The following is a 72089-nucleotide window of genomic DNA, read 5'->3' on the forward strand; positions in this document are numbered from 1 at the left end:
TCTTCATTTTGATCTTTTAAAATCTGAATGAAGTCATCGGAGGAAAACTTCTCGCTCATGCCCTTCACTTTAAGCCTCGGCACCGATGAGGGAACAACTGCATTGTAGTTTTCACCCAAATCGCTTTGAATGTCATCTTTCACAATAATAACATTGTATCCTGTTGCACACTCAGCAATAATAGAGCCATCTCCACGTGTCTAAAGTTACTAATTTTGTGTTTTTTTGGATCTAGTTTACTGTTCAAAACTTTGCGAGTATCCTCACAACTCTGATTGGACTCTTTTGGTTTAATCACAATAACAGGACGAGCCTTACGAACCACTTCTTCTTTGGCAGTGCTCTTCTTTCTGTAACTTTCATTATTACTTTTAGTCCCATTTTTACTTTTTACTACATCCGCGAAGCTAATATTATCAACAAAAACATCATCTGACGTGACGTCAACGTCTTCATTAACCTTACGTTTTTTGCCTCTGGGATTCAGGCCCGGCTCCGAAGCCGTTCTCGATGTACCTTGCTGAACATTCATTACAGCTACTTTTTTTAACGGATTCAATTCAAAAAATGAAGTTTTCATATTATCCAACTCTTTGCTCACAGACTTACTAAGTTCTAAAACCGCCTTTTCCATAGCGCTATTCATACTTCTCCCCAATTCTTCCATCCCGGCCTTTAACGCGTCATTTATCTGAGCAGCAATTTGCTCTCGAACGCCACTGATCGAGTCAGAAATAAAAGAAATCTTCTTCAACTCTTCTTCGAACTTTTGGACGGTCGAGGGCGCCAAATTCTGCTCGCCACAACACTGGCTCGATAAACAATTACTACATTTGAATTGCAGACTTTCGTTCTCACTGACCAGCTTTGCTACAGCTTTCGTCAGAGGAGTGCACTTGTAATGGTACACTCTTGAACACATCGAGCAAGCAGTTGGTATGTCCGACGGTAGTATAGAACTACCGCATACACACTCAGCCATCTCGCTAGCTTACCACATACACGATATTACAGACAAAAACATGCACGCAACGCTAACACAGAAGAGACAATAAACCAAATCAAAAATTTACCAGCCACCAGCCGGTGCTGGGGCAAAAATAAATCCACAAATAAACGAGAACAAGCAGCAGAGACAAACCGCCTCCTACTTATCCCGCTTTAAAACACTATTATGCTCGCAGTAGAAACTTTGTTCTAGCGGCAAATTCACTATTTCACACAAAATTATTAATTATTTATCACTGCACTGCAGGAACAAACTACACTGTTCACCATCACCACAAAGAATGAAAATCAAAAGTCCACTGATGTATCCGGACGAAAAAGTGAAAAAAAAAAACATGTCCACAAAACATCACTACGTAATGCTTTATATTTAAAAAAAAATCCTTTCATCGACAATAGCATTACAAAATGGATTTTTATTACAATCAACAACATACCTTCAAACAACGACAGTAGCGTTGAACAATAGTAGCAGCCCGGTAGATAAAATGTCGATGAAAATGGTTTCCAACCATTGCGTACCGTTGAGCTCCTGTTGTCTTTTCTGATACTTTTCTGCCAAACAAAATATCTCACAATGACAGCCACGCAATGTCCAAAAAAGCACCCGAACTGCTAACGTGCAACAAAAACTCAAAAAAAAAAATGCTCCAGTCCATGTGCAAAATAAAAACGTGCCATCACGATGTTTCACTAAACAAAATCGAACGAAAGCCACTTAAGCGATTACACTGCGTTTACCACTGTAGAGCACACATGCTCACAGTTAAAACAGCTCGATTCATGGTGTTGGTCGTCAATTCGTGGAGCAAATGGAGGAAACAAAATACAATGCACACATCACTAAACAAAAACAAAATACAAAAGATTCATTTAGCGCCATTGTTTCATGTGTACAAAAATCTATTTATCTTCTTAGATACAACCTGTGCGCATAAACAATCGGTAAAAAAGTATAAGCCTACGTTCGATCGACAATACATTTCACAAGATTTCACATAGTTTCACATTACACCAGGCCGAAACAAAAAAAAACATTTCTTTTTAGTTTCACAATACACATTCATGCACTTAAACCGAAATTAACATCACGCCCCAAAATGCCGTCGTGACACAGGGTCGTGAGAACAGATGCACGCGCATAAAAATACCGTTCATCCTAGTCGCCAGCTGTAATAACCAACAAAAGTTGGTTAATAATCTTTTAAGCATGACTTAAAAGGCTGTTCCACAAGGAACTTTCTCAACGGATATAAATACGTCTTACGCACGAGATCGCAGTGAGATAACTGATTTATTTTCTATATTTGCAGTCTAGAGCAGTATGGCAGAACTACTCTCGAAGTATTCACTTTTACTCTTTGCTGAGAGCATTTATCGTTTACACATGGGTATTGGTCATTAGGTCACTACATTACGAACTTCATGCTACATAAAATTCTGAAGCTATTACGGGAAATACTTTATGCACTGGTCGTTGGGAAAAGAGCGATCCTCATTTTCCGATACATAACCATTTATTTGCAATGTATAATAATGAACACAACACATACTCAACAATAGAACGCCACAATACGCGGTTTGTGACCGCCGTTTTCTATCCCTCACGCCCAATGTACGCCAGGTCACACTCCACTTACTTACCATACTGGTCAGACTAAGGGCTCGGTGTCCTCGCTGGCTGCTCACCATGTTATCTTGTACCGCTCGGATTGCCCTCGAGAACCCTATTTACCAGATTGTTATCCGACATCCTGATGACGTGTCTTGCGCACCGTAACCTCCCAATTTCGGGGATGTGGATGATGGTTGGTTCTCTTAACCCATTAACACCCAAATTATGCCACAATCACAGTACATGTCTGTTTTTCTGGAGTACCTCAACCCCATAAAAGAAAGTTATTGTAGTCATTTAAACGAAAATCTACGGTGAAATTTTCATTTTAATACACAGTGGGGCGCACATGAAACGTTGAAAAAATATTTTTCTATTTTTTTTTGTGCAGCCACCTTATTTCCATGAGCTATGTAAATCTATTTTAGATGACTGATCATGATGCAAGGAATAATTGATATTCTCTTAATAGAAAAAAAATACAGTTTGAAATGTTCCAGAAAGGGTTTACATTAGTAATGGCTAAACAAATCTATTAGTAGTTGATTAAGGGAGAGTTTTCAACAGTTTTCAGGCATTCCAATATGCATCATTCTAAAAGTTCCTATATATAATGGGTTGATATTCGGCATACTAGTAGTATATCCTGCCCACCCTATCCTTCTGGCTTTGGCAACCGCAGAGCGTAACGAGCACGTGGCTCTAGACATGGGTAACTCATTCGCGAGTCGACTCAAAAAATCGATTCGCGAAACCGAGTGAGTCAACTTATCTTGAACTGCTGTAGGAATTTTAAAAATATTTTTTTCTTCAATTTTGATTTTCAGGAGGAATTGCTGGTGGATTTCCTGGAGTATTTCCCTACGAATTCATGGAGTAATTCAAGCGAGCAATTCCTTAAATCTTTTCCGCAATAACTGAAATTTCGTTTAGGTTTGCTTTGAATTACGTTTAATGTGTATATAGTTTCTATTTAAGAGTATAAGAGGGGGCGTTGATTTCGGCCAATGACCATTTTGTATGGACGAATAAAAATTTTTTTATGGTCTAATGACCACGCGCGGGGGGGGGGGGGTGGTTTGAGAAGTCCCAAAAAAATGACCACGTGGTTTATGGACAGCCCTTTAATAGGGGGATTGTTAGAGTTAGGTTTCGTAATAGAAAGACGACTTAAGCTCGATCATTTCGCTCGCATATCGGCTGGAGAATAGTGGTTATCGCGATTACAGTAAATTTCCAGTTAAGTTGAGTTGTGCTCTAGTTAACCTTTATTAAAGATAATTTGAAGAAAAGTGAATTCAGTAAAGTGTTCAAAACGGTGATATTTTGTAATTTTGTATTTTTATAGCTTGAGGCGTAGTCTCCGTTGTTCCACGCGAACACTATTCTAGTGTTTTACTTTGAAATCGTACAAAAAAGGTAAATAGGGTCCTAAAATTAAAGACGAAATCTCGCTTATATTAAATAATACGATCAAGCATGGTATTCTAATCGGAATTGTACTTTACTCGAACTTGAAAAACAAAGGAATAATGAGAAAATTCAAAATAAGTAAAATGGTAAATAGTTCTACTTTGACATTTGAGGTCAACCTTGTGTGACTGAGCTCGACATTTTTCGCACTGGGATTTCAAAAATGTTCCTATCTGACATACACGGTGAAAAAAAAAATCACTCAAAGTATGTGTTATAAGCTAGGGACGAGACAAAAGGCTAAATAAATAAAAATTATATATTTTTAACTACGGTTAATAAAAACGTCAAAAAATGAGTTAATATGTACTCTTGAACCATATATTGTGGTTTAAAACAAGAATACCGATAGGACTTTAGGAGCCTATTCTTAAAATTGTGTTAACTAAATATCAGTGTAATTAAATTGTCATTCGCGTTGGACTTTTCAGCGCCTGGGCGCTTTTTTGGTACGGGCTGAAGTTCGAACCTTCGACAAGCGGAGTCGTTTGGGGTTTTTGTGGTGCAAGACACCGTGATTAGTTTGAAAGGAGCTCGTGCATCCGCTAAGGCCCGCCTAGCATAGGTAGTCAAACGGGGGAAGTGAAGATCGCCAGTAAGACGAGCGATATTCTCCAACGGTCGCCAATCAACCGTTGTATAAGATCCACCCACCGTTACAACCCCTGTGGATCGGGAGTCAAGGAGAGCTCGGATTGGGTTCACGTCGCCAAAAGCGTGTAGTAAGCTCCTGAAGAAATCCCTGGATTAGTTGTTGGAGGAAATCTTGGATGAATTCCTGAAGGAGCTCTGGAGGAATTCCTGGAGGAATAACTGAATGAATTCCTGATGAGTCTATGGAGGAATCCATTGAGGAATTCACGAAAGTATCCCGGGGGTATTTCTGAAGGAATCCGTGAAGGAGTCCCTGGAAGAATTTCTAGAGAAACCGCTGGAGGAATCCCTGCAGAAATTCCTAAGAAAATCCCTGGAGGAGTTCCAGGAGAAATTTCGGGAGAAACTCTTCGGAAAGCTTCCTCGAGGAGATTTCAGGGAACTCCTGGAGAAATCCTTGGGGGACTCCTCAAGAACTTCCGGAGAAAGTCCCAATGAACTCCCGCAGGACCTTTCAAAAGGTACTTAAAGTAATTCCTGAGGAACTTCTGAAGGAATACCAGCATAGCTCCTGAAGAAATTTTTAAGAAAGTGCTGGGAAACTCGCGCCTGGATGATTGTTTGGGTAATTTCCTACACTTCAAAATACCATAAAGATCATTTATATGTCAGTGGATGTACAAGTAATACAAAGAAATACTTAAAATATGATGAGATACAACAGAGGTAATCGTGAAAGAATTACGTCGACAAAATAAAGAGATACAAGAGTAGAGCTTGTACAACTTGAATGTCTTAATTTCAGAATAGTTTAGATGACCTAGACCACTAAATGAATGTTGCTAAATTATCAGAATTGCAATCTGAGACTCTAAGAGTAGCGTAGATTATAATTCCACGAGCATTCGCTACAATAAAAATATCCCAAGATTTACAGATATTGCGACCCATACTTTAAAATGCATTGGATCCATTTGAAAGCCAGTGGACACCCAAATAGCAACAAATAGAGATACCTACCTTGATACCTTGTTGGCTACAAAGTAACTTTACTCCAATGCCGAGCGTATAGTAGAGCACCATCTTCGTCGGTCTTGGGCGATGTTCCTCCATTTTCCCCGAACGTGTAGGGATCGTAGATCTTCTTCAACCGCGTGCAGCCAGCGAGTTCACGGCCGCCCACGAAGTCGCCTACCTCTACCGGGTTCTCTGCTGAATATTGTTTTCGCTATTCTTTCTTCCGACATTCGCACTACGTGTCCAGCCCACTGAAGTCTGCCGTATTTTATACGTTTCACAATATTCGCATCTTCGTACACTTGGTACAACTCGTGATTCATGCGTCTGCGCCACACTCCATTTTCTTGTTTCCCACCGAGAATTGTCCGCAGCACTTTGCGCTCAAAAACTCCAAAAGCTTTTCGGTCTATCTCCTTTAACGTCCACGCTTCGTGACCGTAGAGGGCAACCGGAAGAATCAGCGTCTTATACAGAGCGAATTTTGTTTGCGTTTGCAAGTTACGGGACCTAAGCTGGCTACGCAATCCGTAAAAGGCCCTATTCGCAGCTGCAATACGCCTTTTCACGTCACGGGAAACGTCATTGTCACATGTCACAAGTGTTCCAAGATAAACAAATTCTTCAACAACTTCAAACACTTCCCCATCAATCACTACCTCAGCACTAACACCACTAGGCCTGCTTCTGTCTCTACCCGCTATCATGTACTTCGTCTTGGTAGAATTAATCGTCAAGCCTATCCTCGCTGTCTCTCTCTTCAGAGGAGCATAAGCTTCCTCCACTGCCCTACGATCGATGCCGATGAGATCAATATCGTCCGCAAAACCGAGGAGCATGTGCGACCGTGTGATGATAGAGCCATTCCTCTGCACGCCTGACCTCCTAATCGCTCCTTCGAGTGCAATGTTGAACAATAAATTTGAAAGAGCATCCCCCTGCTTCAATCCATCCAAGGTCACAAACGACGTAGACACTTCGTCCGCGATCCGAATACTTGATTTTGATCCATCCAGCGTTGCGCGTATCAGCCTAATTAGTTTCGCCGGAAAACCATGTTCTGACATTATCTGCCAAAGCTCATTTCTTTTCACTGAATCGTACGCTGCTTTAAAATCAATGAACAGATGGTGAGTCTGCAAGTTATATTCCCGAAATTTATCTAAGTAGGATCATCCGCAGGGTAAACATTTGATCCGTCGTTGATCGGCCCTCACGAAAACCAGCCTGGTATTCGCCGACGAAGGACTCCTCAAGAGGTCGCAGTCTGTTGAACAGGACACGCGACAGTATCTTATACGCCGAATTTAAAAGGGTAATCCCTCTGTAATTGGCACACTCCAGTCTGTGCCCTTTCTTGTAGATTGGGCATATGAGGCCATCCAACCAACTGGTGGGCAATTCTTCATCCTCCCAAATCTTTATAATAATCTGATGGATTGATTGATGTAGCTGCTCGCTTCCGTGCTTAAGAAGTTCGACCGGGATCTCGTCCTTCCCAGCAGCCTTGCTGTTTTTCAGCTCCTTGAGGGCCTTTTTAACCTCATCCAGTGTTGGTGGTACCACTGCTTGACTGTCATCCATTATGTTAATCCTGTTCCTGGGTGCTCCTTCGCTGCAACCATTCAACAAATCTTCGAAGTGCTCCTTCCACCTGGCTGCCACCATTGTTTTGTCTGTCAGCAAATTTCCTTCCCGGTCATTGCACATGGCGGGCACTGGCGCAGTCTTGTGCCGCGCGCCATTGACAGTTGCATAAAATCTCCGCATATCGTTCCTGTCCATACTTACTTGCGCTTCAGCAATAACACTCTCTTCGTGTTGCCGTTTTTTCCTGCGGTGAATTCGTTTCTCTTCTGCTCTTGCAACCCTGTACCGGTCTCTGTTCTGCCGGGTACCGGCCACTAGCATTCGACTTCTGGCGGCATTCTTTTCGTTCGTCGCTCGTTGGCAGTCCTCGTCAAACCAACCATTACGTTGGCGTCGCTGAGCGGTACCAATCACCTCTTGCGCTGTTGTTGTCACTGCTTCGTGGATAATTCCCCATAAGCTGTTGACATCTCCAGATCCGTTGGTCTCTCCTATTCTCTCGTCTAGCTTCTGATGGTACTGTGCAGCAACCCCTTCGGCTGACAAGCGCTGGATATTGAAACGCATCGTCCTGTTGTTTCTTGAACTCGTGACGCTGGATAATCGCGCCCGAATTTTAGCGGCTAGAAGATAATGATCCGAGTCGATGTTCGGGCTTCTGTAGGACCTCACATCTATGACGTCCGAGAAATGTCGCCCGTCGACCAGCACGTGGTCTATCTGGGAGCAAGTGTCACCACTCGGGTATCGCCAGGTGTGTTTTCGGATATTCTTACGTGCGAAGTAGGTACTGCTGATTGCCATCCCTCTAGCAGTAGCGAATGTCACAAGGCGGAGACCATTATCGTTGGTAACAGAATGAAGGCTTTCCGTTCCAATGACAGGCCGAAAGAAACTTTCTCTGCCGATCTGCGCATTTGCATCTCCGATGACTATTTTGACATATTGTTTTGGGCACTCTCCGTAGGCCTTATCAAGGCTCTCATAGAACTCATCCTTCATGTCATCGGGTTTGTCGTTCGTTGGTGCATAGATGCTGATCAGGCTGTAGTTGAAGAACTTGCCCTTCATCCTCAACACACAGATTCGGTCGCTTATCGGCTTCCACCGAATAACTCGCTTCATCTGCTTCCCGATCACTATAAAGCCAACTCCGCGTTCTGCCTTATCGCCGCCGCTGTAGTAGATGTGGTACTTGAATGAAGTGTTGGCGATGGGATCCACCGCTCGGAATTCGCGTTCTCCAGTTTTGTGCCAGCGTATCTCCTGGATAGCGGCCACATTAACGCCGACATTCTGCAGTTCACGAGCCAGGAGCCCAAGACGTGCGGGTTCATTCAAAGTTCTCACGTTCCAAGATCCGACTTTCCAATCGTTGTCCTTTATTCGTTGCCGGGTCTGTTGCCGTTGAATCAATCCGTTTACTCTACTATTGCTTTTCTGGGTGTTTGAAGGTTTTCAGCAGGCTACCTTACCGGGGCCGCGCTGCCTACATTGCGTTGAAGGGGCTGCCTTCTTAGGTATAGCTGACGCAATACAGCATTTCATACTCAGCCGCTGGATGCCAGAACAGACGCTATTTGAGCCGCACCTTGGTGAACAGACGCTCGGGACGTACCTCCTCAATCTAGCTGAAGTCAGAAGGACAACAGTGCCCAGGCTGCACTACCAGCTAAGCACACAACTCTTAGCTGGCAGTCTTTGTCATCGTTTGACCCGTGGAAGCATGAGGTAAGAACTTGTGAGGACCAGAGCTACAGTATCGGACAATAAAAATGCACCAAAGCCGTTTTCCCATACAAACTAGTCAACTTTGGATTGCCATATCTCATTTATGTCTCAACCGATTGTTTTCATTTTTCTGTGACGAACTTCAAAACATTTCAATTTTCAAAAACTATTGAAAAAGATCAGTGATAACTATTGATACAAAAGTTACAGATAGGTTGAATTTTGACAATAAAAATGCATCAAGACAAATAATTGTGTAGCCTTAAATGCTGAAGTCAAATAGCTATAGTGTCTTCAGCAAATTTATTGGTCATCACACAAGAAACATATTTGCCGAAGACACCATAGTGATTTGACTTAAGCATTTTTGGCTACATATTTTTTTGTCTTGGTGCATTTTTTATTGTCAAAATTCAACCTATCTGTAACTTTTGTATCAATAGTTATCACTGAACTTTTTCAATAGTTTTTGAAAATTGAAATGTTTTGTAGTTCGTCACAGAAAAATGAAAACAATCTGTTGAGACATAACTAAGATATAGCAATCCAAAGTTGACTAGTTTGTATGGGAAAACGGCTTTGGTGCATTTTTATTGTCCGATACTGTATGTTGGACGCTCTCCTTATCGACTCACCGTTTTGCAGCCCAAATAGAGATACTCGTAATATAATGAGCTGCAACAGACACAATCGTGAAAGAATTATGCCAATAGAGTGAAGAAAAACAAGAGTAGAGCTTGTAGACCTTGAAGGTCCTAATTCCAGAATAGTCTGGAAAGCCTGGATTATCCCATGAATGTACCCAAAGCATTATAGCTGTGCACTGAGATTACATCAGCAGTATAGACTACATTCCACGAATTATTTTTACAACTAAAGCATGATACAGTATGTAGATATCGTAACCCAAACTTCAAAGTATATTGGAGGCCATTTGTATTTCACAGAATGTCCAACTACCACAATATGAAGTTGCTCATAGTATTGCGAGGTCTAATGGACATCAACGTGCCAAAATTTTTTGAACAGAGTGAACACAAACGATGGTATATGAATTCCAAAGTGGTTTGGATGACCAAGATCACCCAATACATGTACCATGAATTTTCTAGGGGTACTTTGAGGCTTTTTGACTACCGTTGTCTATGTTCTGTGATATTTCATCGTGTATAAAATTTGGTTAAGAATGTTGGATTTTTGTCACAAACTTCGGAGTACTTTGGAGGCCTTAGAATAGCTCTGGGATTAAAACTTCAACAGACTATGATGGGTAGTAATACATTGCATGTCGAGGATCAGTGAAAACTATTGAAGATTAGCAAAATGATGAAATTTGAGCAAAAACGTGTAGAATTTATTAAAAATATAAAAAAGTCACATATTGTCGGCTCTTAGCAAAAGGGGGGAGGGTGCAAAGAGGGGAGGTACCATGCATTTCTTAGCACAACTATTCCTCTTGACTATAAAAAATGCGGGGTAAAATGTTTTAAAACAAAGAAGATATTGTATTTCTACCAAAAGTAGATCGTCCCGGGGGTTTACGGGCTAAGGGGCTGCTAATAAACCAAGTAGCCTTTTTGAGGAGAAGGGACGTCAGGCCAAAGTCAACACTCCATACACATTTTCCATTTTTGTAAGGAGAAAAGTCTACAAGGGGGAAGGGTTGGGTCTGAGATGACAAAATTTTTGTGTACGTGGTTTATGAACAGCGCCTAAGGTTACTCACAGTCCAGTCGGAACACTGGGGATATATGAACAGCGGTTCCTGAGAAGCGGCTTATGGGGTCTTAATTACGCATTATCAGCCTTTACCGTACCAGTTCACAACCAAGAACTTTTCAAATCACCATCAAAATTGTGGTCAATGGAAACAATGGAATTGTGGTCAATGCATCTGTTTCTCTGTGTCTACAAACAAGCAATCTCTAGCAAAAGATCGAACATGCACCAGTCTGACTCGCAACGCGCCAAATATTGCCTTGACAGAGATGACACACTTGCGAACAAAATGTGGACAATCGATTTGTTATGCTGCGCACGCATTTGCAAGTTGCTAGAAACACTCACGTGCATCATCAGTAGTGCTGTAGCGCAGCAACGACTGACAGTTGCGCCAACTCACTAGGACTGGATGCACATGATTCATGCGTTCAGCCAAACAGCAGTATTAATGGCGAGGCTTCTGCATTTGGACCCGACGAAGGAGTGAAAAATGACATTGATTATAAATTCTAGCAGCATCCGCAATATCTTCATCGCAATGCAATAAATTGTACAAGTCTTGTTTTATGGCATATTAATAAATGATTCGACTTGTGAGCAACCGTTGTACAAGTTTTCTTTGTGGGTATTTGGATTCTACGTAAACTTTTGTAAGTGCTTTGTTAAGAATAGCAATTTTAATCACCAACAAAACCGACATTGCCCACTTCCAGGAAACTATGCACAAAAACGATTAACTTTCCCTTTTCCGAAACTCAATCACGATAGCAGACAATTGCTACTTCCACTCCGCCAGAAATCGCACAACAAAAACGAGAAAAAAAACACACCTCTCGAACCATCTCGTGAAATGACAAGATCACCCAACCGATTACCAAGGGGTCATCACGTCGTCGCCAAAATCGTTGCCGTTTCTCATCTAGCTGTAGGTAGGTATACCTTCCACAGCAGCATCCGTGCAAAAAAACTCCGTGCCGACCATCTTCGCCCTCGCGCCATACCACGATCATCTATTTTGACCGAGCCGTGTTGGACGCCGCATTATTTTCCCCCAACCAACCGATCAGTTGACGGGTTCGTTGGCGTTGGTTTTTTTTTTTCGGTTAATTCCGAATCCATGTTCCAGCCTGCCGATTTTGATCGCGCGCATTATTCTTTGGGGTACAGGCTTTAATGCGATAGGACTTACCGTCTTCCCATTTGCGACGACGACGTGCTTTGGTGAGCTTCATCGGCAGCATTCGATCATTTTGGGGTCCCTGTGCGGTTGTGTTGAGACCAAATTGAACTCGAGTTTGTCATTCCATAGAAAGTATTTCAATGGACCTTCCTCACTGGAACGAGGGATTTCCTGGTGCAGAGGCGTTTTCAGGTAGTTTGGGTCTGTTCAATAAACACTGTCTTTGAACGGTGAAGTGGCTACACGTTCACTTCATAAGTTCATGTGTTCGATCCCAGCCCCGGCACTTGCAACTTTTCGTCAGTTGCTCTTCCCCCGAGAGCGGCTGACACCTGACCCTCATCAGAGCATATGCTCTAACGGACCCGGAAACTTGGACATCGGTTAACGGCAACTCATAATGGACCCACAATCGGACTGGAGAAGGAACAAAAGCCACACTTTAACATCCTCGTGCTCATCATTCTACCAGGGACGGACAGAGTAGAAAAGTGATAACAGCGCAAAGGTAACCAGTTCGATATAGTAGAATTAGAATAGAATACATTTAGGCGCTGTACAAAGTGTAAGTGCAGCTGCTAATTGGAATCGCTCACGCAGTGCCTTAGTGGACAAAAGAGCTGTTAAAATTAGGGAAGTTTGTAAACATTGCACCAACAAGCGGAGACGCTCCAATCGTTTTGAAACTTAACCCCTTGATTCAAACCCCAAACACACCTATATCTAGCAGCCCCTTTCTACAAAAAAGCAGCGAAAACCCATGCAATGCACCTTTGTTTGCACAACAAGACAACACGAACGCGCGGTAAAAATGTAATTAACTTTCATTCACCCTCTTCTTTCACGTTGGCCAGAGCGCGCGCGGGCGCCTACCCAGAACCTTCCGCAAAGCACGGTGTACCTACGAGTTGCGCCCACCGTCAACGATCAATTGCTGTGGTTTCGCTTTTTCTTAATCACACACCGATCTATTGAATCGAAAGTGAACTACACCGAGAACCCGGCCGGAGAACCAAAGGCAATGGCAACCACCACCCGGACTGATCGTGCGATACAATTGAAAAGTGCATGCCCTGTTTGGGATATTTTTCATCGGAGCGCGATGTCTGAAGGAATTGGTCGTGTCGCGATCCTCCGCAAAGCGCTCTATGGTTTGTGCAGCGCAGTCCAAGATCGAAAACTGCGATTTTCATTGTTGGTACACTTTGAACCTTCGCCCGGTTCGACTGACACAGATTAGTTGCGACCGGGCAGGAAGGTGGTCGATCGAACGATTTGTGCCATGAGAAAACCAATAAATTACGGTTCGAGACCAGCATCTTTCAGAAACGATCAGTCAGCTATAGGTGAATTCGTCCAACGCTGCCGTTGCTTTTGTTTTCACGCACCGGCCGCCTCGGTAGACCGTTTTGGCTGTTGGACTTGTTTTTACTTTTCTCCCATTCTCCACGACCAAATCTAATTACCACTGGCTGAGATTTCCGATAGCATTGTTTCAAACGTCTTACTTATTTCGAGCGACCCGGCCGAAAGTTTCCTTTTCTTTCGGCCCGATGGTCACCGGAGCGCGAGGTCCGTTTTCTCTTGTTTTCATTTCCCTGATATCATTCATACGCTGGCCCTTGGGTTTCTCGACGGAGAAAATTCTGCAAGCTGCAACACTATGCCATATCGAATAATTGGGATCGTAGGTCTAGACTGATTGTATGCAAAAGGTAATGGTAAAACTCTCACAGGACGGTGATGCAGGCTGCAGCTGCAAGGAAGGGGAGAAAATGATAGTTTGTAAGCCCGCGGAATGACTTGTCTGTTTCATTGCAATATAGCGTTTGGTCAATGTAACAAACTGTTTCAGTTTGATGAATACATTTCGTTGGGTAACACATATGAATATAAACAAGACAAGTAGGAGTAACGTGATGAGCTTTTATTTATACGGATGGACAAAGATCACTAGCCCACCATTTTTTTAATGGGAAACTGTTTGCCGTAAACATACACTAAAGTCTTTTTTACACGGTTTCGCGAACTTACACGGGTTTTCAACTTTCTCATGCTGTGTTAAGAAGGGAACTCTTACTAAAAGGATAAAAGGGGATTTATGGGGAAGGGCTGCAAGGTGGTTGTGGAGTGGTGGGAGGTGAGATCGGATGATGATGTAAGAGGTCTTTTTTTTCCTTCTGAACCATAGGGGGATAATCTGCTCAACAGACATCCTAACAGGAAGGTTAGGGTAGTGTGGGGCTGAGGCCGTCTTCTACAACAAAAGTAAAAGCCAGGACTACTCTCTCCTCGTACCCACTAAACACATTCCTATGGTCGCCAAACCCTACGTCTCTCCGGATACACCAAGAAGGTATTGCTTCAGAGAGGGGCTAGTGCACATCGCACCCTCAAGGTTAGCTGCGTAGCCTAGCAGTAACGAACATCGATGACTCGCTCTGGAGAGTCCATCACGGTAACATGCTGGCGCTTAGCCAGTTTCCCGAGTGGTCCTCGTTACTCCCTTTGTCCTCGGAAGGCGGGCAGGGTCAATCCCGCCCGCGCCCTACTGCGTACATCAAGAACTGATGCCCACATGCAACCCGATCTGACCTGCCGCGAAGGAAGGGTATCACTACCCTTCAGGCCCTATCAGATGCACCAGAAGGTTGCTGACAGCAGGGTCTCCACCTGCCCCGACCCTTGCCGGGGACCCCTTTCCAACCGCGGGCTCGGATCCAACCCAGTAGACCGACACCACGACAGCACCGCTACCGGGACTTCCTCTCCGCGGCCACTCGACCACAGGGCACCGGTATAACCTACGAAGCCGACTCCGAACCCCTGGACCATCTCTTGTTCTGCATCTGTACTAGCCACTCTCCGAGTCCACGCGCCACCTCCTCTGTAGCTCCCAGACGATGCGATATGGGTGATAGCCGTTGAAACGGCGTTCCAGCCAAACTCATCCCTACACATCCTCTGGACCAAGTTGTCCGGGTTTGTGTCCTCCCCGCATGTGGCAAGCATGCGGTCACGCATTGTGCGAAAACGCGGGCACACGAACAAAACGTGTTCCGCCGTTTCCTCTAAACCATTGCACACTGGGCATTCGGGAGAATTCGCATGCCCGAAACGGTGTAGATACTGTCGGAAGCAACCATGACCTGTAAGGACCTGTGTCAGGTGTAATGTAACTTCCCCATGGCGCATATTGCGCCTATTAATCCAACTATCTACCCTCGGTATCAACCTATGGGTCCACCTTCCTTTGGTGGACGTGGAACTGTCCCACGCGCGCTGCTATTTGACCATACAGGCCATCCTGGCAGTCCTGCGTATGCCTCTTGGACCGCGCATTTCGAAGCACTCCATGTCCTCATTGATAAGAATGCTGATAGGCACCATACCAGTAATGGCGCAGAGAGCGTCGTTTGACACGGTACGGTACGCGCTCGCAACCCTCAGGCACATAAGCCTGTAAGTACTTTCCAGCTTCCGTTGGTAGCATTTGGTACTATGCGCGGTGCCTCACGCCGGGCTGCCATACCTAAGTATGGACGTAGCAACACTAGCCAGAAGCTTGCGCTTACTGGTGTACACCGCAGAGCTATTAGACATCATCCGGGACAGTGCCGCAATAGCTGTGGAGGCTCTTTTACAGGCATAATCGACGTGGCTACCGAAGGTAAGCATATCGTCGATCATCACGCCCAAGTGTTTGACGGAGCGCTTTGACAGGACACTAATCTGTCAATTCTCAAGGATGTTCTAGGAGATCTAAATAAGCACTTCCGCGAGTAAAGGCCTTAAGATCTATAAGCGTAATCAATGGGTTTTTGCTACACTAATGAAGCCGTGTAGTGTAACATCCTATAGGTCCATGAAGCATGGTTCTAGGGAGGACTACTTTCCAAAAAAAATCTAGATCAAGCAAGAACTTCCGCAAGTAAAGGTCAACAAGCATAATAATGGAATGTATAATGTTGGAATAGTTCTGCAGATTAGTCATTTTCAAAGATAATCTAGTGTATCAAAGAACTTTGTTCTGTAGAGAACTACTATCCGAAAACATTCTAGATCATCCAAGAACTTCCGCAAGTAAAACCTTAAGGCCTACTACTATAATAATGAAATGTTGTTACATTACTGATGCGGTGTAACATCCTACAAATCCTTGGCATTCTGTAAACGTGTTCTAGGTTATCCATGAACTTCCTCAAGTAAAGGTCTGAATGTACTAGCGTAATCAATCAATTGTTGTCACATTACTTATACGGCGTAACATCATACAAATTTATCGAGCACGGTTCTTTAGAGATGTTATTTTCAATGATGTTCTGGGTAATCCAAGATCATCCGCGAGTAACGGCCTTAAGATCAATCAGCATGATCAATGGACTTTTGTTACATTACTGATGCGGTGCAACATCCTACAGGTCCATGGAAGACAGTTCTGTAGAATCTTATTTCCAAGGATGTTCTAGGTCATCAAAGAACACTCGCAAAAAGGAAGAAGTACAAATGAAGATTTCCAAAGAAGCTCTAGGTCTATGGGTTTTCAGACCTTTTATCTCGCGGTGCACTTTTTGAAAATATATTCTTACGCGGTGCTCTTGTCAAAAAAAAACAAACATGAAATTTAAAGTTCGTGTTTATGTGGCTTCCGCCGCGAATTTAGATATTTTATCACACGCCGGAATAATTTTGTTCCTGGCTTGTTATTCTTAGAAAGTTTTGGATTGGATTGTTATCCAAACCAGGATCTGGTTTTAATGAAATTCGTGTCTGGTTTTATTAATAGCAAAATTTCACTACAATTCTAGCGAGACCCTCAACGAAGCTCCATGATCACTCGTGGAGTAAGTATTCATTGCACGCTGTACCAATATAGCATAGCATAGCATAGCATAGCATGAATACTTGCACAAATCTTGGATGGAGTTGCAAAGTTGAATATATCCATTGACATTGGTGATTTCGCTACTATCTACAATGCCCTAGATTGACTCAGCTCCACACACCTGGCCAAGTCCTTGCAAGCATTTATAAATCCCTTCATCAACTTAGAAAGAGCCCAGAACTGAAGCAGCTTCCAATAGATGAAAGGATGTTGAAAATAGCGAATTTTCAACTTATATGTAGTTATATAACAATATAGGGTATTAAAAATAGAACAAGTAAAAGAAGAAGCATGAAACATTCTCACCAAATTTGAAAGGTCCATCGTTAGATCCGTTTGATGAGCGATTTCACTGCTTCAGTGACGTCCAGTGGCTGAATCTTGAAAACTGGTTTTATTGGTTTTAAACTTGAAGACCGATGCTTGATCCTTAATCCAGAAATTCATCCGAAAAGCATTTCGCGTATTTCGTGTTCACCTATTCTCCGGCGTTGCATTCAAAAATACGCGGAGCAAGAAAACACTTGACCTTATCTTGTTCATTAGGCACTACTAATCATAAATTTTCCAAAATTTCACTAAATGGGTGGCATAATCATTTGAAAGTTTCTTATTCAGTTATTTCTTAACAGAAAAATTCTGACACCTGGTCATTGCACGCTGTACCAATATGTGCAAATAACTGCCTATTTGACGTATCAGACTTTGCCGTATGGCTATTACGTTTCATTAGTCAGTACACATGTGATAAAATATGGCACAAATTTCCCAAATGGATGAGAACGCGTCTCTTGAGCCGACCTACTAACACGTGTGAAAAAAAGGGGCAAACTAATATTTGCACATGTTTGCCACTCGAGAACTGATCGGAGTTGCAAACATGACCAAATATTCGTCACATTAGCTTAAATGGAAAGTGATCAATTTGTAATTCATTAAAATTATCGCCGTAACAAAGTTATATTCTTGTTTATCGACCGTATTCTATTAATAACTTGATGATTTCGTGGCTATATCGGTCTCTTTCTACTTATAGTATAAGGGAGTAGAGATCAAAGTGGATAATGAAATGATAGATATGATAGAATTCGTTATGTAGCGAACAAGTGTGAAATTTTTTCAGAAGGTGAAATTGGGCAAGTATAGGCCATGTATTGAACGAATACATCGAATGCGTGAAACTTCTGCCGTCCGACCTGTGCTTTTAAACAGATCGGCTTGGTTGGTAGTTCATACCACCTTACCAAGACTGGCAAAAGTTTCAGGCACCCGACTGTCTATGTATTGTTCTGTTTTCATCACAAATTCTATCGATCGGTAGCTTTTTCGGAATTCGCACTCCGTTCATAGGGGTATGCCTATATCGCGGCGTGTTCTTCCTATCAGCTTTTTCGATCTTATAGGATAGAACACTTTTCTTTTTAAGCCAAACTTTTTATATCATATTCTTGTTTATCGACCGTATTCTATTAAAAAGAAAAGTGTTTTATCCTATAAGATCGAAAAAGCTGATAGGAAGAACACGCCGCGATATAGGCATACCCCTATGAACGGAGTGCGAATTCCGATAAAGCTACCGATCGATAGAATTTGTGATGAAAACAGAACAATACATAGGCAGTCGGGTGCCTGAAACTTTTGCCAGTCTTGGTAAGGTGGTATGAACTACCAACCAAGCCGATCTGTTTAAAAGCACAGGTCGCACGGTAGAAGTTTCACGCGTTCGATGTATTCGTTCAATACATGGCCTACTTGCCTAATTTCACCTTCTAAAAAATGTTCACACTTGTTCGCTACCTAGCGAATTCTATCATATCTATCATTTCATTATCCACTTTGATCTCTACTTCCTTATACTATGAGTAGAAAGAGACCGATATAGCCACGAAATCATCAAGTTAGTAACAAAGTTAGGCAAATATTTGCACAACCATGTTTTTGCAAATTTATTTGGTCAGTACACACATTCAAAATAAATTAGTCAAATTTTGCCAAATAGTTGCACCATTGCCAAAGTGTGTACCGAATTCTTTACGGGTATTTATTTTGGTAAACATTGTTTTAGGGTTTCCAAAGTTCTTATCAAAATATTAAAGATTGCTGGCTGTTTTAGAATTAGCTAATTCTTGAAATGATCATTAGCGCCTTGAAATTTTCGCATTTTTTCCTGTATATTAAAACTTGTCTTGAAATATTTTCCTCTTCAAGTGCAATTTAAAAACAAATAGAATCATTAAACTATTTAATAAACACAGATCACACCACTTGAACACTTCTATAGCCCAGCGCAATACCTGTAGCTCGTAAACTTAACCGTACGATCGACCCCAGAGGTGCATATTTTAAGACCGGCTCGGCGAGACGTTCGGTTTTCATTTAAATTACACTCTTCCTGCCCTGCGTGTCTGCTCGGGTGGTTGATTGGTGGTCTGTTATCTCAATTTGATCATTTGTCCTCATTTCTCCGCGCGCCAAGCCGACACGGCCGACCTATCGAGAGGTGATAGTTATGACTTGGCAGCAAGCAGCGAAGTCCGCGCGATCAACATGGAGTGGGTGGAGACAATAAGATTCCTATTTATATATATTTTACTCGAAAGCCGAGCGGAGATCGTGGCGGCGCGAACGGAGCAAGACCGAGGAAGAGTACTATTATTTTATATCGTCTTCTCCTTATTTATGGTGCCCATTCTCCACAAGGCGTCGGTCCGATCCGTGGAGGTGAGGCTCCTCTATGATTTATTTTACTGTAAGCGTTTATTTATTCTTCCAATATGTAGGTCTGAGAACACGATCTCCGGTATTCTCCGTTTTGTTCGGAACCGTGCGATCGCTGCCCCAGTGGATTAATTCTTATTTGGGCTTAATTTGATGATTTCATTGAATTATAGCCGCGGTTATGATTTAGGATCGAGCATAAGGAGAACGAGAGCACCGCCAGTCACGAAGAGCCCACAATGGGGGTGAACGGTTCGATGAGGTGGTATCAGGCATTGATTTCAAAGGGTTCACATCATGTGAACTCTAGCTGGCAGTTTCAAGAACAAATAGAACGTCGGTACAACGTTGAATGGCTCTTGGCGATCGATTATGATGCTGCTGCTGCTGCCGTCAAACGGTGAGTGGAGGGAGTAAAGTGGATCTGGATCGTGCAACATGTAATTATACGGATTTCTTAAGATCGGCTGCTTCATAATTGGAAGGAATGTACGCAAACGATTACCTCTCAATCTGAACTGGTGGCAGCAACTGAAATCGCCTGACAGTGATCGATTTAAAATAAGGGCCAAATAAGTTCAATGGCTGCACGTGGATGTTGAAAATATTTGCAGAAGTGAATGAAGTCAATTAATATTCTTTTATTACATGTTTAGCACCAGTTACTTGCACCAAAAAACTGAAGCGAGTCACTGAGAAATTAACTCTCAATTATGATTCCGTAATCATCTCACATTTACGATCTATAATATCAATATCATCAGCAAAACCGAGCAGCTGAATTGACTTCGTGAAAATCGTTCCACTCGTGTTTATCCCCGGTCTCTTTATTACACACTCTAAAGCAATTAGAATTAAACAGTAATCACGAATCCCTCTGCGAGATTCGAAGGGACTCAACATAAACGCACATCACTCGATCCATCGCCGCCTTGATCAACCGTATCAGTTTATCCGGGAATCCAAATTCGTGCATAATCTGCAGTGTGAAGAATTAGCTTAAGTTAAAATTCACAAATAAAAAGAAGTTTTAAAAAAATGCATAATCTGCCATAGCTGGTCGCCGATTTAAAATCGATTAACAAGTAATGTGTGGGCACGTTGTATTCGCGGCATTTTTGCAACACCTGGCGAATAGCGAACATCTGGTCCATTGTAACGGTTCACACATGAATCCAGCCTGATGTTGCCCCAGGAACTCTTGCAATCGGTGCAAATTTGAGAGAGTATCACGCAGGTAGCGCTCAGTAGTGTGATCGCGCGATAGTTTCCGCAATCCAACTAGTCGCCCTTTTCGTAGATGGGACACACAATACCTTCCATCCATTCCTCCAGTACTACTTCCTCCTCCCAAATCTTGGTAATGGCGCCCAGTGTAGTGCTTCTCCACCGATTTTAGAAGCTTGATTGGTAGTTGATCTGCTCCAGCGGCTTTGTTGTTTTTCAACCGGCCAACCTCCTCCCCAATCTCTCGGAGGTTAGGGGCTGGACGTCTCTCGTCCTGCACACATACTCCTAGATCTGTTACCACGCCACCTTCGGTGCTTCCAACGTCGTTATTGAGGTGGTCATCGTAATGCTGCCGCCACCTCACGCTCGCTCGTGAGAAGATTCCTGTAATTGTCTCGGCACATGTCGGCTTGTGGCACAAATCCTCTGCACGAGCGGTTCAGCTTCTCATAAAACTTTCGTGTGTCCTTGGCGTGGTACAGCTCTTGCAATATTCTCGCCCATGCAACATCTTTTCGTTTTTAAACTGTTCACATTCGCCGTCGCACCAGTCGTTTCTGTTATTCAGAGTCCCTAAGCCTAGTGCTGCAGCCGAGGTACTATCTATGGCGGAATGAAGTTCCTCCAGCCATCTTCAAGTGTACAATCTAAACTCCTACTACACGGCTTCCATCTACACGGTCATCTTTTACACGGATTCCTATTACACGGCAGTCCGTGTTGTAGAGGAATCCCAGAGCTTATGAGATTTCGCCTAATTTGGGGGGTGAGCGAATATCTCTGGCGTATTACAAGATAGCACCATACTTTCTTTGGCAAAGTTTAAGTATTAGAATAAATCTATCACACAATGTCAACTAACATCCAGCTAGTTGGCTATTTGACCGCTAGAGGCGCTATGTAGAAGCGGTTGCTATGTACACTCGCCAGTAGAAGCACTCATAAGTTATCACATGCGATATCTCAAGATCTACTTTATTTGGAACAATTCTGTCTTCGGCAAAGTTATTCAGTAGGTCAAGCACAAACTGGTGATTAACGAATAAGTTTGTGATTTCGTCGCTAGGTGGCGCTAGTCGTCATGTAAAGTTTCAAACTTCTCTATTTCGGGATCCAGAGCGGATTGAAAAGTGGCGTCTTCGGCAAATTTCTTCAGGAAGTCAAGAGCTGTCTGGTGATTCAACATTTGGTTGATGATTTAGCCGCTAGGTGGCGCTAGTCGTCATGTAAAGTTTCAAACTTCTCTATCTCGGGATCCAGAGCGGATAGAAAAGTGGCGTCTTCGACAAAGTTCTTCAGCAAGTCAAAAGCTATCTGGTGATTCAACATTCGTCGCTAGGTGGTGCTTGTCGTTAGGTAAATTTTCATACTTCTCTATATCGGGATCCAGAACTATCAAGAACTATCTGGTGACTTACCATTTAGTACAGGATTTCGCCAAGAGATGGCGCTAGTCATCAAGTATAGTTTTATACTTCTCTGTCTCGGGATCCAGAGCAGTTATAAATGTGGCGACTTCGGCCATGTTCTCCAGGAAGTCGAGAGCTATCTGGTGATTTAACATTTAGTTGATGATTTCGCCAAGACATGGTGCTAGCCGTCAAGTATAGTTTCAAACTTCTCTGTCTCGGAATCCAGAGCAGATAAAAAAAGTGGCATTAAAACTCCTACTACACGGTTGGTTCGGGGGTGCAGTAGGAATCCGTGTTGTAGATATCCCAGAGCTTATGGGATTTCGCCTAATAGGGGGTGTGAGCGAATATCTCTGGCGTATTACAAGATAGCACCATACATTCTTTGGCAAAGTTGTAGTACTAGAATAGATCTACCACACAATGCCAACTAACATCCAATAAGTTGGCAATTTGGCCACTAGAGGCGCTATGTAGAAATGGTTGCTATGAACACTCGCCAGTAGTTATCACATGCGATATTTAAAGATCTACTTTATTTAGAACAATGCTGTCTTCGGCAAAGTTGTTTAGTAAACCAAGGACTATCTCATGATTCACTAATTAGTTTGTGAATTTGTCGCTAGGTGGCGCTAGTTGTCAAGCTGCGCCAAGCTGCTCTTCCGTTGGTAGAGTCACTGCAAACGGAGACGCGTAGTCTTGAGCCACTTCTAAGTAACGTTATGCAACCGCTCGATGTTGAGATGCAACGTTCCACTTTGACGCGTGGTAATAACCGATTAAAGTTTTGAGCGCATGCACAGTGACTAGGTAGTGATCCGAATCAATATTCGCGCTGCGGTATGTGCAGACATTGGTTGTAGCCGAGATGAATTTACCGTCGATTAGATTGTGGTCGATTTGGTTTTCTGTTTGATAGTCGGGTGATCTTTAGGTGGCTTTATGAATACTTTTGCGGGGAAAGAAAGTGCTGCGGACTACCATACCACGAAAAGATGCAAAGTTTACGCATCCCATCCTACCTGCGCGATCATGTCGCCGATGGCGAGAAACCATCATGTGTTTGTTTTAATGTTCGAAAAACTCTTATTTCTTTTCATCAGGTCACCCATCGTGTGGGCAGTGCACGTTGATGATGCTGTAGTTGAAGAAACGGCCCTTAACTCTCAACATGTACGTACATCCTTGCGTTGATCGACTGCTATCCGATCACACGTCTTCGCATCTTTCCCAACACTATAAATTTTGTTCCCAGTTCATTGGTGGTGTCACAGCTTTGGTAGAAGGTAGCCGATCGATGCCCGCTTTTCCACACTTTCTGTTCAGTCCAAAAAAGTAACTGGAACGCCATGACGCTGTAGTTGTAGAAGTGTAATTCATCGTAGATTATCCTGTCACATCCTGCAAAACCAAGTGACATGCAATTCCATGTTCCAAGTTTTCAATCGCAGTCCTTTTTTCGTCGCGTGCATCTTAGCTGATTGTATCGAGTCGTACTTTCTCCTATGTTGTTCGTAATGGGATTTTTACGGGTGGCTTGCTGGAGCCACGCCAACACTCCTGTCTCGTTGGAGGGCCATCGTGCCAGTCCTGTTAACGTCCCACCTCCTTGGTGAACAGACGCTCGGGTCGTACCTCCTCAATCTAGCTGAAATCAGAAGGACAACAGTGCCCAAGTTGCACTACCAGTTAAACTTACAACTGCTAGCTGGCGATCTTTGTCATCGCTTTACTCATGGAAGCATAGGTAGGAAATATGAAAATTTCAGCTCAATCGGACTTTGCTAAGTGTTTAACCAAAACGATCAAAGTTTGGCTGTTTCGAAACACGAAAAATATCCCATGATACATGAAAATCGTTTTTTTTATGCCAAATGCCTTTAAAGTGCATGAAACGACGAGATCTGGTGTTATCTCAAAATTTTTTTTTGGAAACAAAAATACTTTTTGGACTTATTAGCCGAAGCAGAAATTCGCAATGGTTGTTACGCCCTTTTCATATGTTGGTCTAGGAATATCTTAACAAAGTGTTACATGCCAATAAAGGATCATGATTTCAAACTATACAAAAATATGACTGGTAATTTTTCTGGAAATATTTTTTTTTTTTGTTTTTAATTTCCATCCCAAAGACCCACTCTATTTAAAAATAAATGAGTTACGGTTATATAAGAGATTTTTTTATTACCGTAATCCGGGGTATCATTGATCAGCGGGGTAACATTGATCGGCTTGACCCACCTCATGAAATGTTCAAACAAGCATTTTACATTGAATCAGTTTCTGCTATGGAATGGCATATCGTAATCTGCTATCATTTAGCTATTAAATGACATGCAATTTATGAAAATTGAATTTCATAAACATTAAATTAAATCGATTTTTCCATAACTGTGATTCGTAACGCAATGAGATACATTGTCAAACATTCATGCTTGGCGTAAATACTAGACACAATATAAGGCTCGAAATCACTGTATTACTTCAATATGATATCCTAGAGTTGGATTTAATAAACGAAACTTTTATAAAAATGCTATTTTTTAGTAAAATATACGATTTATTAAAAGTCGGCTATCAATTCCTTAAGCCATTGCCTACCTTTAGGTGTTTTTCGTGGTTTAGAGGATTTTAATCCTAAAATAACTTAAAAAGTACATAATTTGTAAGAATTTGGACAACATATTCGAGATCAGCGACCCCGAATTTAGTAAGTAAGGGTATTTTCAACACAAATGAACATTGATCACTGACATGATCAATGTTACCCCAAATCAACACAATCAAAAATTAGATTAGAAAACCTTTTTAAACATGTTTTAAAGTTTTGCAATACTTTTTCGAGTAGCTTAACACATACTCAGAGGTCCAGTACTTGTTTTAAAAATATAAAACATGTAACGTTTGATTTAACAAGAGAATTATTCAAGAAAGAAAGAAAATTCTGATCAATGTTACCCCGGATTACGGTACTTATTTTTGTCTGTATTCACGAGATTTTTAACCCTAGGATGCCCATAATTGCATAGTTGACGTAAGCGCCACTGTAGTTTTTAACACACTTTTGTAATTTTAACAATGAATAATGGAAAGTTTAAGGTTTTTTCACGTTGACATCTAGCTAGTGATTGGATCTTGTGCTCTATTGAATAAAACTGGTCACAATGATGCACATGTGATAGATATTCGCTTGCTATATTGACGACGACTGTTTTGAAGACTTTCGAATAGTTTTGGCGTTTCAGTCTTTTCGGGGTCAAAAACAACTAAATGTTTTCTTCTTCCAACGTTTTGATCCTTATTGGCCCCGAAAAGACTGAAACGCCAAAACTATTCGAAAGATATTCGCTTGTGAATGCTGACATTGTCAATGGTGATTACGTCAACTATGCGATCATGGGCAAGTTAGGCAACATGCCTAAGGCTAGTTCATCTCGGGACCCACGTTTTACTTCCCTTCCGAAGGAAGAACCCACAATTTGTGAGTATGTCAGGAGTGGGATTCGATTCCAGGTCATCGGCGTGATAGTCAAGTGTTCTAATCACCACACCAGGTCCGCTCCACATGTTTTAATAATATTATCTTATTTTTTCATTTATTTTTTCTACAAAAAGGACTAGTCCAACGCAAAATAAGTGAACCACCCTAACTAAATATGACATATAGTATGCCAGCAGTCGCCAACGATGATAAGACATGTTCCAGTACTAATACCATGAATATTTCAGCAATTAAATTGGCATCCTCCATTTCAAATTTATTTCATTCCCCCAACTCAAAAGTCGAAAAAGTATTTTTTTTTTCAAAAAAAAAATGAGATAACACCAGATCTCAACGTTTAATGCATTTTTAAGACATTCGGCATCATTTTTTTTTTTCGATTTCGAAAATTTCATGTACCCTACCTTGGGATATTTTTCGTGTTTCAAAACAGCCAATTTTTTACCGCTTTGGTCAAACACTTAGCGAAGTCCGATTGAGCTGAAATTTTGTATGGAGCCTTGTTTTGAGGAGACGAAACTTTTGAGCAATACCCTTTTTTGAAATTCGATGGTCAAATTTTTCCCATACATTTCATTGGCAACCTACTCTCCACTCACAATTTTGCATTCCCCAAATTGGATCCAGTATCGCTGTTTACAATAACTGGTTTATCTGTATCATACAGATTATCGATGATTTGTACGGGTTGCGCAAAGAAGTCGCACGAATCATTGACTACCTTACTGCCAACTTAGTTTTTGTATCCAAGATCTTTAGCAAGTGTACACTGTACATCCTAGCATTCTATCACGTGCCATGCAATTAATATTCGTGAAAAATGACATAACCAAGCAAGATCGATGCAACTTCACTACAATATTTATCGAGTTGCTTCAACGTAATGATGGCTCAACTGCAACATAGTAATGCAAAGCATAGCACCAGCGAATAGAGCGGTACACCTGAAGCACGTACCTAACTTAGGTTTTTTTTGCTAATCGAACGTGCCGATCAAAACCTAATGGGTATGCGAATAAGTGTCTAAAAGGTACACCAAACAAATTAAGTGATAGCAGCCCACAGCTTGGATCGGCCGATGGCACCAGCAAGCCGCCGCCGCCGCCGCGCCGGTTGCTTAGCTGCACGAAGATGCTGCGGCTAGCCATTAGATTGGATCCAAGTTTCTTTCTGCGGTCGAAGCATTAGACCTACACCATCAATGAAACCCATCTCAGGTGGTTATGATGTTTGAGGCCCTTGGTGGTCTGTTATTATGGTAGTGACGCTAATTGAGGCTCTTGGTGGTCAATATTCGATTGGAATTTAGGCTTTCAGATGTGTGTTTATATCATCTGAGAGTGGTCACATTAGCAACGCTACCGCTACGTTCAATTTGGCTTTTCAGGCGAATTGTCTTGTATGAGGGGTCACAGCAAAATTTATAATTTGTCCGACATGGGAACTTTACGTTCTGTGTAGCATTGCATTTGGCTTATTAATCCATTTCCTCCCATTAGTGATGATTCCCATCTGTTTCTTCCTGACAAACATTTTTAATGTTATTTCGCACTTAACGCACCGATGAAATCAGGTTATATGAATCCGCCTTCAAGCCGGTCGGCCAGTTCATGAATGGCACGCATTATCCGACAGTCAACGATGGCGATAAGTTGGCTCAAGTGTTTTTGCCGAGGCTCTCGCTTTCCACCAAAAGTAAGCTGCCATCCGGCTTTATATGAACTGGCTTGGTTAACCGCGTTCCGTTAAGCGTGACGCGTCTTCCACCCTCGCAGAATTCGTTTGGCAAATGTTGTTGAAACTGTGGAACAGTTTGATAAAACTATGGGCTATAATTGATAACAAATTGTTATTGAATATAATTTCCGATACCAATGATATTACTTTTTGAAAAATTGGCCACTATTATTTTAAAAAGTTATTTGGAGGATACATTTTTGCAAATAATCATCCCAATAACAAAAACTGGCCATTGATTTCAACAAACACGCCAACCGTGCGGAGGGTATCTCATTTCGCGGAAATAGCGTGCGGATGACGGCGACCACTGTCACTATTTTGAAAGTGAACCCTGCAAAGCTTCTCACAGTTCAGTTATGAATAAGATGTTTATCTCGGGCGACCAGCACGAGTAAGTGATAGTTGCTCGGCTTTCATGTTGACGGCGACGACGCTGCTAGCTAGTCAGAGACAGACATCGAATGAAAAAGATTTATTTTGTGAAACTATTGCCATGATTCAGTGTAGTGGGGTTGGTTTGCATTACAGTCAGGTCTTTTTTTTACGCGGTTTTCATTTACGCGGCCGCGTAAATGAAAACTCCATACAAAAAAAAAATCGTCTTATTTTTGCATGATTCGTCGAGAAATAGTGAGACTTTTTTTACGCGGTTTTTTAAATTTTGAACTGAGTTTTTTTTTACGCGGTACGTATCCCCCGCGTAAAAAAAAACCTGACTGTTCTGAGTGTGGAGCGCAGTCAGATTGATTACAGCGAGATTCCTTCAGGCAAATAGTGAAACACTTTAGCTATTGATACCAACAGGGAATGTCACCGTTGTATTCGACATGAACAGTTGCATCGATTTGAGGCCCGCGACTATAAACCTAAAGTACAAACTTCGCCATTTTAGCCATACTAACAATAGTGACATTAGATTTCATTCAGATAGTACGTAAAATTTAAAAAATTTAGACCGCATCCTGGGGACGGATAATATCGTATCAAATACGCGCACCCGCCGGCAACAGTAATTGGGTTGCGAATGGGTCCAACTTGGCGCAAATATGGAAACTAGGTGAATACCTAGTCCAGAAGTTGGTGTCAAAATCTAACGAAAGCTTCGTGGTCTTCAAAGTCAAAGGGGTCTCTTCTGTAGCTGCCTCCTCAGTGTCAATAGAGCAGTGCACGCAAATGCTGGCAGGATTATCAGGGCAAAGGCCGGTGCTGATAACGGGTGACTTCAATGGAGATCAGATCCTGCTACAGATATTGGCCATACTGGATGTCAATTTGGCTAATGTTGGTACATAAATGCACCATTATCCGGAAGGAGTGTTGCCGACGTTACCTTTTGTAGTCCTGGCCTAACAAATAGTTCAATCTGGAAGGCAGATCTATATGCCTACACTCACAGCAATCACCTGACGACAGTTCGCTACCAGCATCAACTATACGAATGGCCAGTGGGCGCAGGAAGCGGCGACCAGGCCATGTCTTTGCAGGAGAAACACCACACCTCATCAACGACTGAACGTGAACAGTTATTCAAGGAGGCGCTCTGCTGTGGCCGAAACTAATCCTGTCTCAGCGTTGATCAGCTGCCAGCGGTGATCTTGGGCGTATGTGATGTCGTCATGTCAAGAGAATTTTATTCTAAGAATGAACACACATACTGGTGGACTCAAGCTATTGCGAATCTACGCCACGTCTGTCTCTGGGCCAGGCGACGGCGACGGATGCAGCGAGCATGTACTTATGAAGGGTGAAATGAACGTCCGGTGGCGTTTGCGGTTGCCAAAGTCGCGCTCTTGACTGAAGAAAGGGCAGGCAAAAAGGTATGCTATGTGGGCCTATGTCAGAGTTAGAGGTGGGCCAAACGGCTCACCTGAGTGATCGGATCCGAGCCAGATCAATCATTCTAATGAACCGAATCTTCTTAACGGATCTGCGGGTCAGTCATGAATGACCTAACCGCACCGGGCTGCCTGAACTTTACGACACGTGCTTTTTCCTCACGCCAAGAAAACACAGCTAAACAGAGATGTCTCCGAACACTCGCCACCACAATCTAACCATCCGCCGCCTTTCTGTCCCCTGGTGGAGACTTCACGCATGCGGTCCACAAACAACGCACACGATGCTCAATCGGGAGAGCGTAGATCCGACTGTCCTGTGCGACCTGACTCTAACGACCCAAACATTGTTACCGACAATAACGGCAACAATGGGAAGCCAAGTATAATCTTAAATGTTTGTTTTGTTTTTGTATTTATATTTGTTAGTTGTTTTGCTTAAAGTAAGAATAATAATAATAAAACTCGCTATAAAGATAAATGTTAGTAAAAAAAAATAAAATAATGAAAAGTTGTTAGTATTGTTAGTAAAAAAAATGCTATTTGGGAACCCCTGCTCCCATAGAAATCTACTATTCAAATTAGTTAAGAAATTCTAATGCAGGGGTTTTCAGACCATGCACCGCGGTGCACTTGGTGCACCGTGAAGTAATAACAAGTGCACCGCGGCACTACAGAAAATTCTTACATATTTTTTATATAATTCATTGAAAGTTTATTAAAAAAAATCATTAGAATTAATTAGAACAATAGGACAGTGGCAATATACTTCAATTTTCTCCAATTCGCTCCAAGTTTCCATGATTCACGCCGGTGAGTTAGTCTTGAATCCAGCAAAAACTATCTCAGATATTCGCGAAGAGTCATGGAACAACTCTCGATTTTATTTTTGTCATATCATCGTGAATATCATTCACAAGTATCCTACAAGAAATCTGCAATGAATCCTCAATCGAGTTGCTGAAAAATCTCAGAGAAAATCTAACTATTTCAAAGGCTTTGCTTAATACCAGTGTAGGAACTCTAAATCAGTTGACCAAAAATACTACTTACATCATTTTTATGATTTTCGAAAGAATCTTCTTCCGAATTGGTTCTTGTCAATTGGAAGAAAGTTATCATAAATCTAGTCAATAAAATTTGACAAATTTATGAACATGAAGCTTCCAAGGGTTTTGTTAGGAATTTGCCATAGATTTCTTCAAAATTCCAGCAAAAGCCTTGGGAAAACGTCTATCAAAAGCCATACTAGAGTTCAAAAAGGGGTCATCCAAGCACTTAACCGAGGTTATCGTTACGAATCTTCATAATCAATATACTACTAATTTGGCAGGAGTTTTACTATGAATCTGCTTTAAAAATTTCCAGAAATATTCCTAATAGGGAAATATTCAGTCGAACAGCTACGTGTCACTTCACTATACTCCGATAAGTAAAACGCAAAAATGCAGGACAGTGTTATAGCCAATAAGAGCTTTCTTTCAACAAAAACTTTTTTGACAAATTTGAATTTACATTTTTCTTAAAAATAATGAGCATGTGCACCGCGCAGCGATTTATTTCCAAAAAGTGCACCGCAAGCCAAAAGATCTGAAAACCCCTGTTCTAATGTATGCCCCTCGATGGAGTACTAGGTTGGGTTAGAAAGGGGAACAAAATGTATATGTATAAACACGAAATCCGGGATAGAAAGACTTGCCAAAGGAAGATCATCGGAGGGGGAGGGGGGAGTGATAGAAGAGAAGGAAGAGATCTTTGGAGGAGCAACATGGGAAGGAGGAATCTCGGGCAGTCGTTTTCGGGATAGCAAGCGAACGAGAAGTTCGAGAGAAGTGCTTGAGGAGGTATTGCGATGGTAATCTCCAAGGCGGGCCACGTGACGAAATTTGTGCGATTTTCGAGGTGACAAGTGCTCCAGCGTTCGGACTGTTTTCGGACTGGCAAGTGCTCCAGAGGTCGGAGACCTCCTAAACCAGATTCGCGGGTCAGCCATTACACACCAGAAACGTATTCTTTGGAATTAGCACCCGATCCATTGCTATCCAACGTGAAGTTAACCGGACAAATCTTCCGGAAGGGATCACCACCAAGTCTTGGGCCACCCTACTCCGGTACGCGAGCCTCACCTTGTGAGTTTGTGACATGCTGCCGACCATCGGTCCCGAACCCATCCCTTCACCCGAAGCGCCACCGTCTCGGCGCTCGCTCTGGCTATCATCGTGTTGACGCCGACCACGTGCTCCGGCAGGTATGTCAGCGTCTCCTCTCCCTCTACCTCCCCGCAATGTGCCCCAACGAAGAAGATAAAAATGATGTTTGTAAATACTAACCCAGTCACCCAGATATCAATATAGTAGAATAGAAAATCAACTCGGTCCCTTTGGTTTCCAAAAGCGAGAGATTAATTTCCCTACCAGTCTGCTTGGTCTTTCCCTTGTTCCGCTAAATTCAGTTGGCAGGTAAGTGTAGGATTGTTCAAGTTTCCCCCTGGTCAATGCCGACCCTGAGAGACTTTTAAGGTGAGCTGGCCTGGGCGTATGGACGCCGATGCCACAGGACGCGTGGACCGTCCCATCGATAGTTACAACATGCAGCTAATACTCACACATTTTGTGGGGTGCGGGTTTGCCTTAACACACCAATAGAGTGAGTGTCGTATACTGCACCTGAGAGATTCAGCTGCTAGCAATCCAGAGCGACGCAAAGAGGGGCGAACGGTTCTTTTCTCGGATCTTTCATACAGAGGCATGTAGATAGGAGATTCAGCTCTCTTTTGAAAAGAGTCACGGTTCACTCACTCACTGCACTGATCCGGATCTTTTTAACGGCTCCTGATCTGATTACCCTTCTCTAGTCAGAGTGCCAATATGAACCATTGGGTGATACCTACAGGCAGTGCTGAAAATTTCATTTCGTCATATCTAAATTCAACCACCTACAGCTCATTTTAGAAGCTGAACCTGAGAATATGGTATATGAAACACTTGTGAGGCTAGACCAGCTCTGCAAGAAAGTCACGGAAAAACCGCTATTTTTCGAATATTTGATGTAAATGTCACGGACTACCTTTGAAAAATGCCAAATGATATTCACCGTGAATATCATTGGGATTTTTTCGAAGGTAGTCCGTGACATTTACCTTAAATATTGAAAAAGGAGTGGTTTTTCCGTGACTTTCTTGCAGAACTGGTCTAGCTGCATATGTTTTTCATACACCATATTCTCAGGTTCAGCTTCTAAAATGAGCTGTAGGTGATTGAATTTAGATATGACGAAATGAATTTTTCAGCACTGCCTACAGGGCTAAATGGGCTAATGGCTAAAACACGAAGAGTAAACGCTCTCACCGTGCAGTCTCCAGAGATTCTGTAGAGGATCATCGAGGTTCTTCCCCCGTCATAATCCGAGTCCTTCGTCTCATAATCATTTGTTAGAACTCCAGATCTGCTATGCAGAAGTTTCTGGACAAGGGTGTCTTCCCAGAGGTTTGAAAGCGGCAAAGCCTGGTCCTATTGTCAAAGGCAGGGAAACCGCACGGTATCCCGTCAGAACTGGTTCATATATGCTTGATCGACACGGTAGGGATGGTTCTTTAGAGGATCACCCTCAACCGACTGGTGAGCTATACTGGTGGAGTAGATGGTCTTCTGAGCAACTAGTCTGGCTTCCGGAAGGGAAGGTAGACCGTAGGTGCTATTCTGTCGGCTGCTAAAATGTCCGAGATGGATGTCTAGCGTATGAGAAGAGAATTCGCCACTATTAATAGTAGAATCTCTTGACGTAGCACCAGTTGGGCAACTATTGCCAAAACGCTCCAAAGTCTGAGTACACCTAAGTATCTGTACAAGATTTTCGAAAACCAGTTCAACTGTTTCACGACATAGGAGTGTGTCGGAAGTGCTTTCGTATTACCCCAGGAGTACCGCAAGGTTCCATCCTGGGTCCAGTGTTTCGAAATGTCATGTTCAACGAGATGTTGAGGTTTCCCATACAAACTTCAAGCGTTTTGAGCGTCCCCTTAGGCTTAATCGATTTTGCTCAAATTTTGAACGTAGATTCTGGGAGTCTAAAACAACTAATTCGGGAAGTAAGACTTGGTATTTTTCAAAATTTTTGTTTTTTATATAAGTGTGGGCCACCTTTGCCAGCATGCTACCGTGATGGACTCTCCAAAGCGAGTCATCGATGTCCGTTGCTGTAGGCTACGCAGCTAAGCTAGATGTACACTAGCCCCTGTGCGATGTACACTAGCCCCTCTCTAAAGCAATGCCTACGGGGCAGCAGGGACGAAAGTCATGGGGCCTGACGCCCCCCCCCCCTTGCGAGTCAGCCGCGTAGTCCTCGGCTAAGAATAGAACTACTAACCCCAATTCAAGGTGTCAAGCGACCCGTGCTGAGGAATGAGTGATCGAGGGGGCGAAAAAGATGCTCGATCTTTAACGGAGCCTGTGGGGTACCTGGGCACCCCCCACAGTAAGCTGTCCCTTACCGCGTTAATGCAGGGCTATGGCGTGGTGGACATTCTTTCCCGTGCGACTCGTGGGATTAATCATGAAATCAAACAAATCAAGCAATCAGAATTCAGGTGGAAGTAGTGGTGGGATCAACCCCTTCGCAAGAAGCGGGTTGATGAGATCTCCGACAAGGAGAAGTGAGGAGATAGGCGCTGGGAGTTGCGTACGCAGCTAGAGCGTGGGTGCTCCAGTCCACTTCCCGGCAAGCCAGCCGGTGGAGGTTATGGACGGAGCGTGGTTGTTGAGGGCCGTCAACCGAGAATCCAAAGGACGGTCCGCAATAGAGGTGGCTGAGCAGCAGCTTGGCGAAATCATCGACTTTGCGTCCACTAAGTCGAACATAAGCAAGGACCTGAAAACGGCCTTGCTTCGACTTAGGGCGTCGATCGACGATGCCAAGCAGGAGCACGCGGCACTCGCGTTGCTGACTGTTGCAGCAGCGGAGCCTGCAAATGAGAAAGTGCCGAAGTTTACCCAAACGGAGGCCTTCTCCTTCGCAGGTAGTCCGAAGAGAGTGGAAGCGAATGCTCGTGACAAACGTGACAAGCATTCGCAGAAGCGGGCGAGGCAGCCGTCAGGTGAGGAGCTGTCTGGCGGCGCCCGCAAGGCCAGGCGTATAATAACCCCGAAAGTCGGTAATAATGCCGGAAAGTCGGATCCAGTTCGAGAGTTCGAGAGCTCTCAACTTTATTAAGGTCAATAACGGCGCCGGCCACGTCCTTACGGTCATCGAGGAAGGGAGGGAATGTTAGTAAGACAAACGTTGTTAAAAAGACCGCGAATCGCTGCATCTCCACGTTTGTCTCAGGAAGGATTTTTTGTTAGTAGGGTAAGGTACATTGTCAGTCCGGGAGTCACCTATGGTTGGTGATATAATTTGACAATGGATCAATATACACAAACCGCCGTTAACAACCGACCACTTTTCGACGCAAAAATTAGCCAAAAAGAAAATTCTATCGCGCGTCTCCACTCCACTAGGGAGCAGAAACCTTTAGTCTATTCCACACAGAAATACACTGAACGCGACTCACTTGTCGGCGCCCGGATTTTTTCTCGACTGGCGAGCCCGAACTAACACTTTTCACTCTTTTGTGTGAATGCAAAAAATGAAAGAAAATATTTATTATCAACTTAGTGTATTGAGAACTAGCGCGACGGGAAGCGAAAAATTCGAAACCGACTCGACTCGCGACGCATCCACCGCACACTGAATTCGACCGCATCGATGTTATTCTTTCTCGTTCACACTGCAGCGCGACGGGAAGCAAAAAAATCGGAACCGACTCAACCCGCGACGCATCCACCGCACACTGAATTCGACTGCATCGATTTTATTCTTTCTCGTTCACACTGCAGCGCGACGGGAAGCAAAAAATTCGGAACCGACTCAACCCGCGACGCATCCACCGCACACTGAATTCGACTGCATCGATTTTATTTTTTCTCGTTCACATTGCAGCGCGACGGGAAGCAAAAAATTCGGAACCGACTCAACCCGCGACGCATCCACCGCACACTGAATTCGACCGCATCGATTTTATTCTTTCTCGTTCACACTGTAGCGCGATGAGAAGCGAAAATTCGGAACCGACTCAACCCGCGACGCATCCACCGCACACTCTCGTCATCAAGACTGAACAGTCGAAATACTCGGACGTCTTGAAGGTGAAGATATGACGAAGCCACACCTCGAATTTTCAAGAGCACAAATCTGAAGAACCGAATGTCGGTTTGCGCTGAAAAGTTGATCGATTGGTCACCACCAGTGGGTAACCAATCGATCAACTTTTCAGCTTAATTCGACATTCGGTTCTTCAGATTTGTGCTCTTGAAAATTCGAGGTGTGGCTTCGTCATATATTCACCTGAAGGCAATGAGTTGCGACGCCAAGCTTGAGGGTCTTGGAGCCGACGTACGCAGTATCAGACGTACTCGTACGGGCGAAATGATCTTGGAGCTTAAGCGCGAGAAGGATCACAAGGGCGCCGCCTACAAGAGGCTGGCAGAAGAGGTCCTTGGTGATGGTGTGGAGGTGAGGGCTCTTACGCATGAGGCGACTCTGAATGTCAAAGACCTAGACGAGATCACCGAAGCGGCAGAGCTCGTCACGGCACTGCGGCAACAGTGCGATGTTCAGGTGGCCGCCACAACCGTCAGGCTGCGGAAGGGGCCAGCAGGGACACAGATAGCTCTGGTTCAGCTACCTGTGGCGGACGTTAAAAAGTCCGTTAAAGTAGGGCGGATAAAGGTGGGCTGGTGCGTATATCCTCTGACATTCCACGAGCCACCAGAGGTTTGCTTTAGGTGTCTGGAACCAGGACACAAGTCGTGGGACTGCAAAGGCCCCGACAGGCGCAAACTGTGCAGGCGATGCGGCGCTGAAGGTCATAAGGCCCAAAGCTGCACGAGTCCGCCCATCTGCATGATCTGTACCGGGAAATCCTCGAACAACAGACATCCGATGGGTGGTCCAAGGTGCCCGGCCTTCAAGAAAGCCGTAGTGAACAACAAATCACAGTGCAGGTAACGCAGCTGAACCTGAACCACTGTGATGCGGCTCAGCAACTGCTTTGTCAGGCAGTTTCTGAGTGGGAGACGGATATCGCTATCGTATCGGACCCATACCGAGTACCCGCCGGCAACGGCAACTGGGTCGCGGATGGGACCAGAAAAATGGCGGCGATATGGACGACGGGTAAATACCCCATTCAGGAGTTGGTGTCTACTACCTATGAGGGCTTCGTGGTCGCCAAAGTAACGGGGTCTTCTTCTGCAGCTGTTATGCGCCTCCGCGGTGGCCGATCGAGTAGTTCACGCAAATGCTGGACCGATTAACGACCGTGCTAACAGGGCGAAGGCCGGTGGTAATAGCGGGCGACTTTAATGCCTGGGCCGTGGAATGGGGAAGCCGTTTCACGAACCAGAGGGGTCAGATCCTGCTAGAAACACTGGCCATCTTAGATGTCGACTTGGCTAATGTCGGTACCTAGAGTACCTATAGTCGAAACGGAGCGGAGTCAATTAGTGACGTGACCTTTTGTAGTCCTGGCCTAACAAGTAGTTCGAACTGGATAGTAGATGATGGCTACACTCACAGCGACCACCTGGCGGTTCGCTACAGTATCGACTACAACAACAGCAGGCAGCGGATAGAAGAAGAGGAGGCTAGGCCAAGGCCAAGCCCTCGTAGGTGGAAGACATCATACTTCGACGAAGAGGTATTTAGGGAAGCGCTCCGCCGTGAGCGAAACTGTGTGGTACTAATACCCCTCGGAAGGAGATGTTAATCGTGTATCCGAACGTTTGCCATAAAACCCGAACACGATTCGGCTTACCGTCCACCAACTCGACCGCCAAGTTGACGGCAGCCCCGACAACCAACCACGAGGCATCAGCACGAGCAACTCTCGTCCTCTTTCGTTATCGGACCATCAAGGCGTGTGGACGCATTGGGTAAGTTGCTGCGCGTTTCCCTAAACCCGCCAAACGGTCGTCAGCCAAATCGGCACATTGGCGAACCTGCCAGGTTATTTCCTGGAAATGCTATCGATTTTGTGATTAACTTGAACATGGTTATGTTGTGCATCTGGAAATTCGCGTTGAGGAAAATCTAAAATTCAGTAAAATGAGCGGACTGGAAACCACGTGTAGCGAAAATGCGATTTTGTTTAGTACTGGTTTGCGGAAAAATGCCGCAAGGTGTTCTAGAAGAACACCGGAGAAGCAGACGAAAACGTTTTCGTTAGGTGGCTTCGGAGCGCATCCCAAAAAAAGTAATCATGGAATCCGCAAGGTGTTCTGGAAGAACACCGGAGAAGCAATTGACAAAAGTTTTGGCAATTTGGTAGCTTCAATGTGTCGTGGTTTGTGACGGAGAAAGGTCACAAGGTGTTCTTGAAGAATACCGGAGAAGCATGAAACAATTCGTTTTGGTAGCTTCGGAATGAGTCTAGAATGCTAAGTATGCGACCACAGGCATGTGACTGATAATGCACAAGAGGTGTTCTAGAAGAATACCAGAGAAGCGATTGCCTCAATCTTGGTAGCTTCAGTGAGAAAAAAGTTTGCATGGACGATCACTATTATTTTATGCTGTGATAAGGCAGCAACAATGTGTCCTAAAATAGCAAAGTTTTCCTTGCTTGGCTTACTCCATGTGTATCGCAGTGACTTGCTTGTATTGCTCCATTGCACGAAGTTTTGGAGAGCACGACAAATGAATGATCTAGAGCAAACGTGACGTACATACTTGACTTATACTACTTGCCAATGCGATGGGGTTAAAAAAAACAGAGATGACTATCATCAGTGGACGTTTTGAGAATTCTATATGTTAATCATTACACTCTGTGTCTCTATTTCGAACAGATCACAAATATGTTCAGTGGTGGAAAATACGTATTAGCCCCGGCCGCCGATGATGGCACGGACGGTTGTGAAACCCAGAGTGATATACGTTCTTTTGACTGTGACGATCTGGACGTGGCTGCCCATGAAACCGTCGAAACGGATGGAGTAACCTGGGTAGAGACCGAAGATGTGAATGAGAAGTCGCTGCGTGTAGAACCAATGACCGACAACGTAACGAAAAATCGTTCACTTGAAACTGATCCGATACCGAATACGACTACGACAGAGGAGAAGGAAGATCTCGGCTACGCGCCGCAGCCCGGTATTGCCGAAAGAGGATGCAACATACGGTGGGATCTCATTCCCAAGTTCCCAAAAGACATTCCGTCCAATAAGCTTTGGGAAAATTGGCAGAGATTTATCGGAAACTTCGAAACAGCGGCGTCTCTTTCAACCTTTACCGGATCCGCAGACCGCGCAAAGTTGCTGTACTTGTCGCTAGGACAGTCATTGCAAGATATTATCAGTGCGGCAGACCTAGAACCGAACTATCGCGACCCGAGATGCTACTCGACCTTCGTCGCAAGCGTGAACAACTACTTTAAGTCGATGACCGACACGGCCGCGGAGCACGAGGCGTTTCAAGCGATGCGGCAGGCGAAAGGTGAAACAATTGTTTGTTTCCACGCCAGACATACCCGTAAAGTTCGACTCTGCGGCTACAGTCCCTCCGACCAAGTTCGTTTTGTCCTTGCACAACTTCTCAAGGGAATGCAGAATCGCCAAATAGCAGTTGCTGCTAGGACATACGGGCACGATGCAAGCTATATCGTGCAAGCAGCTACAAGGGTCGAGTCCCTAGCCGAACCATACGAAGCCGACCAACAACGTGTGGAGAACAGTCCGCCTGAAGTTCATGCCATCAACCGAAAACGAGAACACAGCCGTGAAAGAGAATCCTTCCGTAAAGTCCGGAAGGTAGAAGCGAACAAGGGATTCCGATACACAAATTCGAGAGAGCCATCACAGAATCATCGTAAAGGTCAACGCAATCGGTGCTGGAAATGTGGGTACCTGTACCACAAAAGGAATGTCTGCCCGGCTATGGATAAACCGTGTAACTCATGTGGTCGAGTTGGACACTTCGCTTCAACCTGCCGGGGAAACTCAAGAAGTGCGGGGGCTAACTCCGTACAAGAAACTCGAAACGTCCCACTAAAGCCTCTCCCACCAGGATGGACCCAGGACTCGAACGACGAGCAGGTATGATTTCATTTTTACTAACGTAAAGAAAATGTGAACTCCTTCAGAGAAATCAATAAACATCGACTGGCAATATAGAACTTTTTTTTCATTAAACATACTCATACTACTCAAGAAAACCAACGCAATAATCGGAAGATTAAGTTCCCTTCATTCAGCTGCCGCCCTTTTCTTATTCTGTTTTGTTCTAGCAAGTAAATTCGGTTATTTTCCTGAGTGACGCAATTGTTCGCTGTCGTCTGGGCTCGTCGAGTCCTTACAACTTCCTTGTAGATTCAGGGGCTGACGTTAATATCATAGGTGGGAACGACTGGATGTACCTGGAAGCTGAATTTCGTAACGGGATGGCCAAACTGGACCCGATACATGAATTTGAAGCTAGGGAACTTCGTGCATATGCAGTAGAGGCACCAATGGCAGTACGTTGTGCTTTCAGAGCAGTGGTTGAAGTGGTAGGCGCCATCAAACCAACCGTGACAGCTGAGTTCCTCGTTGTGGATGAAGGACGTCGGTCCTTACTTGGCCGTCAGACAGCTAGCGAATTGAAGCTGTTAAAAGTTGGGCTTACTGTGAACAGCTGTGATCAAGCGCCCGCGACCGGAATGTTCCCAAAGGTACCTGGCGTAAAGGTAAAATTCAGTGTCAACAAGGCAATCCCTCCTACGAAGAATGCCTACTACAACGTGCCAGCAGCGTTTCGTGAGGCTGCAAGAGAACGGTTAGAAGACATGGAAGCACGTGGCATCATCGAACGAGTGACGAAAGCACCTGAGTGGATCAGCGGGATGTCGGCGGTACCCAAAGGTAAGAATGACTTCCGTCTTGTAGTCAACATGCGCGCTCCAAACAAGGCCATACAGAGGGAATACTTCCGCATGCCTCTAATTGATGAGATGAAGATAAAACTTCACGGGGCAAAGTTTTTCACTAAGCTGGACCTCAACAACGCCTACCACCATCTCGAACTGTGCAAGGAATCGCGCGACCTTACCACATTCTTGACTGAAACTGGTATGTACAGATTTACACGCCTAATGTTTGGAGTGAACTGTGCACCTGAGATCTTTCAGAGGGAGATGTGCCGCTTGTTGGAGGGCGTGGAAAACAAAATAGTTTACATCGATGATGTACTAATATTTGCCGATACGTTGGACAAACTAAGAAGAACAACTGCTCAAGTTCTGGAAATACTTCGAGCAAACAATCTCACCTTAAACCAAAAAAAATGCGAGTTCGATAAAACCTTCGTAACATTCTTGGGACATGGGCTAGATGAAAAGGGGTTCCACGTAGATGAAGCAAAAGTAAAGGCGATCCGGCAGTTCAGAGCTCCAGCTAGCGTTTCTGAACTGAAAAGTTTCCTGGGACTTGCCGCATTTGTCAGCCCTTATATCAAGGACTTCGCGAAGATCTCAAGCACCCTGTGGGCCGCCACTACCAGCAAAGATTGGTCTTGGGGTCCTGAAGAACTTGCAGCTTTCAACGCACTCAAAGAAGGAATCACAGAATGTACAACGACCCTCGGTTACTTCTCGGATAACGAGAACACGATTTTGTATACTGACGCATCACCCAAGGCTCTCGGTGCGGTTTTAGTACAAGAAGGTTCAAACAAGCCCCCACGCATAATCAGTTTTGCTTCAAAAGCCCTAACCGACACGGAAAAACGGTATGCGCAAAACCAGCGTGAAGCACTGGCCACCGTATGGGCGGTGGAACACTTTTCGTTTTTCCTGCTTGGGCGGCACTTCACGCTGAAAACAGATGCACAGGGTGTCGCGTTTATTTTGAATCGTTCGCGGGAGAGTTCAAAACGGGCCTTAACTAGAGCCGATGGATGGGCCCTTCGGCTCAGCCCATACGACTATGAGGTGGAGTATATCCGTGGTCGCGAAAATATTGCTGACCCGCCCTCACGACTGTACACGGGAAACGATGCCCCGTTTGACGATCAGCAAAGTCCATGGGAAATTGCATCCTTAGAAGCGAAATCTGTCGGATTTTTAACGGTTAAGGAGCTCCAAGAAGAAACAGCGCTGGATACAACTCTCCAGAGTGTGATAGATGCACTGGAAACACGAAGTTGGACCGACGAGCTTAGAACATTTGAAAATGTGGCAGCGGATCTCTCGCTTAAGGATGGAATCTTAGTTAAAAACGGGTGTGCCGTGGTTCCTACCAAGCTGCGATCGAAGACATTGAACCTGGCCCATAACGGTCACCCAATGACTGCCAAGCTTAAGAGCATTTTAAGAGAGCGAGTTTGGTGGCCCAGGATGTCATCTGATGCAGAAGAGTGGGTAAAATCATGCCAAACTTGCGCGATTAATGGGCGACCGGAGAAACCCACACCAATGAAGAGAATTCCAGCACCACAAGCGGTTTGGGAGACCATAGCATTGGACTTCAACGGCCCTTATGCGAGGTTCGGAGGGATTTCCATTCTGCTGATCGTCGATTATAGGTCAAGGTAACGTAATAGATTTTATTTTAGCTTGTACATTTAAGTATTATTTTGTTTCAATGCTGATAGGTTCCTAATTGCCCGTCCGGTGAGGTCCACAAACTTTGAGCAGACAAAGGGGGTGTTGGAGGACGTTTTCGCACGCGAAGGCTTCCCAAAAACTATTCGCTCCGATAACGGACCACCGTTTAATGGTGATGAGTATCGAGCTTACTGTGCCGACCGGGGTATCGAAGCTGTTTTCTCGACTCCTCTGTTTCCGCAGCAGAACGGCCTCGTCGAGAATTACATGAAGCTGGTGAACAAGGCGATGGCCACCGCCGTCAGCAATGGATCCTGCTTTAAAATAGAATTACAAGCCGCCATCAACGCGCACAATGCGGCCGCTCACTCCGTTACTGGACATCCACCGGAAGAGATAATGATGGGACGAAAGATAAAACGACATCTTCCTTTGCTGCATCACGAAAAAGTAAATCATGACGACGAAGCTATTAACCGCAGAGACAAACTAGCAAAGCTTAGATCGAAGGAGCGCGAAGACATCAAAAGAGGAGCACGCACAAGTCGCGTAAGCCCAGGGGATACGATTATCATCGAGCGACAAGCCCGCGCCAAAGGTGAAAGTAGATTCGATCCACAGAAATACACCGTGATTCAAGAGGACAATGGGAGCCTTGTTTTACAAAATGTTCACGGCCAAATTGTAAAGCGGCATGTAACTCAGACGAGGAAGGTGGGACACTGGCGCACTCCTACCAATAACACTGGCGAAACTACCCTGGTCAACACAAACGATGACATCCGAGATGCTGGTCCGTCTGAGCGGCCCCGTAGAATGAGAACCGCTCCTTCTTATATGAAGGACTACGTCCAAGCACTTGAAAATTGATTGATAATGTTGATTCTGGGACATAATATCGTTGTATTTGTTTCTTTCATCAGTAAAATATGACATTTTAACTACGTTGCATTCACTAAAAAGAAAAGAAAATAAAAAAAAAACAGAAACAAACTCAATCGAATACTCACCTTTGACCCGAAATCACCACAAAATTCATGCTAGGCGGTCTAGTCCTTGGTCTAGTCATAACACTAAAGCAAAACAAGAACGAAAGAACGCTGACATACGACAATGTAACTGCAAAGATGCAATTTTACTTTGAACGCTCTGATTAGCGGTAAATAAACAAAAACTGCAGTTGACGGGCGTATGACTCGTATGACAACAACAACAGTGAAACAGATGTCGACATCGAACGGTACTGCGGTAAAATAGAAAAAATCCAACGGGGTTGCGGTGGTTTCGACCGCCGCAGTCGTTCCGCAAACGTCAAAAGTGCTCGGTTCACGCTAAAAAGCTCTCACTCACTTGGTTGCCACAAAATTCAAAAATAATGAAAATTGTTTCATTTATGGTTTATGTAATCGCAATTGCTGCCACAACATGTAACTTATTTCTAAACTATATTAGGTGTAGTTTTAGCACTTTAGTATGCAGCTGTACGCCATTAAACATAATCTAGATTCTCAACTATTTATTTTTGTTTCAAGGTTGTGTGCAAACTTTTTGAAGTGTGCAGCAGTTTGACGTTTGCGGAACAGGTCTTCTTTGTCTTCTTCACTCCGCCAGGTTGGAAGATTTCTCTGGATAAGCAATAATCAATGTCGACCGAAACTGACCGAAACTCGAGAACCGAAACATATCGCGTGAAATATTTCAATTTCAAGCGTAACTTTTGGTTGGCGCTGATTACTATTACAACTGTCTGTATCGAAACGACGACTTTTTTAAAAGGGTGATGGAAAGCAATGAATCTGAATCGTCATCGTGAATGGCTAATACACAGCTGCGCAATATTGAACGTTATTTTTCATCTTTTCTCAATAAAAATCAGAATGAAGAACTAACGCTCAGGTTTAGCAATGGAAGAAACGGTAGTTCTTCCAATTATTGTGGGAGGGGGATGTGTGGTACTAATACCCCTCGGAAGGAGATGTTAATCGTGTATCCGAACGTTTGCCATAAAACCCGAACACGATTCGGCTTACCGTCCACCAACTCGACCGCCAAGTTGACGGCAGCCCCGACAACCAACCACGAGGCATCAGCACGAGCAACTCTCGTCCTCTTTCGTTATCGGACCATCAAGGCGTGTGGACGCATTGGGTAAGTTGCTGCGCGTTTCCCTAAACCCGCCAAACGGTCGTCAGCCAAATCGGCACAGAAACTTACTCGGTTTAGACGGCGACGAGCTGGTAGCGGTGCTCTCACGTGCGTGTGATGCGACCATGCCTAGGAGAGTCCACCCTAGAAATGGGAGGCCACCGGCTTACTGGTGGACCGACGCGATTGCGGACCTGCGCCGCGCCTGCCTACGAGCTAGGCGGCGGATGCAGCGAGCACGATCAGAAGAAGAGCGAAACGAACGGCGGGTGGTGTTCGCCGCTGCAAAAGCCGCGCTCAAGACCGAGATAAGAGCAAGCAAAAAGGCCTGCTTCGAGGGTCTCTGTCAGAGTGCCAATACGAACCCGTGGGGTGACGCTTACAGGATCGTTATGGCAAAGACGAGAGGGGTGATGGCTCCTACAGAGCAATCTCCAGAGATGTTGGAGGGGATCATTGGAGGACTTTTTCTGCGTCATGATCCTAGTCCTTGGCCTCCTTTCGTAGGACAGCCGGGGACTGGGGCTGGCGATGAGGAGAGGGTCACCGATGTGGAACTTGCGGGGATAGCTAAGTCCCTTAGCGTAGGTAAGGCCCAGGTCCGGACGGAGTTCCGAACCTGGCCTTAAAAGTAGCTATTGCAGAGGCTCCCGAGATGTTCAGGTCTGCTATGCAGAAATGTCTGGACGAGGGAGTTTTCCCAGAAGCTTGGAAGAGGCAGAGCCTGGTACTATTGCCAAAGGCGGGGAAACCACCCGGAGACCCGTCGGCATATAGACCAATATGCTTGATTGTCACGGCGGGGAAGGTGCTCGAAAAGATCGTCCTCAATAGAATGTTGCGGTTCACCGAGGGCGAAAATGGTCTTTCGAGTAACCAGTACGGCTTCCGGAAGGGGAGGTCCACCGTAGACGCTATCTTGTCGGTTACAAAAACCGCCGAGAAAGCACTCGAGCCTAAGAGGAGGGGAATTCGCTTTTGCGCGGTAGTGACTCTGGATGTAAGGAATGCGTTTAATAGCGCCAGCTGGTCTGCTATTGCCGATGCGCTCTTGCGTCTGGGGATACCGGAGTACCTGTACAAGATTCTCGGAAGTTACTTTCAGAATCGTGTACTAGTCTACGACACGGAGGTGGGTCGGAAGTGCTTTCACATAACCTCAGGAGTCCCGCAAGGTTCCATCCTGGGTACGGTGTTATGGAATGTCATGTACGACGAGGTGTTGAGGTTAGAGTATCCAGTGGGAGTGGTGATTGTCGGATTTGCCGACGACATTACGCTCGAAGTCTACGGTGAAACGATCGAGGAGGTAAAGTTGACTACCAACCACTCGATCAAGGTTGTGGAGGCGTGGATGCGGTACAGGAAACTGGAGCTGGCTCACCACAAGACAGAGGTGACGGTTGTTAACAACCTGAAGTCGGAGCAGCAGACGGAGATCAGTGTAGGAGAGTGTACTATCCTGTCAAAGCGCTCCGTCTGTGTCTCCGTCCGAGGATGTGTAGGGATGAGTTTGGCTGGAACGCCGTTTCAACGGCTATTATCCACATCGTCTGGGAGCTACAGAGGAGGTGGCGCGTGGACTCGGAGAATGGCTAGTTTAGATGCAGTACAAGAGGTGGTCCAGGGGTTCGGAGTCGGCTTCGTAGGTCATACCGGTGCCCTGCGGTCGAGATCGACCCTTACAGCGATTAAGTGGCCGCGGAAAGGAAGTCCCGGTAGCGGTGCTGTCGTGGCGTCGGTCTACTGGGTTGGATCTGAGCCCGCAGTTGGAAAGGGGTCCCCGGCAAGGGTCGGGGCAGGTGGAGACCCTGCCGTCAGCAACCTACGGATGCATCTGATAGGGCCTGAAGGGTAGTGATACCCTTACTTTGCGGGCAGGTCAGATCGGGTTGCATGTGGGCATCAGTTCTTGATGTCCGCTCAGCAGTAGGGCGCGGGCGGGGTTGACTCTGCCCGCCTTCCGAGGACAAAGGGAGTGGCGAGGACCACTCGGGAAACTGGCTAAGCGCCAGCATGCTACCCAAGTAACACAGATTGTTATATAATAGTTGAAAATTCACGTTTAATACTAATTCAGTTGTTCATTTCTTGTTATATTGACTTAATATCGAACACTTATAAAATCAAAACAGCGCAAAAAATGGCGGCTTATAAAACATCTTACAAGTTATTTCAGATGTATTCTAATACAGTTAAAATACAATTAAAATACATCAGCGGTACGTTCAATCCATCGTTTAAATGACAATTAGTTATAATTAAGTGGTTCGCCAACAATAAAAACTTGCAAAAATCCTATATGATACAAACACAATGACTGGTTGTAATTAAGCTGCTTTTAAGTAATATAACTTGAAGACGTCATTTATACTTCATATAATAGATATATGTTTAGATTAAGTTATTTTATGGCGATATAACTTGAAAATGCCATTGTCATAACAAACATATGAAAAAAATCAATGGGAAGGGAATCGCTTTACCTAAACTGACAGGTAACAAAACAAAAATATTTATAAATATACTTCGCTTTTCAATCCCAAAAATGAATCCTATGAGATGAATTCAACTGCATTTTATAAACTACTCTGATAGACTCTGATGATTAATTTTGTAATGGGATTAACTCGGTGGAGATAGTGATGTTTTTCCTGCGCTTCGAGATTTATGGTAAAACATCTCTTTTTACTTCTCCATAAATTAAGCGCCACTGACTTGAATCAAAAATGTAACATAGATCAGCTAAATAATAGCCCTTCATAAAGATTTATTTTAAAATCATGCCAACAAGCAATATGGCAGACTATCCAAATAGCTTACAGTGCCGTTCAAAATATGTTACAAATTTAATATTTTTTTTAATTAATTCTACCCGATTCATTGCGATATACTGCTAATGCATCAAATGGCATTTGAATATTTAAACACTATAAATACTTGCAACTACAAAAATAGTTTGGTTTTATAACAAATTCGAGAGATTAGAATATCCTAGTTTTATTTACATAATGCAAATGTGTTCATATGTTTGAAAGGCACTGTAATCTGAAGAGTCACTCTGAGGAAAATGCGTATTTCTACTATCTTTGATTTGTAATTAAGTTGGAGCTACGTTTTAATTACATCATAACAACAATTACAAAATAGAGTGTGAAAGATTTTTCATAATCATATCATGTATTGACGACATTTCTACAACTTACGTACAATTACCTTGGCCTTTCTGCTTTTGTGGACTACATTACAACATTGAAATAACTAAATTATAACTTATTCCCTAATGAGGCCAGATCTGTCAAATGCCAGAAAAATGTCAACAATTGAACCGCTTGTATTATTTATGGCCCTTTCGTTTCGTTTTACTCCACGGGATTTCGAGTGGACATTGAATTATTTACCCGGTCAACACGTCCATAACGCGTCCGCGGTTAGACGGATTCCACGAGTGGTTCCCTGTGCTTCACATCCGGTAGTAGCAGATTTGGTACAATCCGCAGTTATTAGAAGTGCCGCTGTTTTGAAGTGAAAAAAGCTACTTCAGAAAGAAGACAAATCCTCCGAGGATGATGATTAGCATTACAACTCCAGTGCTGCTGAGCGGTATTTCGTTCTATTTAAAGAGGTAACAATTGAATCCGTGTAGTTCGTAGATTACGGGCGGTTAATACGGGTGGACCACCGATTAGGTTCAATCTGCCCTTTTGGGCAGGCGGTTAGCGCATAATGGTTAGTGCACCCGATGTAGTGAATGTTAATCCTATTAGGTGAAGGTGTTTATTTTGAGAAGTGAAACTGCAAAGAAAGTGGCATGTGGGACGGGAACATTTGTCAAGTGGTTGATTGATGAACCATCGCTTTTACAATAATCTAATACTGCCCATAAAAAGCGAGATACGAGAAAGTAAATACTGGCTGCTTTCACGATTGCCGTGAGGTTTGATGCATGCTCTAATAATGTTATTTAATTGTATTATCAATATATTCCAAACAGAATAAAAACTATGAGCGAAAAAAATGTATTTTTGTAACATGTAATCCTTCAACATAATTAGAGCTTGATTTTGACCAAAGATGTTTAGCGCAACGCATATATGGCACTTATAAATCAAATTTCAAAATATAGATTTGCAAAGATGTTTTCTGTGTTACTTGGGTACCGTGATGGACTCTCCAAAGCGAGTCATCGATGTTCGTTACTGCAGGCTACGCAGCTAACCTTGTGGGTGCGATGTGCACTAGCCCCTCTCTGAAGCAATACCTTCTTGGTGGTTCCGGAGAGACGTAGGGTTTGGCGACCATAGGAATGGTTTAGTGGGTACGAGGAGAGAGTAGTCCTGGATTTTACTTTTGTTGTAGAAGACGGCCTGTCAGACCTACACTACCCTAACCTTCTGTTAGAGTGTCTGTTGAGCAGATCATCCCCCTATAGTTTAGAAGGAAAAAAAAAACAATGCCTTCTTGGTGGTTCCGGAGAGACGTAGGGTTCGGCAATCACAGGAATATTGTTTAGTGCGCAAGGAGAGAGCAGTCCTAGCTTTTACAATTGTTGTAGAAAACGGCCTTACCCCCACACTACCCGGACCTTCCTGTTCGGGTATCTGTGGAGCAGTTTTCCCCCTTATATGTTTTAGAAGAAAATTAAAAGTGCCAGCATGCTTCTTGGTGGTAGAGGCGAAGGGTTTGGCGGCCTTGGGCATGTTGTTTAGTGGGTCGTAGAAAGAGCAGTCCTGTCTTCTTCTTTTGTTGTAGAAGACGTCATTAACTTCACCCTACCTGGACCTCCCTGTTGTCTGGGGAAGTGTCTGCTGGGCAGATTATTCCCCCATAATTTAGAAGAGAAAAAATAAACTATGTAGTGATTTTTTTCATCTTGAACACCATTTCATCGATTATTGCCCATATCGTGTGAGAACAGAGGAGATGGCGCATTAATTCGTATCTTGGTCAACCACTACCAAAAAGGGGTCCCAGGGTTCGGAAGTCACACATGCCACTCTGGTGCCCTGCGTCAAACTCGGCCCTTCTATCGAACAAATGTCCGTGTCGAAGATTCCGTGGTATATCGTAGTCGTTGCGGCAGTCTACTAGGTTCCCATGGTATGGTATGTGGTCCTCAGGACGCCGAGATAGCACGACAGGCAACTTTAAGTATCGAATGTTATTGTTGCCGTTTCGTAAAATAAATACAATACAATACAATACAATTAAAATTGATAGTAGTTTATTTTATTGTGTAAAAAATGCGTAATTTCAAAAACAACTCAGTTCTAGGTTAGGGAATTCGGCTTATCAGTCGTTTTTTCTCTAGAATGAAAACGGTTTTCGATTCGTCCCTACGTTTCGGTAACGGTTGTTACCATCCTCAGGGGAAAATCAGTGGAATCGTTCTTTGTTTGGAGGCTTTGCTGTGCATTTGTGCATTTGGGTTTTTGGTACTTGTACATGCGTACTTAAGGGCCCATATAGCCGAGGCGGTAAACGCACGGGTATTCAGCATGACCATGCTGAGGGTGACGGGTTCGATTCCCGGTCGGTCCAGGATCTTTTCGTAGAGGAAATTTCCTTGACTTTTTTGGGCATAGAGTATCTTCGTGCCTGCCACACGATATACGCATGCAAAATGGTCATTGGCAGAGGAAGCTCTCAGTTAATAACTGTGGAAGTGCTCATAGAACACTAAGCTGAGAAGCAGGCTTTGTCCCAATGAGGACGTTACGCCAAGAAGAGAGAGAGACATGCGTACTTAGTGCTATGTTTTTTTTGCTAAAATTCGGTATTTTTTAGCACTTTTAATATTGGACAGTTTCTGCACTATTTTGGTTTGGACTGTATTTTTATGGTTGTTGGACTGATACGCCGAATTCCCTAACCTAGAACATAGATCCAACAGTCGAACTCTCGTACATCCAAAAACAACTCAGTTAATAAAAGTAGCATTGCCAAATAATGAAGTATGTTATTTTTGTTTTATACAGATAAAATTTCCGTATCTTGATATAAAATTTAATCTAACCTTGTAGAGTACAAGGCTTGCTGTATAGGTTCAAATCTGTGAATAATGTATAAATTTCAATGAGTTTTTCAAAGCACTATCAAAGTTACTCTAAAATAAAAATATGACATCCACTGCCATCCACAGTACTGCCTTAGAAATATAAAACTAAGAAAAATGTTGTAACATGGCAAAATAAGAAATAAATCAGCTGAACAAATATAAAAGCTCCCCCTTTTCTCATTGAGTGAAATTGATGTAGTGACATCACAACAGGAAATGTTTTACTAGACTAGCATATTATAACTCGAAATATGTTTTTTTAGAACGGTTAAGATCAAACATTCTCAGATCGCATTTATCACGTGCAAAATTTTAATAGAATTGTCCCCTACCAGCTTGACAGAATCATCATCGCACCGCATCAACATGAAGACAAGTGCTCTTGTTTCAACCACTCTGGTCCCGTGTAGGTACATACAATTAAAAATTAAATTTCCATAGGCTCTGGTGGATCGGTAACAGTAGTGTAAACACCCGTCGGGCTTGGTCACATCTGATAGGACGCAGCGGACAGCAGTGCCTAGTAGGGGGCTCTTCATAAACCACGTAGACCAAAATTTGGCCATCTCAGACCCCCCCCCCCTCCCCCCTCGTAGACTTTTGTCCATACAAAAATTTTGAAATTTGTATGGAGCGTAGACTTTGGACAGACCCCCCCCCCAAGTCCAAAAAGTCTACGTGGTTTATGAACGGCCCCTAGGTAGTCCAATCCATCATCGATGCGAACGAGCAGTCGCCACGACAAGAACGGATGATTGTGTTCTGCTGTGAGTAGTGTGCGGGTCTCCTACAGCGCCACTGCTGATGCTGCTGCTATGTGCTGATGCAACCCAGTGATGGTTTCGCCTGAATCATTGATTACAATTGCAGTGCAATTTGGTCATCCGTGTGGCAACTGGAAACCCAACTAGAACACTGATTGTATCCAGTAGTGGGTACTGGCTCGTGGACCTGAGTCTGGGTCGGTTCGGTTCGCCCGGCAATAGATGGTGGCATACTTCTTTTATTTACCAGCGCCTGAAGCCCAACACGCAGCAATCGCCAGGGCTATCGATTCTAACCCCAATGGAGTCGACTGCCACACCAAGTGATTCCGACTCTACAATGTTGCATAGCTGATGAAGCCTGCCATCGACCACGGTCGGTTCCTCCAGGGACCCGACAACCAGCATGAGATTGCAGCTGCATTTCTTCCATTATTTGCGTAAACGTAGGAATGCGTCTGACCACGTGAAACGAGGCATTTTGACGAATGAATGGCCCTATCATGATGATGCTGATGCTGATGCTGATGCAAATGCGTTCCTGTGGATGGAATGGACTGCTGGTAGGTGTACTTCTGTTCATTTGATTAGGTTTTGTTTTGTGACTTTTTCAGTGATGATTGCAGAAATCCGGGTATGAAAGCCAAGAATGTCTTTCTGGACAAATCAATTTTGTATAAGGTTACTAATACATCGGCCTATCTCTTAGAAGTTTTGGCATTTTCTCAGATTCAATACTATAACTTGGAAGGCATAATAAATATAGACACTATAGATTCCATAGACTCGCGGAGACATGGTTGAGGAATACGATTTTAGTGTGTTTTGCCATGAATTTAGAGTGTACCGGGTGAATATGACGTCACGCAATTCATTGTCGCTATTGAAATCGTGACGTCATGCTCGTTTGGCTACACGAACTGACAGTTCGTTTGGCTACAGTTGTCTTCGCCTCCGCGAGTCTATGGAATCTATAGTGTCTATAATAATAAATAGGGCACGAGTGCCATAATTAATCTCACGCTCCCATGTTCATCCTATTCGAAAACAAGCGATTACAGCACCAATTGCATCCGTTCTTTTTGGTTCCATGCGTGCTCACTAGTAACAAAAAATACAAAAATAAAAAACAAAACAAACAGCGCTTCAATCCTTTGTTTTCCGTAGGATGAAAATGGGAGCCACATGCTTAATAAGGGAACCAATACCCTATTCAATTATACACGAAATGATAAGGCTGAAAAGGTTAAACTATAATGCGCTACAGTGTATAACCAAATGACTGTTGTGCAAAATTATATTTATGTTTTTACCTGGGAAGGATGGCAATGACCTGGCATACAATATACAGATAGAATTTAAAACCTAAACTTGGATAGGAGAAAACATAACCAATCCGTCAAAGCTCCCAAAACGACATCGAGCGTAGATAGAAGCGGTGTTAGATAAACGAAGCAAGAAACAAATCATAGGATGATTGATTTGAACTATTATTACAGATGTGTATCATTATTCTCTCCCTATGCCTGACCATCTCGTTTACTCATTTTACTGCGGATCGTCCAAATTGTGTTTTGTTTCCCTCCATTTGGTAGAGCGACCCATCGCACTCGTCATGACTTGGACCCACAGACCCGTGGCTACGGGAAAGATCACGCAGATCAAGCAGGGTTGAAGCGTTGGGTAAGCAAGTGAAATACGTCAAGTCAGGCCATGTGTACCTGAGCAGCTTGAACCCTTTCCTCAACCATGATCGTTTCACTTCGCTCATACCGTATAGTTGCCTTCAAACTAATCACTTCTAAACGATCATCCCTGATTGCGCGCGATTGGCCCTGGTTCAACGTGGTCCACGACCGAAAATATCCATCCATCCGAGCGCAGGCAGATACGAGACAGCTAGCCGGCAAGAGGCGAGAGCGAAAGAGATCCATTATTGAGTGATGCCGCCGCCGCCGTCGTTGCCGCCGGGCGCAATCTTCAAGAACACCGATGGCCCGGCTAGTTAACCCTCTACTTCCCATGGTTGCTCTAGAGCACCATCGATTTTCGACGAACTCGAGACAAACGGAATCAGATGAATATGATGCAATAGTTTTTAGAATATGATTGTAATCTCATTAGGTAAACCCAACTCCCAACTACTTGTTTCAATAGTGGAACTATTGATAAACAATCAAAATACTATTGATTTACAACTAAAATTTTTTTCGTTGATTTCGAAAAATTTGACCAATTTGCAATAAGTTTTGTTCAAGCACTTTTTTCGGAAACGCTTTCCTGGCATAGAAATAGTCGTTCAAAGTCGTGGGAAGGAAAGGGTTAAAATCGATTTAAAAAATAAACCGCCATGAAACAAACGAAGAAGATGACACAGTGGAGTATAATCTCAATTACTCTAGCGACTTGGAGTGGATGAGAAGAGGAAAACCTATCTGCTTTCTGTCCAAACCGAGGCCCGGGAAGACGAATTGGGAACACACAAAAACAAATGCTAATGCCAACAGGCAAATCTATAATTTTGAATACCGCCTTGAGTGACGATATCACTGTGCCCTTGGTTTGGAATGCTGCACTTTATACTTTCACCTCGTCGTTTGTTGTTTCTGTGCACAGAAACTTAAAACGACATTCGTCAATGGGTAGCTTAGGCTGACTGAAGACTGTTCGTACAGTAATCATAAACCGGTGCGCGGTGGGCTAAAAGCAGGTGTTCAAGAAATGTTATCATTATAAGATACGCAGCCGGTCCCCCAATTTATTGGATTTCCCGATCATGAAAACTGGGATTACAAAAAAAAATCTTTGGTCTGCACACCTTCCCAATTATTTTGATGATTGTTTATAATCTTTTTACATTACCATAATAAATGCTCTATTAATGCATCCTTGAATGCGCATTGATCATTACTGACAGATGCAAAAAAAAATCAGCAAAAGAAACTACTGGATAGGCATTGACGATGTAGTTTAATCCAATAGTTAAATTCCATTAGCAAAGGTCATTCTAAGCGTAGAAAAAGCCGGCAATTCCTAGCTCAGTCGCACCACTGGAAACCCCCAAAAAGGTTGATAGCTCTTAAGCCTGAAAACAAGTGCCGGGTCATTGCTGCCCAGCGTCAATTTGACATTCAATGACATTACTATAATAAATGATAGCCAATGCATGAATGAATATGGAGCTTGATCACCTTGTCGATCAGCTTATCAAATAATCGTTCCACATTTTGTTATCAAACAGCTGGAGAGCTGGAGCTCCGTGCTATGCTTCCGTCTGGTAGCGAGATTGGTTGTGCTCAAACAGGCCACCTACGAATTACTTACGTTCCGAGCAATCAATAAAAAGATTAAAATACATGCATGTTGTGAAAGATTATTAGTATGCAATTTCATAACTTACTACTCATAGACATAGGGTGGCCCACACTCATATAAAAAAACCTAATTAATCCACTTAGCGGATTAATTAGGTTTTTTTAAATATAAGTTTGGGCCACCCTATGTCTATGAGTCCACTTAGCGGGGCTGCAAAACGGTGAGTCGATAAGGAGAGCGTCCAACATAGCTCTGGTCCTCACAAGTTCCTACCTCATGCTTCCACGGGTCAAGCGATGACAAAGACCGCCAGCTAAGAGTTGTGTGCTTATTTAGCTGGTAGTGCAGCCTGGGCACTGTTGTCCTTCTGACTTCAGTTAGATTGAGGAGGTATGATTCGAGCGTTTGTTCACCAAGGAGGTGCGGCTCAAACAGCGTCTGTTCTGGCATCTAGTGGCTGAGTAAGAAACGCTGCACCACGCCCAGCTAGATCCAAGGTGGTAGCCCCATCAGCGTGGTCGTCCCAGTGTTGGTTGGGACGTTAAACAGAACTGGCACGATGGCCCTCCGGCGAGACAGGAGTGTTGGCGTAGGCCCAATAAGCCACCCGTAAAAATCCCCATTGCGAATAACATAGGAGAAAATACGACTCGATACAGTCGGCAAAGCAGAGATGCATTTGAACGTGTTCTGTTCATGTTCTGTTCAAAAGCTGTGCTCACGTGAGCCGTGTTCAAGTTCAAACACTAGTGGGTGTTTGAACGCAGTGCACTGTTTAGCTAAGCAACGATTTGCCGATTTCACTTTCATTCGGTCATCACCGCTAAGACGTGACTGTCGATCGACGTCAATCGAAGATTTTCATAAGGTTTTAGCGTTCATCGTTGGATTGCAGAACCTACGAATCTGATAGCAAATTCCCCGTCCATGAATAGATACATAGATGAATAGATAGTCAGGTTTGCTGTTACCTAAATAAGGCTTCCTTTCACTATCCTAGAGCTTCTAAACGCCTAGGCCTCATTGCACAGGGTCGAGCCTCGGCCCCTTCCTTGACATCAATTTCATCCCAATTATAAAATGTTGGATCAGAACTGCTACTTGCTAGTCTTGTCGTTGCCCATATGAGCCATGGTACGGCGTGAGGAGCACCACGGTCCGTTTCTGGTGCGGTTTGAATAATGAGGGTAGTTTTTGTCTCGGGCACCATGTACCCGTGCACTCAAGATTCAATTTAAAGACACTTAATAGTTATAAGCTTAATAAATTATTACCCATCGAAAAATTTGGTTAGCTGCTGGATGGAAAATAACCAATAAATCGCGATGGGTGATAAGTTGAATTTATACACTGATGTGTGAGCTCGCCTCGTCAAACATCTACACTATAGTCTTATCCGTGGACAAATTACTGGCTCTGAGTCTGAACTGTCAGTTTTGAACACCGTTGCGTGAGCCATCTAGTTACCTACACACCTAGAAAATATCATGTAATTTTAAGTGTCCTGAACCTGACATATACGAGCATCTCCAAAAACACAAATTTAGAGGTTGAAACATGTAAATTTACGTCTTTCAAGACACCCCAAAATAAACTTATTTTTTCTTAGCGTCTAGCAATCGCTAAAACCGATTTGACAGATGAAACATAGAAAAGTAAAATAATGCCATGCATGGATTCGAACACCGGATCTCTTGATCGTGAGCCGCATCTCTTACCCCTCGGCTATTTCACCTTAGAAGCTGGCTGATGAACGTGATACTGCTTCTACGTTTCTGGTGAAACGAATTTGTTGACATCTAACGCAACCAACCAGCACTTACATGATGCGCGTAAAATTGAGTCCAAATTATGATTCAGTCTTGAAAACATTTACATTCTTTGGTGATTCCGTTTCGTGCAAATTTCAGAATTTCTAAGTGTGTAGATTTTGTTCAAAAGTGTGAATACGCACTTGAGAGCAATCAGGGAACACTTGAGGCACGCTCACCGCTCATGAGCGTTCAAAATGCATCTCTGCGGCAAAGACCCACGCGACGAAATAAGGACTACGATTGGAAACTTGGAACATGGAATTGCAAGTCACTAGGTTTCGCAGGATGTGACAGGATAATCTACGACGAACTACATCCCCGCAACTTCGACATCGTGGCCTTGCAGGAACTTTGTTGGACTGGACAGAAAGTGTGGAAAAGCGGGCATCGAGCGGCTACCTTCTACCAAAGCTGTGGCACCACCAATGAACTGGGAACAGGATTTATACACACTTAATTTTGATTACCGAGTTCAGTAATTTTTTGACGAGATTAAAACTGCTGAGCACCGAACTCGTTCATCAAAAATGCATTGTTTACCTTTTCCATACGATTTTGACAGTTGTTTTACAGAACCTCAGTAAAATCGATTACCGAAACTACCGAGATCGTACTGCTGTTATAATCTCGTCAAAAAAGTACCGAACAGGTAATTCAGAAATAAGTGTGTAGTATTGGGCAAGATGCGACAACGTGTGATCGGGTGGCAACCGATCAACGCAAGGATGTGCATGTTGAGAGTTAAGGGCCGTTTCTTCAACTAACAGCATCATTAACGTCCACTGCCCACACGAAGGGACACCTGATGACGAGAAAGAAGCGTTCTACGCGCAGTTAGAGCAAACATACGATGGTTGCTCACCGCGTGACGTGAAAATCGTTGTCGGCGACATGAACGCGCAGGTAGGAAGGGAGGAAATGTACAGACCGGTAATTGGGCGAAACAGCCTGCACGCCGTATCGAGTGATAACGGCCAGCGAGGCGTAAACTTTTCAGCCTCCCGTGGTATGGTAGTTCGAAGCACCTTCTTCCCCCTCAAACATATCCACAAAGCCACCTGGAGATCACCCGACCAACAAACAGAAAATGAAATCGACCACGTTCTAATCGACGGTAAATTCTTCTCGGATATAACCAATGTCCGCACATACCACAGTGCGAATATAGATTCGGATCACCACTTAGTCGCTGTATGCATGCGCTCAAAACTTTCGACAGTTATCACCACGCGTCGAAGTCGAACGCCGCGGCTCAACATCGAGCAGCTGCGTAACGTGAAAGTGGCTCAAGACTACGCGCAGCAGTAAGCAGTTGCCCTACCAACGGAAGAGCAGCTTGGCGCAGCTACACTTGAAGATGGCTGGAGGGACATCCGATCCGCCATAGGTAGTACCTCGGCTACAGCACTAGGTTTCGCGACTCACAGAATCACAGAACGACTATTACGACGGCGAATGTGTACAGTTGAAAAATGCAGCATGGGCGAGAATGCTGCAACACCGTACGAAAGCGAATGAGGCACGTAACAAACAGGCGAGGAACAGGCAGAACTCAGTCTTCCGGATGAAGAAGCGCCAGCAGGAAGAACGAGATCGCGAAGCGATGGAAGAGCTGTACCGCGCTAAGGAACCACGAAAGTTCTACGAGAAGCTGAACCGCTCGCGCAGAGGCTTTGTGCCGCAAGCCGACATGTGCCGAGATAATCACGGAAATATTCTCACGAGCGAGCGTGAGGTGGTCGAGAGGTGGCGGCAGCATTATGATGAGCACCTCAATGGCAACGTTGCAAGTACCGAAGGTGGCGTGGTAACAGATCTAGGAGTATGTGCACAGGACGAAAGACTTCCGGCCCCTGACTTCCAAGAGATTGAGGAGGAGGTTGGCCGGTTGAAACACAACAAAGCCGCTGGGGCAGATCAACTAACAAGCGAGCTTCTAAAAGACGGTGGAGAAGCACTGAGGAGAGTACTACACTGGGTCATTACCAAGATTTGGGAGGAGGAAGTATTACCGAAGGAAAGTATTGTGTGTCTCATTTACAAAAAGGGGGACAAGTTAGATTGCGGGAACGATCGCGCTATCGCACTATTGAGCACTGCCTACAAGATACACTCTCAAAGTTTATGCCACCGTCTATCACCGACTGCAAGAGAGTTCGTGGGGCAATATCAGGCTGGATTCATGAGTGAACGCGCTACAACGGACCAAATGATCGCCATCCGCCAGATATTGCAGAAATGCCGTGAATACACCGTGCCCACTGCCCACCCAACATTTATTCATCGATTTTAAATCGGCGTATGATACAATCGATCGAGACCAGCTATGGCAGATTATGTACGAATACGGATTCCCGGATAAAGTGATGCCTACGAATGATCAAGGCGACAATGGGAGTGATGTGCGTAGTTCGAGTATCAGGGACACTCTTGAGTCCTTTCGGATCTTGGCAACGTGCTTACTGTTTCACATTGCTTTAGAGGGTGTAATAAGGAGTCCGGGAATAAACACGAGTGGAACGCTTTTCACGATGTCCGTTCAGCTGCTTGATTTCGCTGATGATTTTGATATTATTGAGACGATGGCGGAAGCGTACATCCGACTGAAAAATGAAGCCAGGCGAATTGGATTAGTTATTAGTGTGTCGAAAACAAAGTACAACATGACAAAAGGCTCCAGGGAGGAATCACCGCACCCGACACCCCGAATTATTATCGAATGATGCAATCGAGGCGGTCGAAGAATTCGTGTACTTGGGCTCACTGAAGTCTGCCGACAACGACACCAGCAGATTCAGAAAAGCATTGTAGCAGGTAATCTACTTAGGACTCCGAAGAACTCTACGATCGAACAAAGTTCGCCGTCACACGTAGTTAAATATCTACAAAAGGCTGATTAGACCAGTAGTCCTCTATGGGCATGAAGCATGGACTCGACGTGCAGAATACCAACGCGCCCTTGGAGCTTTCGAACGGAAGGTGCTGCGTACCATATATGGCGGAGTGCAGATGGAAGACGGGACTTGGAGAAGACGAATGAACCATGAAATGCATCAGCTGCTGAGAGAACCAACCTCGTCTACATCGTGAAAATCGGGAGTGACGGTGGGCGGATTATGCCATCAGGATGTCGGATAGTAACCCGACTAAAATGGTTCTCGAGAGTCATCCAGCTGGTACAAGAAGACGTGGTGCGCAGCGAGCTAGATCAAGTGGAGGACGATTTGCGAACCCTTCGCAGAATGTGGAACTGCAGTCTTCATGCAGACACACAGCCATGGTCCGAGTCGGAGACGACTCATGCCATAGTCTGATCGGTGAGGTAAGCATTCAGCAACAGAGGCAATTCAAGAGTTTTAGGCGGGTTTCAGGGGTGTTACGGAGGTGTTTTAGATTGTTTCTGTGGGCCTCACGTGCATTACATGAGGTCCGAGGGATTTTTGAGACAATTCAAGATGATTTCAGAGGCATTATCGGTGATTTCGGAGCGTCTCAAGTGCCTCATATCGGGTTTTAGGGGAATTTCAGAGACATTTTAGGAAAATTCAGAGTATTTTTGGCGAGTTTCAGATTCGTTATGGAGATCTCAAATGCGTTACGAGGGGTCCAAAGGTTTTTGGGGGATTTCAGAGGCAATCAAGGAAGTTTCAGAGGATTTCCTTATGGTTTCAAGGGCGTTACGCAGGCTACTTCGTGGGTTTCGGGGGATCTCATGTGCGTTACATGGGGTTCAAAAGGGTTTTAGTAGGATTTCGGAAGTATTTCTGGAAATTTTAGAGCATTTTCGGCAGGTTTCAGATGCGTTCAAAGGTTTTTCAGAAAGCCCATCACGAAAACTTGGAAATCCTTTAAAAATAATCGCATTAAAACTCTTTTGAAATCCCCTTAGTTAATTGGGTTTTTAAATTAAGAAAAAATTAAGTTATTTTTTGATTTTATTCAAAAGAGCACCTTTTTCTGAGCCTCTATGATTTTTTTTTTTCAGATTTTTAGAACTTTATTTTGGTACCTAAAACCAAGAACCTCCTGAAATACACATAAAACCCGCTTGAAACGTCGCTGAAATGCTATCGAACGCTCCTAAAACCTCTAGAAACGCCCTTAAAACGTTTCTTTAACACCCTATAACTTTCTGAAACTTCTTGTAACGCCTTTTGAAGATTTCCCTGAATTGCCTTTAAAGCCGTCTAAAACGTCCCTGAAGCCCCCATAATACAATTGAAACCCTGATCGCCCTTGAAATCCTCATAATCCCATTAAAACGCCAACGAAACCTCAAAGAACGCCTTTTAAAGGCTATTGAAACACCCAGGAACAACATCGGGTCAAAGACGGGGAAAATTTTACCCAATATCGGACAACTGTTGGACCCACATCGGATAACTGTTGGATGGTCTATGTTGGGTTCGGTGGCCATAATAAAAACAGATGAATGATAGTTTTATGTCGGGTTACACGACATAAAAGATGAACAAAGCTTTAAACCTGCTACACCACAATTTACGCTTGCTAGCTGGGCCTAATTTGAATGATATGTGCCGATCATCAGTCGTTGGAGAGCCTTGACTGATGCAGGCTCCAATGCGAATTGCTGAAAAAAATACATAAAACAACAGCAACAATGGATCACACTCTAAATTTACCAAGTTGTTTTTTATTTGTTCCGGGGAATCTAAGAACAACAATCACCCGACGAGAGGCCTAAAGTGTCCAATCGTTGTTATGGAATGTCATGTACGACAAGATGTTGAGGTTCAAATTCCGAGTGGGCGTGGCTAACGCCGGCTTCCCTGAATATGCTGCAGATCTGCGGTAAATCGATCAAAGAGGAGGAGCTGACTGCTGCCCACTTGATCGAGAATATGAAGGATATTGTGAACCACAAAATTGAGGTGGCAAAAAACCGGAAGTCGGAGAACTACCATTTAAGGCGAAACTGGAAGCATTTCGTCACTTTTTGGTTTTTGATTTTTTATTAAATAACGAAGCAATATTTTCAAAATCGGTTTTCGTGCACATGTAGAGTATGGATCAAGGTATCTTCTGATTTTTTTTAGTAGTGGAAAATGTTTTTCGTTTTTACAGAAACCATTTTTGAACAAAATTTCACAAAAAAATGGTTTCTGAAAAAATGGAAAACATTTTCGACCTCAAAAAAATTCAGAAGATACCTTGATCCATACTCTACATGTGTACGAAAACCGATTTTGAAAATATTGCTTCGTTATTTAATAAAAAAATCAAAAACCGAAAAACTGAGAAAATGCTTCCAGTTTCGCCTTAAGCATACAACTCTTTGCCGGCGGTCTTTACCATGGTAAATGCATTTACGGACCCGCCGAAGTATGAGATAGTAGACTGAGAAACTCATAGTAATGTTGGACGCGTATACCAGATAATTGACCATTCTACAGCAAAAACAGACATTATTTGTTGTGTAAATGTCATTAAATGTAAAACATATCATTGCACCCAAAACCACTGAATATAACTGATTGTCTGAGAGATTTGTATTTAAACAAAAAAAAAAACTGGCAGGCTTGAGTACATCTAGCATTAAAGAAGTCCTTTTGTTTTATATTCAGGTACCTCGATGCTAATTTTTATTGCTTACTCCCATTTTTCGTCCATCTTGGCTGTATTTGCTCGTAATATTGAATTGAGGTCCAGTAAGCTTTGGTGGTATAACTCTCATATGAAAAAAAAAAAAAAAAAGATTCCAGAGATTGACATTCGGAGCTACAATAGTATGACAGTTCAATTATGCGGTTGTCATCCAGCTAGTAATTATACACCACACAATGTTTGGCTCGCGTGGCGTTCCACCTTGACAATAACAACAGTTCAATTTCAAATGACACACACCACCAATTTGCTGCCGGAATCAGACGAACCTCAAACCCCGAGTGAGGGCGCAGCGTCCGTGGGCGCAATTGCTGCGAGTGTGCGTACCAATCAACATTGTTGGGCCCCTTACCGTGTCATTAGCGGTATCCAAAATTTCGATAATGACTTAATCCATTTTAAGTACGTGTCGAAATGTATGTTTGCTGCGTGTGCAGAGTTCCAGCCTAGCCGTCGTCGTGTACACAAATAAAAATATACACTCATTCGGTGCCGTATAATTATCCGTCGTTTGGTTTACGGACAGCCGAGGGTCACTCTTGGTGATTTGAAATAGAGATGACGTGCCGGAGGAAAATATCACTTCAGGACGGATTAATTTGTTCTATTCCTACGCAAAAGCAATTCTTCTGCCCATCTAGCCGGAATATAGTATGAAAAGAGCAACAAACTGGTAAATTAAAGACGTCGCTCAAAACCCGGGGTCAGACTTCCAGCAAGACGGTGTTCTTTCGGTCAAACCTAATGGAATGCTGAACAGGAACCCGAGGAGGAAAGGATAACTGTGTTGTAGCCATAACAGGCAATTTTCATCTACATTAATATCAATTGGAAAATATGCGCTAAGCGAATTGGTAGATAAGTGTAAGGTTATTCAAGTTGTCCATAAAGGCGACCCTGAAATACTTAGAGGATAGACAAACCGATCTGGAAAGGCAAAAACCAACTTGCTAGAACTGTTTGGCAAAACACAAAAAGGTCCCAAAACACTTTACTGTTACTTGTTACTGAGCTGTTGAATTAGTCGAGTGTAAATACAGTGGCGTTTCGGTTTTATCACTAGTCATTTTATTCACTACTCGCCAAATTCACTCTCGAATTAATCACGGTTTTCGTTTCGTTTTTATCACGCCTTTTCTATCACTTTGTGAAATCGACATTAAATAGCACAGAACATAAAAATGTAATTGCGCAACTGACTTTTAGGGCTATCCGCAGTCTGGGGTAGTCTTGATTATGAGATTAAAGCACGAATAGCTTTCTTTGAATGTAGAGGTTGTAAGTGGATTCATTATTTCATAGCAAATATAAAACAAAAAGCAAAATAATTCTATTTCAAGTCAATTGTATATTTTATTGAATACTAGCTGCGCCGGCAAACTTTGTCTTGCCAAGCTGTGGTGGTTGGTCAACTGTTGAGGTTATTGCAGCACCTCATGACCTCACTCTAGATTGATTTCATTTTGATCGTGCTGAATTTCTTCTCGGCTAATAAAAATCAGTAATTTAACATTTTTAATACTTTTTCAGATGATTTTCATAACTTTTTCTACATTAAAACACAGCCACCCTGAAGACGGATCATAGTGTGCAGAAATTTTGCTAATCGGTTCACCCGTTCGTAAGTTTTAATGCCTCAAAGCGAATTTAAACTCATTTTTATTTGTAGAAGATGTATATCTCGACCCCTCGACTAGCTGTTATGTATTGTATGTGTAAATAACTTTCATAAATGATTGATATTTTATTTTAATTTGCACTTTAGTCTTCTGGAATTTTATAAAATAAAATTATAATGATGTCCAGGATATGTGCATATCCTATTTCAGAAAAAAAAAACATTTGGGTATCTGGCCAAAGCCTACGGTCCACACAAATTTTAGTAATTTTGTATGGATGAACGACTACGAGGGGGAAGGGCGTCTAAGATTACCCAAAATGAGTCTACGTAGTTTACGGAGAGCGCCTGAGCAATACAATCATTGACAGATTACTAAAACTGTTGTAGCTTTTCGATTTTTAGTAAAAATTCACATTTATTTTTCATTTCGCCAAATTCACGGTTTCGCTAAATTCACGGCAAAATTTTTTTTGACCGTGATAAAATCGAAAAACCACTGTAATACAATTCGAGACAACATTGATTCATTCTACATAATGTTACGGAAATTCTAGTAAAATGCTAAAAACTTCATGTAGAATAACCCTAACTTGCTCTCTTATATATTATTAATTTATCCACTATTAATCACAATTTGAGAATACCTGGTGCAATTTTCAAAAATTAAGGCTAGTTCAAAACTATTAAAGCGTGAAAGCACAGACAAACAGACGTAACACTTCGAACATTTTTCGATACAAATCAAAGTCATGGAAACATATTCGCCCAATGCTAAAAGGACTAAGTTTGACCGACCATGAACTAGGTGGCGGTATTGAGCAAACGTCAAACTCGAACAAAAACGATGCGAGCGCCATGAGTGGGCAGTTGGCCAACTATCATATTTTGAAAAAAAAAAAACGATAAATCGGTGTACGATGAGAATTATCAGAGTGTTACGTCTGTTTGTCTGTGGTGAAAGTTTTGTGTATATCTCCTATATCAATAATCTTTGTCGAGATGCAATTTAACCTTAAAAAGCAATAGTTTCTTATCCGTTTTTGCATGACTTGGTCATTGAACTCGGAACATCATGACTTATCAGTATAAAATCTCCCTATGTAGTTACTTTGTTCTGCTCGGGAAGAAACTGGGCGGAGAAGCTCTGGTTATGGTGGGTGCAGTGCGTCCGTAACGCTCGGTCCAAAGCGTAAAATTCGAAATGATACGTGTCCAGTTTTGACGTGTACAAATCAATGCAAATCAAAACGTTTCACAATAGTAAACGGGCAAGATTTCACTCGAATTGTAAAAGACTCTATTACAATGATTCTCTAGTTGAGCAGTTCGGTCATGTTTTGGCGATTCAATTCAAAGATGAATGCGAAGTTGGTTTATGGACGAACAGACATTTCTGCTCGGTCCGGTGCGAGTCGATCACCCAGCGAAGCTCGGCTACTGTTTGACCCGTCAACAACCGCCAGAGGAAGGTGGGCAAGAAATCATCAAATTCTTCCAAACGAAGGCAATCGTGTGTCAAATGAGCGTTGCCAGCGTCGTCGACGTCTTCGTCGGGTTGGATGAAAGACAGCCTCCACTAGACTGCGTACAATGTGCTTTACGCGCAGGATGCTGACGGACGATGATGATGGTTCAATTGAAGCCACAGCAATTGGACGAAATCAAGGGTACGAGCCGCGCAGGTCGCCTATAATTTAAACATCTCCAAATTTATTGTAAATTGCTAAGTGCCGTTGACTCACGCAGTTTCTGGTGGTGGCACAGACTTCAGCAGCTTGATGTAAGTAATGCTCAAAACATTTCTGCGAAAGAAGGTTTTTCTACTGTTTGTTGGGTGGGACAGGCAGCAGATTTGTGCGGTCAGAAGAGTCACGTATCAGACTTCGAAATTCGCATTTTGTGATGATTTGGGGCGGTATGATATGAATGACTACCCTGAATAAATATTGGTTTTGGTATTTGGTAGATATTGAGTTCAGTGATCTAGATAACTATGAATAATTTAGTCCAATCGTGACGTTTGTTGAATATAGTTTAACCCTAGTAGGATGTTAGGGTCAAATTTCCCGAATGGAGGAGAACGTGCCTCTAGAGCCGACCTACTGATAGGGTCAATATGACCCAGATAGGCACGCTAAGCATGCACTACGCGATTGTGGTGCGAAAATCCTAACGTCTTAGAAGGGTGAAGGTGACATAATGCATTACTGCTTTCATATCAATCACTGCTTTTTAATGATGACTTGCCTTCCCAGACAACCAGAACTCGCATAAAAATGCATAGATTTCATCATATTATCACTAACGTACCTCACAATCACATAAATATAAACCCTACGTGCAACCAAAGTGTGAAATTCATAGCAATAGATAACATTTTAATGTTTTTTTGCGATGCACAAAAGAGAATCGCATAACAACGCCAGCAAACTCGCAAAATAACATTCGAAATCGTATTTTGCATTCTACGATGATTATGCGAATTCCATCTTGTTATGAAATCTCTACTCGCATTAGTGTGTCAATCAACTTGCACAAATGCATAAGCAAATTTGTTTACGTATACATTCAAACTCACATAAGCGAGGATCTGTTATGCGTACATAATGTGATTTGAAATGTGATAACAAAGAAAAAGTTGGTGTTGGACTGTGGTTGCTGTGTGAATCCGTAGTGAAAGTGAAAAAATATCATTTGATAGTGAACTTTTTGTGATTATAAATTTGTTACAGCCATTTAAGTGACCCTAGAGGTTTAATTTAGAAGAGTTTTGACCAAGCCCAGGTAGGGAAAAAATACAGGACTTCACGTTCATCATCGGGTAGTTCGCCAAACTGCTTCGTACTCAGACACCACAGGTAGGTAATACATCTTTGGAAGAACATTTATTTATTCAATAATTCAACGGACTATCTGAGAACATTGAGAAGAGTTAGAATGTCTTCACGAATTAACACCTTGTTTCACAAGAATTGTGTGGTGTCAAGTTTAAGATACCGGTTGTGAATCCAAAAGTAATAAGTTCAACACTGGAGGCGAGTTGCTATTTTTTGTTTTAATATAACAAGTCGCATAATATGATTGGTTTCGTTGCAATATAGTATACATTGGTAATCGCAGATGATATCGCTTCAACTCATATAGTGTTGTCCTTCTTGCGTCAATGCACGCATATCGCCTCCACTTTTGCACGCATAAGGCATATTTGCAACATACTATGCGATGAAACTTTTACGGTTAGTTTCACGTATAACAAGGTTGCAAACTTCGTTTAACGTATGAATTGGTTGTCTGGGTGCGCTTTTGAAGTGAAAAATGAATATTTCGGTTCTACCCCATTTGGCATAATGTCATTTGGCATAACGCCGTTTGGCATAATGCCATTTGGCATAACGCCATTTGACTTAATGCCATTTGGCATAGAAGCTATTTGGCATAATGCCATTTGGCATAATACGAAGAACAGCCTTCTTAGTAAGAATTTACATGAGCCTCGTTATGCCAAATGGACGTTATGCCAAATAGCTTCTATGCCAAATGGCATTATGCAAAACGGCATTATGCCAAATGGGGTAGAGCCGAATATTTATGCTGCGGCGCAGCTGAAAAAGTATCATAACAATTAGGTTAATCGGTTGAGAACAAAAATATAACTAAATTGATAAACTAACATTTTGAATTGAGCCCTATTGTTTGGACCGACCTTGAACATAGCAACAAGCTGGCAACCTGGTCAACTTTTTTTAAAATTAATTCGACCTTTTTTTATTCGACCTTTCATTCCATTCGGTCATAATAATCCTAATGCACGACATGGGTTAAACATTCAATCATCTAGATTTAAATATTTTCTCAACAACAACCCTATAACCTTTATCAACATGTTGAACTTGATTGAGATTTCCCAAGCGGAAATTTCTTCAGAAATTTCCGGAGAAATGCGTAAAAAAGATTTCTGTTGAATATGCTTCCGAGAAACTCGTAATGACAATTGGGGGCAATAACCCAAGTCACCACGGCGTTGAAACCTTATTGCATGCATATATACGGTTTATTTAGAGCAATCATTACTATGCATGAACACTTAAGGTTGATGCAAAGTGGAAATGGCAATAATGCGACTGATTAAAGATTATACCAGTATAATCGTAATTTGATTCTATAATTGCCCATTTCCACTTTAAATCAAACTTAAGTTTGCATGTAAAGTATTGGTTGCTCTAAATACACCGTATATCAGCGTGCAATAAGGCTTCAGCAACGTGGTTACTTGGGAAAAGAAGCTCTGTGCAAGATGTCTGATGGAATCCTAGGAGCAATTATTTACTCTTTCAAATTATGAAGTACTTGCTAGAGAAATCCGTAGAAAAATCTTCGATACGCTATTCCTGCACAAATATTTCGTGAAAATACTTCATAGAGGCGTTGGTTCCTTGTTTTTTTTTTCATTAATCTATGGAGGAATCAATAACAAAATTGCTAGAAAATAAGTGTCAAGTTGAGGTAGTGACGCAGCCGAATATGTTTTTCTTTGATAATAGTTCAATACCACAGTTTTGTTTTAAGTGATCGATTGTTGCGTTTATATTTTATAGATTAAATTGTCTAACTGTCTTATCCAGCAATATTTTGTGGGTAGGACAAGTGCTACCCACTATTCGTACCACTGGTTACACATAATATAGAATACAGAATTTCAGATATAGGGTCTTCTTCTATTTGGGCAGATATACCTATTTTGGGCACTTGCCATTATAATTAAGTCAATTTCTAACCGATTGATTTGAGTTTATGTCTCTCTCTCTCTTCTTGGCGTAACGTCCTCACTGGGACAAAGCCTGCTCTTCTCAGCTTAGTGTTCTATGAGCACTTCCACAGTTATTAACTGAGAGCTTCCTCTGCCAATGACCATTTTGCATGTGTATATCGTGTGGCAGGCACGAAGATACTCTATGCCCAAGGAAGTCAAGGAAATTTCCTTTATGAAAAGATCCTGGACCGACCGGGAATCGAACCCGTCACCCTCAGCATGGTCATGCTGAATACCTATGCGTTTACCGCCTCGGCTATATGGGCCCATGTATGTATAGAGTTTGATACTGTACGTGCCTAAAAATTCAAATCAATCCGTTAGAAGTTGACTTAGTTATAGCTGCAAATGCCCAAAATAGGTACACCTGCACAAATGGTAGAAGACCCTACCACATTTTGATTGATGGACGCTACCTATTCAACGTTATCGACGTAGGCAAATTGAAATCATAATCAAGACCAACGCTTGCCATACTCATATTTAGGTTACCTATCTCATTCCTATAAAAAAGATGATTGCGCAAATATATATCTGCCAATATGTTTCCGAATGTTTTCTTATTAATTTCCGCCTCCATCCCTTTCGCGCAGTCATTTTTAAGCCCCATGACATCTATAAAACAGCTCACATAGGAAGTTATGCTTCAGTTACATTCTATCACTTCCAAGATGAACAATTTCCATTGAAACTCTTTTCAAGCATTGAACCACGACTAAAAAGATACTGGGAAGTCCACACTGATTAGATGTCTCAAATTAGTTCCCTTTTTGATTTCTTCCTATGGTTCCTATACAATGTTTGCCAACGACAATAATAAAGAAGACAAAATTTGATTTAATCAAAGTGCTATAAAAAGCCTATGCCTATGCCTGGTCTTCCGTTCTACACCGATAATGATAAAAATGCAGCATCTGTCCACCGTAGTCTTATCACCACGCGACTTTCAAAAGAGCGGTAGCAATTAGACGGAAACCTTATCAGATACTCCAGACGCAAGACTGTCGTAACAACTGCCCACCTGTTCGATAGCCAAAGTATGTATGCGAAATGTCCAGATGGTCACTTTCGCATTATCGAACACCTGTTGTCTCCATCATTCGCGTAGTAATATTTGGAAATTGATAAGTGAAGCTTATCAAATTTCGCCAATGCTTGACCCTGGTATAAAAGCTAAGCCTCCAGGCATTGGGAAGCCAACAGTTGATCCTGCTTTAACACCTAGTGTACACCCCGACCCAGACTCTCCAAACTACCAACAAGATGTTCAAGTACCTGCTTTTGGCTGCGCTCATCCCAGCAGTTATGCTGCAGAACGCCGACAACGTCGACCACGAATCATGGCCCCAGGTTTCCATCCGCCCATGCGCCGGAGTTCGCCCACCACCCCGTCAAGTGCGCATTGAGGATTGCGTTGAGCTGCCATGCCTGCTGCCCCGTGGACGTGACGCCAACATGGCTATGGATTTCACCGCTGGTAAGAATCTATCAAAAAACGTGTTGCGCACAAGAGCGTTGTCCCTAACAGTTCATTTACATCTACAGTCCAGGATGCTTCCAACCTGAACACCGTTGTGACCGCTACTGCTCTGGGAATCACTGCCCCCTATGAGCTGCCAGCTGAGCGTGCCGCTGCTTGCAACTGGCTGGTGCAATCCCGTTGCCCAATCTCGGCCGGAGAGGATCTGACCTACCACCTGAGCATGCCCGTGACTGCTATCTACCCACTGGTCAGTGTGACCATCGAAATCGATGTCGTTGACCAGACCGGACAGTCCCACGGATGCTTCGTCGTCGATACCCGTGTGGTTGCTAACTAAGGTGTGCTTCGGTCAGTTTTAATTGAGTCTCGTAGAATAGTGTCGTGTTATTCTACAAGCTGTCACAATTAATTTATTATAACGAAATATAGGGGAGTTGATCAGCTGTGTCAAACAATAAACAACTTGTTTTATATGATGCTCCTTTTCCTGAACGTTAACACGAATTAAAACGAACAACTAAAATGATTCAATTCACTAGTCAATAGTGAAAGTGATATTAGCAACGTAACAAGAATGTAGTATATTGTAAAATAAATAAGTGATTTTTGAAAACTGTAGTACTTATCCAATAATTGGCTGCATGCGTATGCTCTAAGCAGACAGTGTAATAGTGGTGTCCTGAAACCGATATTGCACCACAGATAGTTGGTCGGCGTTAAGTCAGAGGGGACCAAGTAACAAAATTGGCGAAAATAAGATTTTTAAGACATTTGATTAAGAATTACTTTAGCTATTTGGAACATTCACCCGATTTTCTTAATGTTACAATTAACGAGAGTTATAGCACAATTTTCTTTTGATTGTGCAGTCAGAGTGGACCAAATGCTTGATGTTAAGAGAATAGAGAAAATAAGTATTGGTTAAAATCCAGTTATCAACATAGTTTATTATCAAAATATAATACGTTTCCAAATCGTATGACTTCCTAACGCATTTTCAGATTCAGATTAATCAAGAAAGCACGTGAAAACCCATTTTATTATGGTCAATATCGTATTTTACAGATCATCATGTTGAAGCAAATTGTGGCAATTCTCGTGCAGACAGAGTGGACCAAAAAAAAAATAGTTGGAATTACCTTATTCTTCGTAATCCTTTCCAAATCAAAAATAAATTGAATAAATTATTATGAAATTATTATGAAATTATTATGAACTGGGTAACTATAATATTCCAAAAACGTACCGAACTATGAAAATACGTTCAAAAGTTGTTAGCTATTAAGTGTTCAAGTTAATAATTCTTAAATAGCTCATAGATTGACTACCCTTTCCTGTGATATTTAACTGTTGTACTTGGTCCACTCTGACTCAACATAAAAATTGAACATGGTAATCAACAGTGTAATAACAGAAATATCAAATTTCAAACTTCCTGCTCACATTATACATCCATCCTATTAACTGTTGTCCAACTTGAGCATTATTTTTTCATCAAATATGTACAAACTTGAATGTGAACTGTAGTTGGTTGTACCCGAGCAGAAAAGAATAGCAACAAAATAACATATCGAGGTATTTATCTTAAATAACATTATACCTCGATATGCCCTTCATTAGGTGTACATAAGAGGCAAAATAACAAAAATGAATACCATAACTTTGAATAAATAACACCTGGAAAATAACAAGTCTTGTTATTTCAATAATGAATGCATACCATAAATTTCAAGTGCTCTATTTGTTATCCAGAAGGTATGAAATAACAAAGTAATAACATGTCTTGCTATTAAATTGAACAATTTTCGAAAGCTCCATGATGTAATAACAAATCTTGTTATTCAGTTATTTTCCCAGCTAAATCAACAATACCACATCAATACCTAACTTTGCTCAAATACCTCCATTTGTTATTGTGGTGTTCTCATAACATTGCGTAGAATAATATAGCAATACCAACTTGAGGTATTAGAGCACAGGTTGCTCTTTGCACGGTATTTGTAAGGTATGCCCCTCTGCTCGGGTAGATTTTCCAAAAATCGTTCAGCCAGAGTGAACTAAGTACAATCAATTACTAAGCAAATTATCGGTTTAAGCTTTTTTTTTACGTTTTTTCGTGATCAATACAGAGCGATGCTTTGATGAATAGTTATTAAGATTTATGGCAAAATGTCAAGAACATTTGTTGAAAAACTCAAAACTTATAGAGTTGCAAACTTTAAAGTGGTTTTCTAGAAAATAGGTAAAAGACACATGGTCCTCTCTGACTTAACGCCGATCAGTCATCTATGAAGTTTTCTTCTTCTTTCTTGCATGGTGTTCTAACTGGGACATTCAGCCTAATGTTCTATGACCATTGGAACACATAACAAGCAAAACACTCTTAGCCAAATGACGATTTTTGCTTATCACCCCCAACCGAAACAAAGTGCACCAGAGCGTTTGACAAATGGTGATTAAAAGTACACACCTAGAAAAAATCATGTAATTTTAAGTGTCCTGAACCTGACATATACGAGCATCTTCAAAAACACAAATTTAGAGGTTAAAACATGTAAATTTACGTCTTTCAAGACACCCCAAAAT

The 72089-nt window shown here is 43.0% G+C and overlaps 2 protein-coding genes across 2 annotated transcripts; both read left to right on the top strand.

Annotated features, from left to right (window-relative positions):
• Positions 1-29440: 29440 nt before the first annotated feature.
• Positions 29441-42738, top strand: LOC134290743 (uncharacterized protein K02A2.6-like). Its single transcript, XM_062857936.1, has 4 exons — positions 29441-29635; positions 38138-39382; positions 39574-41852; positions 41916-42738. Exons 1-4 carry the CDS (start codon positions 29441-29443, stop codon positions 42736-42738), a joined length of 4542 nt encoding a protein of 1513 aa, XP_062713920.1.
• Positions 42739-69090: 26352 nt separating this feature from the next.
• Positions 69091-69965, top strand: LOC115257481 (NPC intracellular cholesterol transporter 2 homolog a-like). Its single transcript, XM_029857111.2, has 2 exons — positions 69091-69497; positions 69566-69965. The coding sequence occupies exons 1-2, from the start codon at positions 69284-69286 to the stop codon at positions 69838-69840; spliced, it is 489 nt and encodes a 162-aa protein (XP_029712971.1). The 5' UTR covers positions 69091-69283; the 3' UTR covers positions 69841-69965.
• Positions 69966-72089: the final 2124 nt, after the last annotated feature.

Source organism: Aedes albopictus, chromosome 3 (genome assembly GCF_035046485.1).
Source record: "Aedes albopictus strain Foshan chromosome 3, AalbF5, whole genome shotgun sequence".
Taxonomy (NCBI): Eukaryota; Metazoa; Arthropoda; class Insecta; order Diptera; family Culicidae; genus Aedes; species Aedes albopictus.

Excerpts from the sequence above, each read along its gene's own strand:
- LOC134290743 (XM_062857936.1), top strand. The coding sequence starts at position 29,441 with ATGTCTCCGAACACTCGCCACCACAATCTAACCATCCGCCGCCTTTCT. Across the intron at positions 29,636-38,137 it reads CGGCAACAATGGGAAGCCAA|ATCACAAATATGTTCAGTGG; the intron begins GTATAATCTTAA and ends TATTTCGAACAG. Across the intron at positions 41,853-41,915 it reads ATCGTCGATTATAGGTCAAG|GTTCCTAATTGCCCGTCCGG; the intron begins GTAACGTAATAG and ends CAATGCTGATAG.
- LOC115257481 (XM_029857111.2), top strand. The coding sequence starts at position 69,284 with ATGTTCAAGTACCTGCTTTTGGCTGCGCTCATCCCAGCAGTTATGCTG. Across the intron at positions 69,498-69,565 it reads GGCTATGGATTTCACCGCTG|TCCAGGATGCTTCCAACCTG; the intron begins GTAAGAATCTAT and ends TTACATCTACAG.